We start from the raw sequence: 72,089 nt of genomic DNA on the forward strand, positions 1-72,089 counted from the left end.
TCATCAAATTTTCCGCAGACCAATCGGCACTGGATATCTACGAGTATCAAGGCTGTGCGAAGGCCAGCGAGCTGTTCAGCAACTTGACTTCTAGCTGGTTTTAGATAACGAACCCGCACATCGCGGCGTCTACGTAAAAAGTTTCACGATCCTGGAGAACCACGAAACGCATATGAACCGTGTTGGCAACCTGTTTGGTAACGACGGACATTACGTGATTGTGGGATGTATTTCGTTTATGCCGGAGAAAAACCGTCCCACTTTTACGAGCTGCTCTTGACGGTTGACGGTTGATACGGTTGATTAGGAATCAGTTGTCGGTCTTAAATTACTTCGAAGTTGGCTGCCTGTTGATCACACACGGCTCAGGAAGCTGGACACCTTTGTTGAACTGAAAAATAAACTCGCAAAGAGTAGGGAAGGAGCAGAATATTGTTGATTATAAATCTCTCAACCTTTTGGGAAACAGAAATTATCGATTCAAATTTGCAGGAAGAGCTTCAGGCAACAAAATCAAAACAAAAACAACTGTGCATGGATACCGTAACGCGAAACGTCAAATGGGTATTTAAAAATGGCTTGCTGAAAAGAGCTATGAGCCCATCTAGTCTCTCTACCCACTTTGCTTTTAGCTATGATACCATACACACATGCTTGCTTTAACTGAGCATGCACCGCGCCCTATCATTTAAAGACAGTCAAATTTCTTTTTTTCGCATAGTCAAGCAAGGGTTTACTCGACCTACGAATAAAGCACCGGTAGTGATATATGATCAACCTTCACACAAACACTCTCACTAAGATCCCAGCGAGCAATTCGACCACGCCTATCCATTTTTACTCGGATCTCTCGTTCTGGCCTACATGCGACGTTAGATCGAAGACGAACACACACGTCATACACACGCAAAATCACGGTACGCCCCTGATCGCGCGGATACGGACATCGTAACGAACCAACACATTCAAAGCGACCGACCGACAACGCGTGTGTCGACTGCGTACCTGTGTACTGTGTGTCGTGTAGGTCAAGTTTTCTCGGCTCGGGGGATTGAAGGGATTTAACCTTTTCATTCAAAGCGTCCAACCGACATGCGTGTGTCGAATTTTGCATTTAATCGTACTTAAATTATTAGTTATTTTTAAACTATCGGCAACACTTTACCCAAATAATAGGTACACTTTCTTCTTAGATATTTTGAAAGACAAGTGCACAAATTGAATGACCAAAACTAAGTATAATTTGATACAATCCTAGGTGATTTGTAACACGTGGGGGTATTTAAAAATAGGAGGTATTGGAGGATTGACTAAAAATACCATTTTTAATAACCCTATTTAAAGCAGTTCTGGATTAAACTCTCATCATCATTTATTAAGAAACTGCGAATTCTTTGCTCCTTAACTGCGTCGGAATTTGCATAGTTTCAATGATCCTGTCCTAGTCCTTATGAGAAACATTAAACAACGCTACAATCTTTTCGATTTCAACTTACCTGTGTATCAGTTAAGAAATTTGTTACTTCTATTATACATCGCATTCAATGTTAATAATACGCGTTCAGTCAGTGTTTAGGTCGAATGTGATGCCATACACTTTTATTGAAATAAAAAAAATAAAAGTGGTCTGGACCACACTCAGTGTTTGTTGGTCGAGTTAACAGTGGACATTGCACCGTTGATGTTGAGTACAATACTTGTGGTCGTACCAATTAACGATTTTCGAAGCCATCAACGGCGTTGCGTTTCATCGATTTGAATAACTTCTTTTGAATACGTCTCGAAAGAAAGTGCCTGCGTTGCAAAACGCACTTTCAGATCGCACAAGTCAGGTTATCGATACGTCATGTGGGAGCGTGCGTGAGAGAGAATTTTGTGCGTAAATTCTTTCTCAGCATCCTGTGGGAACGGTTCTAGGGTTTCGTGCGATCGATCAGCGGATCGATCGGGGATTCGTGTACCTACAGTAACGGTAATACATCTCAATTTATTCTTAGTTCTCAATTTATCTCACTTATTTCTTCGAGTATGCCTTCGCGAAAGAACAACTTGTATATTTTTAATTTAAGCTATTTATAAAAGTATTCTTTCGTGTTTCTTTATTTCGTTGCAGGGGTCAAGCCATGATGGAATATTAAATTCAACCGCACAATCATCCAACGTAAATGATCACTTAATAGTACATCCATCTGTAATTTTGTGCATGTTGAAATTGCTTCCAGCAATTGAAGAACAATATGCCTCACACGACAATAATGAAACGATAACCTGGAAAGCCTTCACCGAAAGAGCAATAGCATTGCAGTATTTTATATCAGATGTTATAAAGTCTTGTGTTCGTAGTGAACGCAACCAGCAAATTATGAGCGATAGTGGATTGAATCAGTGCATTGTTCGATTTTGTAAAGAGGCTCTAATCGATGAACAGCACCCACTACATTTGTCATTGCAGTATATTTTCGAACGGTTAGCCGTACAGGCACTAATGCCAAACGAACTGCGGACTTTCCTTCGTTTAGGTCTTAAGTTTACGAGCGAAAATGATAGTGGCATTTCTGATGATTTCATACCGCCTGTGCCGTTAACCCGGTTAAAAACTTTGGTTTCGCTCACGACGCCGCGTGATTTCAGACATCAATGTTCATTTACAATGCCGCCATTCATTGAGATGGATATGTCAACAGAAGGGTTCGCATGTATATTTTTACCGAATATTGCACCAAAGCCTTTAAACACAGATTATCCATCTATGTCCCAACATCTTCATAGTTCGGTTACGGCGGGACTAACTGGTAGTGGGGCAGGAATTACTAGTACTATTGGATCATTTTCCGGTTTCCAAAACAGTATTTATAAAAATACAAACAACAATAGCCCTCAAATGGAATTTAGCGCTGGCGGTGGCATTGGAACAGGAAATAGAACATTCCCATCGAACAACGGATTAACATTTAGTACATGGTTTTGCGTTGAACGATACCCGTGCGCACAGTTGGCCGATGGTAACCCGATCAGACTGTTTCATATTGTGCGATCAGATGATGGTTCTAATGAAGAGGCGGCGATCGTGTTAAGTATTTTAATTTTACCTAGTGATAAATCGCTGACTGTTGCTACTCAGGAATTTCCATTTAAACGAGGTAAGTGTTTTTTTGTGAAATGAATCGAAATCCTATGTGGTTTGGATATTAACTGATTTAAGTATTTAGTTTTTCAAATTAATAGTCAATTTTCGTTTTATTTTTTTAACAAACTCTGTGTGGTATTAGTCATAAGTCTCTCAGGCGAATACCTGTTTCGAACGCTGAAAAATCTTTTCGCCGCCGTTGCCTGCTGGTATTAACTGGGCTTTCATGTTTTTGAATAACGTACTGCTTAGTAACTGTTCCGTTCCCATCCGGAACGAAAGGAACCCAAATGACATTTCGTCATTTACACATCCCTATGCGGCGGGCTAGAAGGATGTGAGAGAGCGAGGTGAGAACGAATCGAGAAAAAAGAGAAGTAGAGTGATCGCCAAGGGGAACGGACGTGTCGTGAATTTTGTTAAGTTTAAGTTAAAAATAAAATGGTCCTTCGAAAAGAAAAATACCAAAAGGAGCGTTCAATTGTGTACAAGGATTGAACATTTGGTCCGATCGAACCGGATAAAAACCAGGATTGCGGCCTGAAACCACCGCCCGCGTGCGTTTGTCAGTGTCCGTGCCAATTTGTGTGACCACCAGCGTCAATCGTATTCCAAGAAAGTAGTTTCCCCAACAACCACCGCCCGTGTGCGTTGTGTGACCGCCCGTGTCACTAGAAGTGTCCCCTCACAACCTCAGTCCATGTGCGTTGTGTGTCCGTCCGTGTCCCTAAAAAGTGATCCAACAACCACCGCCCGCGTGCGTTGTGTGATCACCCGCGACGCAAGAAAAGTGTTCCCTCACAATCACCGCCCGCGTGCGTTGTGTGACTTTTCACTTGTGTTGTGTGACAGCCCGTGTCATAAGTAAAAAGGAGTTCCCAACAATCACCGCCCGCGTGCATTGTGTGACCATTCGTGTCACTAGAAAGGATAGTTTCCTGCGAATGTTCCCTGTGCGTTGTATGAAACCACGTGTTTTATTCTAAGAACGTTCCCCACACAAGAGCGTCGGTGCGCGCGTGTGTGTGTAAGTGACCGCTCCGATCACTTAATATCCCGATAACCATAGTCCGTGTGAGTTGTGTGAGCACACGCATACTAGAAGAACATTTTCCGCGAACCAGCGTCTGTGCGCGTCGTGCCCAAATCATTGGAAAAAGAACCAATTTGCCATCTACTACTCGTGTGTTTGTGTGTTGCTACATGTGGTCGTGATTGTGATCGCGACTACCGTCGATCGTTTGAGAGTGTGTGAACAAAGAACGTTAGTGTTCCCAGAAATCGTCAGGCTCATAGTCCCCTCGTGTATGCGCGTGAGTGAGGTTCCGGTAATCCGAGCTTGTGTGAGTGACTTGTGTTTGTGCGCAGATCGATTCTTGTTCCTAGAATCTCGCAAAAGGACGCGTTTAAGTAACTGTTACCTGTGTGCATCTTGCGCTACAAGTTTCATCGTTTGTGTGCGGTGTGCCTGGTTTGTGAGCATTTAAGAGGTTTCGTTTTTGCATGGGACCAGAAACGCGTTCGCAGAAAAACGCAAATAAGGACAAAATGGCTACCAAACCAGAAGAGCTGGCAAAGGCAATTCGTCAACGATCGCATGTCAAAAGCAAACTTTTGCGCTTGCACAGAACGCTTACAGAGACACTGCATGTTACTCTGTCCCAATTCAACGTGTTTGAGAAAACCGCAACGTCGATTGAAAATGACTACAATCGTCTACATATGAGTATAATCGGAATAACGAGTGACGATGCGATGGAAGAGCAAGAAAAGGAATACATTGATTTCGAAGAACTAAATAACGCAACACTAACCAAGATTGACGAATTGAAATTAACAATAGACACGAAGGAAGAAAAAACACCCATGCAACCACAGATATTAATCCAGCAAAAACCGTTGAAGGTTCCGATCCCGACCTTCGATGGCACTTATACAGCATGGCCTAAGTTCAAAGCGATTTTCCAAGATTTGATGGCCAATTCTGGAGACAGTGAGGCCGTAAAGCTGTATCATTTGGATAAGGCACTCATCGGAGAAGCTGCTGGAATATTAGATGCAAAAGTGATTAACGAGGGCAACTACGAACAGGCATGGAACATATTAACCGAGAGATATGAGAACAAACGAATCATCATCGAAAACCATATTCGTGGTTTATTCTCCCTGAAGAAGATGACATCAGAAACTCACATCGAGTTACGCCACTTGGTCCAAGAAACGTCACGTCATGTGGAGAGTTTGAAATATCAGGGACAAGAACTTCTAGGAATTTCAGACCTCATGATTGTGCATTTGTTAGTGTCAGCACTCGACAAATCTACCCGGAAAGCTTGGGAAGGCTCACAGAAGAAAACCGTATTACCCAAGTATGAACAAACCATAGAGTTCTTAAAATCTCGGTGTGGAATCTTGGAATATTGTGAAACAGCATTTCCGGCTACAACCAATGGTAAGCCACAGCCTAACCCTCGTGCGCCACAGAACACCACGCAAAGGAAGCTACCACAGAAAAGCCATGCAGCAGCCACTACCACTCCGCAGTTATGTGAAATTTGCAGTGGTTCGCATCGCAATCATCATTGCACTGAACTCAATAATCTGACAACATCGCAGAAAATTGAACGAATTCGAACCGCTGGAGTTTGTTTTAATTGTCTGCGAAAGGGTCATCGTGCTCGAGAATGTCCATCAACAGTGAATTGTCGTAAGTGCCAACGACGACACCATACTATCATCCACGACGAAAACGCACTTTACCCAAATTCTAGTTCCTTAGTGCCTCAACCAGCAGAAACCGCTCATAGATTTCCACCCACTCCAGCTACGACGTCTGAGACAACGTCAAGACTGACGATCAACCGTGGTATTACCAACCCGGTTTCCACCACATGTTCTTCAAATGTTGTTCGGTCAACTAAAACGGTTCTGCTTCAAACAGCTGTTGTTCAAGTGTTTGACTTCAAGAATCGTCCTCATCAGTGTAGAGTCCTGTTGGACAGTGGCTCGCAGGTAAATTTTGTATCTGAAGAATTCACCAACCGCCTTGGAGTAACAAAATCACCAGCGAATGTGCCGATCTCAGGTATCAATGCCTTGCGTACCCTTGCTCGAGAGAAGGTACAATTGAGGATTAAATCGAGAGTTTCTAGCTTTGAAGTCAACTTGGAGTGTCTGGTAACGCCGAAGGTCACGGGTACAATTCCATCATCTCAGATAAACATCGATCACTGGGAGATTCCGCATGGTATTATCTTAGCAGATCCCAACTTTTATATGCCGGACAAGATTGATTTGCTGATTGGTGCCGAACTGTTTTTCGACATTTTTAAGTCTGGAATGATTAACGTAATGAACAGCCTTCCAGTGCTGCGTAATACTCATTTTGGTTGGATCGTTTCTGGAATCATCACCGAGCCGCAAGTATCTAACCATTCCTCGCTACAATCTAACCACGCTTCGGTCGAAACTTTGGAGCGAATGATGCAACAGTTTTGGAAGATTGAGGAGGTTCCCGAGGTTCCTAAGCTGGCTAAAGAAGAGTTGGCTTGTGAAGAACATTTCCTATCGTCGTACAGGCGTGATGAGACTGGTAGATTCATTGTCCAATTGCCTTTTAAGGACACCGTTGACCAATTAAACAATTGCCGAGCAGTTGCGCTAAAGCGATTCCTTATGCTGGAGAGACGTCTTGCCCGAAACCCAGAGCTGCAGGAACAGTATAAGGAATTCATTCACGAGTATGAAGCACTAGGTCATTGCAACGAAATCAACGAAGCCCTAGATTCACCAAACCAACTGGTTTATTATCTGCCACACCATGCAGTGTTGCGACCGTCCAGCTCAAGTACTAAATGTCGAGTGGTATTTGATGCTAGTGCCAAGGCACATCCATCCGAGTTTTCCCTGAATGACGTACTACAGATAGGTCCAGTAGTACAAAACGACCTGCATTTCATCATGCTTCGTTTCCGTAAATACAAAATAGCCTTTTCTGGAGACGTGTCTAAGATGTATCGCCAAATATTTCACACGAAAGAAGATCAGCGATTCCTGCGAATCTTTTGGAGAGATCACCCATCAAAACCGTTACGAGTTTTAGAACTGAGTACCGTTACCTACGGTACTGCGTCTGCACCATTTTTAGCAACAAGGTGTTTAGTACAATTAGTAGAAGAAGATGGTGGCGCGTTCCCAATTGCATCGAGAATCGTCCAGGAAGAAACCTACATGGACGATGTACTGTCGGGTGCGGACTCAGTGGACGATGCGATTGCCGCGCAACGTCAACTAAAGCAACTTCTAGGGCAAGGAGGCTTCCCTATTCGAAAATGGTGCTCGAATTCACCAGAATTCCTCGAGCAAATACCAGAAGAGGACCGTGAAAGGTTGGTGAAAATGGAAGAAAGAGGAGTTAACGAAACCATCAAAGTGCTGGGAGTATGTTGGGATCCAACTGCAGACACCCTGTTCATCTCTTACCGTCCGGAGATTTCCTCAACAACTAACCTTCAACGCGTTACGAAACGCGGTATGTATTCGGAGATAGCCAAATTCTTCGATCCACTCGGTCTGGTATCCCCTGTCATTGTTTTGGCAAAGCTACTTACCCAACGATTATGGAAACTGAAGATAGATTGGGATGATCCCGTCGACGAAGCTACAGCACAAGAGTGGCAAGCTCTACAAGCATCTTTGTCCCGACTACATCTTATCGAAATACCACGATGTGTAACTTTCGACGGAGCTATCGGATATGAGATACACGGATTCTCCGATGCTTCATCTTACGCCTACGGAGCATGCATTTACCTGCGCAGCCTGTTTTCGGATGGTTCAGCAAGGTTACAACTTCTTACCAGCAAATCGAAGCTTGCACCATTGCATGATCTTTCCATCCCGCGAAAAGAATTGTGCGCAGCACTCCTGCTTACCCGACTGTTGAAAAGGGCACTGCCAGCCCTGAATATGATGCTTCGTGAAATCGTGTTATGGTGTGACAGCACGATTGTTCTAGCCTGGATTAAAAAGCCGCTCAACCAGTTGCAGCTGTTTGTTCGCAATCGTGTTGCCGTGATCCAGGAAGAATCAAGTAACTGCAGATGGGAATACATTCGTTCCCAGTTCAACCCAGCAGACGTCGTCTCTCGAGGACAAATGTCCGAGGCTCTGGAAGGTAACAGCCTATGGTGGAATGGTCCTGAGAGTATGCACCGAGTAGAGTACGAAGTATTGCGGTTGAACCCAATCCCTGATGACGAATTACCTGAATTGAAGGATGTAATCTCGACTGTGGTTGTAAGTACTGAGCCTCTTGCATTCTTTAACAAGTTTAGTCGTTTTAGGAAGATTCAGCTCATTATGGGATACGTACTACGCTTCATTGAAAACTGCCGTACACCCTCGAACCAACGTAGAAAATGCCGTCATTTATCTGTTGGAGAATTGCGTCGTTCTACCGAAGCGATCATCCGAGTTATCCAACACATTTATTTGGCGGATGAGATCCAGCGAGTGATTCACAACGAACCGTGCAAGAACCTCGCAAACCTTCGTCCAATCTATTATAATCGGCTACTGCGTGTAGGTGGTCGTTTAGATAAATCACAACTTCCATTCGAGAATCGCCATCCAATCATCTTACCCAACAAGGATCCTGTTGTGCGTTTGCTGATAAAACAGATGCATGAAGAGCATCTGCATATTGGACAAACTGGCTTGGTAAACGCTATGAGACAACGTTATTGGCTTATCCACGCCCGTTCTACCATTCGAGCCGTAACACGGAAATGTGTGAGATGTTTCCGACTAAACCCAACCAACAACAACCAGTTAATGGGAAATTTACCAGCCTCCAGAGTTACACCGTCGCCTCCTTTTGCAATCACAGGGTTGGACTACGCCGGTCCAATTCTTATAAAACAAGGGTTACGGCGTCCAGTGGTTACCAAAGCTTATGTATGCGTGTTCGTATGCATGACAACTAAAGCCGTACATTTAGAGGCAGTATCTGACTTAAGCACAGATGCGTTTTTGGCTTCCCTTAAGCGTTTCATCGGTCGACGTGGGATGGTCCAGCAGCTCAACTCCGACAATGCGACAAACTTTCGAGGAGCTAATCATGAACTCAAGAAGCTCTTTGAGCAATTTCAAAACCAGCAATCGGTCGATGCCATCGAGGAGTTTTGTAGTGCCAGGGAAATCGAGTGGCACTTTATACCGCCAGATGCTCCAGAGTTCGGCGGCCTCTGGGAGGCTGCTGTTAAATCTGCCAAAACTCACCTGAAACGCATTGTCGGCAACATCAAGTTATCTTTCGAAGAGCTGAGTACAGTGCTAATTGAAATAGAAGCCGTGTTGAATTCCCGCCCACTGTTTACGGTATCGAACGACCCTGCAGACCCGATGGTAATTACCCCAGCCCACTATTTGATTGGACGACCCTTAACCGCCATGGCTGAGCCTTCTTTGGAAAACGTCAAAGCCACCCGTTTGTCGCGTTGGCAACATCTTCAGCTCATGCGTGAGCATTTTTGGCGTGCATGGAGTCGAGAGTACCTTAATACTCTGCAACCTAGAAAGAAGAACACACGCGCAATGCCCAATATTCGGAAGGGCATGGTTGTTCTACTGCATGATCGAAATCTTCCACCGCTGAATTGGAAGTTGGGCCGAGTAACCGCAGTCTACCCAGGAGAGGATGGATTGGTTCGAGCTATAGATGTGTTCACAGGAGGGGCTACTTATCGACGTGCCGTGAACAAAATATCGGTACTACCCATCGAGGATAATGAATACATCCCTTAGAGAAGGTTTCCTTAGTTTGATGTTGAGTGACCTCAACGGGGGGAGTATGTTCCGTTCCCATCCGGAACGAAAGGAACCCAAATGACATTTCGTCATTTACACATCCCTATGCGGCGGGCTAGAAGGATGTGAGAGAGCGAGGTGAGAACGAATCGAGAAAAAAGAGAAGTAGAGTGATCGCCAAGGGGAACGGACGTGTCGTGAATTTTGTTAAGTTTAAGTTAAAAATAAAATGGTCCTTCGAAAAGAAAAATACCAAAAGGAGCGTTCAATTGCACGCTCATTGCATACATTGCACGAGACAATAATTGGCTCTACTCATTACATTATACTTTCCTAGTTGCATATGTCGTGTTCTTCACTAATTTTTTATTTTAATTTCACGAAAAGACAACACGTCTACTTGGAGTTCTGAACAAGACTGACTTTATTATAGTTCATATGCCGTATTTTTATAGATACAAGAAATTGAATAATTCCAACATTCTCCCTCAATATTTGAAAATTTTCATTCCCAAACCCATTATAAGTAGAGTAAATGATTTAGCAGGTAGACCATTTGTCATTATATCTGCTACTTGTTCATCAGTCGGTATATGCTTCAACTCGATGAGGCTCCGTTGAATTAGATCTTGCACAAAACGAAACTTTATAACAACTAGTCAAGGCCCGGTAGATGCCCCCAAACTCCGGAATGCATTTCAATTCTAGGACGTATACAATCTGGAGGATCTATGCAAACTTTAGAGTTGGTTGGCCGAATCTACAATTTTCGATTAAAACGATTTTCTCGTAGTTTAAATCATTCTTTAAGATGAATATCAGATGGAGACAGCACACATTTCTTACCAATTACTTGTAGCAAAATTGCAGCTCGTTCTTGGCCCCCATCCTCTCCCATGTTTTCTATACATTTGTGGGTGGTGACTATCACGATCTACTCCATCTGTGATGTAGCTGTTCAACGTTTCCAGGTTTTTAATGATTTAGGAGTATGTGGAGATGAAGCTCTAAAGTTCAAGGAACAGATTAATAGGGTAATAAGCTGAGGAAAGATGACCCAATGCAATGTCGTTTGTAGAACGATATGCACGATCCCTTCAGTTAACGTTCCCTGTCCTGTTCCTGGGTGAGGCCAATAATCGAAAGCTCCAGCGTGATTTGAGCCCCTGGTTTTAACACTGATATGGTCAGAATTGAGAAAGTGAAGAGACGGTTCACATGGATTTTAGAAGCATGAATGTGCCAATACCTGAATACAATGTACGCTGCCAATTGTTACATCGTGAGGAGCATAAATCTCGCTACCCTCATGCGGGTGTCTTATCTATCGCCAACCTTCGATTTTGAGAGTGTTGGAAATACGATAGTTTTTATTTTAAAGCAGAGGTGAAGAATTCGATCCATGCATGAAAACGGGAAAGGGAAAGTTTTAGGACAAATGAGATTTTAATCAAGTTGCCATAGAGCAAAGGAAGAGAAGGAAAGGAAGTTCAGTTAGTAACCTCATCTAGAGAGGATCAGACATATAAAAGATCGAAGTTCAAGTTTTTTTGTTTTTTTTATTCGTTAGAACGGCCTGGCCGTATCGACTTATTTTACCACGTAGCAGGATAGTCAGTCCTTGCTACGGGGGATTGTTCCAGCTCGAAGTTCAAGTTATTATCAACGAAAGGAGTTTTGGATTTGTTACAAGAACAAAGAACACAACGTAGGGTAACACACGCCAACAGAGATCAATTAGAAATTTCAATGCCATGTTCAATGTATTCGATTACAATATTTCCTTACAAATTCTCTGTAACCGTGTTCTTAATGTGAACCCGAAGCTATAAGAAACTCTTGGCTTAGTTCTGATGGCGAACAATTGACTCTAAACTAATTTAAATCTGAACCTAAATTGCTCGGCTGGACGCTACCCAACCCGTAGGCTGTTAGATACAATGCACCTTTTCGCGTCAGCTCACCCCCCAAGATCCAATCGCAAGGTATCGTAGATTTGACTTTGTTCAATTGATTCGCGTCAATTGCTCATTGACATATTTATAAGCCATCAGTAAGCACATCGGTGCGTTTTGTCTTTCCAGCAAGAGACCTGATACCTTCATCAACATCGATCTCTCTGGATTTGATAATCAAAGACCACATCGTCTTGGCAATGGTGTCATCAGAGAAAGTGGGATCGAATGGTGATTCTGCAAAACATATCTACTTTTGCCACGCCACGCAAGGCTACTTGATCGCATCACAATAAGTGCAGTTGCGCTGTGAGCTTAGCCGTTGTCATTCTGTGTGGTAGTTTCCGGTCGGTTTTCGCTACCATGCCGAGCAATGAGCGGTTTCGTTCGGTGCAGTAGCAAACATACTGTCCAAATCCCCACGAACCGTGGTCTGGCTGTAACTATATTCGTTCAGTACATATCCCTAAAGACTTGCTCATACAAGGAAACGTTTTTTGCCCTTCACAATTTTGCGCTGCAAACATTTGTAGGGCTTCTTCCAACCGAAAGCACTGCGTCATCAAGGAAGTGCATACAACATGTTGCGACTGAAACCCTCACAGTTGTCATGGTGGCTGCCACAATTTAAAATAAAGAAATAAAATCTTTGTATCCTGCCAATCTATTAGCCCTAAGATCAAAAATCCTTGTAATTCGTACCTTCTTTGTTCGCTTCCAAATAAATAGAACTACCCACGCTTCCTGGTCCTGACAGCTCATATTACAACGTGCCACGTGCTCCTACGCACTCCGTTTAGTGCGTAAGCTTAACTTTTCCCTACGCTAGTTTTTGCTCCCGAATTTTCTTCTACGCTAGCTTTGTTCGCAATTATTGTAATGCGCGGAAGGAAACACGTGTTGTCCAGTCACATAGAGTGACTTTATTTTCACTGACAGCTGTCAGACATATCTGACACTCCTCCTTCCTTCCTTTTAATTCAACCCTTATTTACATTTTTATTTGAATCTAACAGTTTTTATGATTAATCTCGAAAACTTAGTGGAGGCTGCCGAATTCTAGCTCAATTACTTTGAATCACTTTGATTGGCTTGTAAAGTTCCTGACTGTACTATTATATCATTTGGTCGGATATTTGGATCATTTGAAACGTAAACACTTTCTTCTTGTCGAATTATAGTCGTCACCATGTTGAAATATATTTTTTCAGGTCCCGGTCTCAGCTGGTTGATGAGCTTTATCCAAACTCTTCCATCATCCAGCTTTACCACATAGTGTAGTTTCCAAGTTTTTTGTATAATCGTTCTGAATTTCCATTTCGCGGTTTGGGAGAGGAAGTCTCTTGCCGCTACTCTTTGATTTTGTATGAATGAATGTACCTTTTTGTCTATCATTTTGTGTTTGGCTTTCATTTGTTGTTTAGATATCATATAATCAATTCGAGATCTTGTTGATCACGAAGGGCCTGCCGAATTTTTGACCACGAAGGGCTTTCTCTTGAGCTAGAGTGCGTTGTTTTTCTATAAGTAAATTATATGTCTTGTAACCTTTTTGGAATTTCCGATTTATGACATTGCTCTGCTTATACTTTTTTCTTGAAAGTTTGCACGTACTTACTTTTCTGCCTGACCGTTGGTGGCTGGATAATATGGTGCTCCTGTTTTATGCCTGATACTATTAGATTTCAAAAATGATTGAAATTTATCAGAAATGAATTGAGTACCCCTATCATTTACCCCCTACCCCATATGTGTATTCAGCGTTAGTCTTTCTTGATGTTCAGATTTCACTGTCATTTTTAAATAAGCTTGAGCTAAATCAATTAACTTACGCATACGATCGACACATAAACAACACACTAGCGAATATCGGAAACTAACGCAACACCAATTAGCACAACATAGCCACGACGAGATTCTCGGCGTTGTCACTATCGCAACCGTGGCACTGACCACTATCTGCCGAAATCGAAACGCAAACGCTTATCTGGAACACGTCTGTTCTCGGCGGTGGCTGGAGGCAGAATGAGTTTTATTTATTTATCTATCTATTTTTTATTGTTTTAATCGGAATATGGGGTTATTAGATTGGGCATTTTTTGTCAAGTGATGAAGATAATGCGGTAACAAATATCGTCTAGGGCAGAAAATGTCATGGAAAGACAATCACTTTAATTGGTGTGGATTGTTGAAGATATAATAAAAGTAAGCATTTGTATTTGGTTTGCTCCTGGTTAACTTTTGGCAAATTTGCTAAACTGTAAAAAATTCATGCAAACTCATCTGTAGTTGTACCTTTTCAAAGGCCCTAATGCTAACAAATTATTTTAAAAAAATATCGTGAACATTAAGCGGCAAAACGTACGATAATTGAAATGTTTTTTTTTCTTAATCTATCTTCCAGAATATAGCAACGTGTATAAAGATGATTCCATGTCTCGTGTGTGGTGCCCAACTTTTATTCGAGAAAACGAGTGGCATCATGTAGCTGTAACATTAGGCAGAATGTCACCAAAAACATCTCTCCTCTCGATTTATTTGGATGGCCGGCATGTACATTCACAAAAAATCAATCCAATTTGTAGCTCATTATCCGGTAGTTCTTCAAAAAATCATACGAGTAGCTTTCACGCATTTGTTGGAACACCCCCGATATGGCGAACGTATTCTAAGCTTATCTGGAAACAAGGAGTGTGTAATTGCATTGATGATGTAAGTCAGAAGTCTTCAAATAATTCGTTAATATTGCTCATGATTGATTGATTAAATTTTTCCAGACATTCGATTATTCCGCTGTTGCCCGAGTATACATGCTTGGGCCACATTACACAGGTTCATTTCAAGATGTTCGTTTGGAGGACCATGAAGAAATAACACCGCTAGTTGCAGAGTGTAGGATAGCATTCAGTATCAACTCTAAAGCTTTGTCGTGTATGACGTTAAACAAAATAAGGAAAGTTTACAATCGCATGGATGCTAAATCAATAGCAAAACAACTCGGAATGAGTTCGCATGAAAACGCTACACCAATTTTAGTAATGCATAATGCTGCCGGTCATTTGAACGGTCCGGCACGTACATTAGGTGGTGTACTCGTCGGCTATTTGGGTATTCGAAAGTTCAATCCGTTTCCGGTTTCAATGTCGATTAACACAGTTGGAGGTTGTAGTGTTTTACTAGGACTGGTAGCTATGTCACACGATATTGAAAGTTTATATGCAGCAGTTAAAGCATTAACATGCATTTTGCGTACTAGTAAATTGGCGCGACAAGAAATGAATCAACGTCGTTTCTATCAAACTCTCGCAATGTTATACAAAAGGAAGAAAACCTTACTCAATTCACACATTTTACATTTAACGTTCAATTTGGTTGGTACCGTGCATAGCGGACATGAAACTTCCACGATACCGAATGTGACAGCCTTTCAGGTAAGTCCTATTAGTCTATGCTACTTTCATATTTTTAAATGAAAAATTTATGGTTGTTTTTTATACGTAACTACTACATATTGCAACCTTTTTGTATTTAAGATCTTAACCTTACTTAGATCATAATAACAATGGTTCAGATCATAACATAAGTTATAAAGCTTAAGCTTGCAGCCTGTATCCGTCAAATATTCCCGATACAGTGCTGTATAATTTTGTACAGAATCGCAAAGGACGTAATATTTTGAAATAAAGGATCATTTTCGAGGAGCCATAATTCGAAAATAAAATCGATTAAAGTTTGGAAAATTCATTTTAAACTCAATCCATTTAAAATAATTATAAAGCTGGTAATTAAAGTAATCCTGTTTGCTGTTTTCATTAAAAAAATGTTTGTTCACATTTTTAGCACACGGTGAACATGGCCTAACCTTGTTGAGATCAGCTAAGAAAATTCTTTGTTAAACAGTTTGTAAATAACAGTTTGGTACAAGGGCTTTTCTTTTCACACCAAGTGCAGTGTTGGATAAGACCCGCCCTCGAAGAACCCGGGATATTTCGTAACCAAACGAAGCGCAAAAAAATCAGTGCGTTTTTTATCACAATGCTTTGCGCTCCATGTAGAATGGATTCAAGATAAACATTTTCGACAGTACTTCCATTCTTAATACATTTTATGTCTCTCAAATCTGCAAAGTCTCCCTAGCATGGTATTCTCAAAGCTGCACATACTGTTTGTACCCCGATGTAAAATTCTTCTGTTTTAGCTTATAAATCTAATCTGTTTGGCGGACGTACCACTGCGCGTAGCATGGGAACATCAATATCAGGTATATCGCAATCAGGCTTCTCAAATTGTGATTCCTCAAAAATGATCCCTTATGTCAAAATGCTATGTCCTCTACGAATCTGTTCAGAATAAAGCTGCCTAACCTGGATTATTTGACAGATTCAGGCTGAAAGCTTAAGCTTTCTAATTTATTGCATGATCTGCCCCAATATTAGTAAAAACAACGCTGCAATATTTGAAGCACATAACTTTTCGACAAGGTACAAAAATGTGTATGCGAAAACAATTAATGCGATGGTTTATTAACCTGAATGACAGCAAAAAAATAAGAAGTATTGATTGTTACAATATTTTCTTCAAAATATCTGCACTAAGCTGCCGAAATCTGGAAAATTTACCTAAAAACTGTATCTACAGGTATGAAATATTAAATTACTTTAATATATCTCTTTTTCATACATCATTCCAGGATTTGTTATGTGACTTTCCAATATGGTTAGACCAATCAAATGACCTGATACGTTCCTTGCTGGAGCATCTTCTAGAACTTTGCACTGAATCTAATGAAAAAACAGCAAATATTCGAATTCTCCAGGAATTACAGGTACGATATTAATGCAAAATGACATATTCTTAATAATTTTCGCTAAAAGAAAGTAGTTCAGTAACGGGTGGTAAGAGATTTCTCAAAACTCATGACCCCTCGAACGTATTAGTATAATTAAGTAATCTAACATATAATGCCGCCAAGAGTGCACATCGCGGTTTGATGCAAGTGTAGCGCAATACCGAAAAATCTTAACGCATTTAACACCGTATCACCTGAATTTGACACGGCGATGAACGTGTGTTAATAGATTAAAAAAAAAACAATTATTGGGGATCAGTTAAGTTGATATATCCCACGCAGTTGAAAGATCATTTGCTATTCTATTGCGCATCAATCTTTCGACAAAACACTTGAATGGATACATCTTTTATTTTATTATTTTAAACATTTTTGCTTACGAATCTCACTTATTTATTACAAATCAAAACTCAATCCAGGCGCAATAAAAACATTAAAGTAGAGCTATGTGTATTGAACAAATCCTGATGATTTGTGTTTTTTATTAATGTAAACAATAAAAAATCGAATTATGGTTGTGTCGGTAACAGCGCTGTACTGTAGTGGAGGACAATAAAAAATAATGTGTCGATGTTTTTTTACGCGTTAATGGATGAAAGCGTGTTTAAGACTTGTGTGCAGTTTAGTGATGTGTGTGCTGCGGAGTGCACCAAAGGCGGTTGAGCTTTTTTTTGGTGGCATACCATCGAATCATTCGATTTTTACAGACTTAATTTAGCATTTTTATTTGTTTTATTTTAATTTGTGGTGGCATTGACAAAGAAGATCTGTAGTTGTTATTTGTATATCTTCTTAATAAAACCGTTCACAGTTAAAGCTAAATAGTAGCTAAATAGACACCTGTAATGGGTACCATGGACCATACTATTTGCGTGGCGATGGTTCTGTAATGAAAGAGAATATTGGATTAAATCGGTCGAGCAGCAGCAATATGAACATCCTTCAGGGTCGCGGGAGTAGCTTGGTTCACGTGCCTTGCTTACGGCTTATAAACAAAGCGTAACGGGAAGAATTTTTGTCATTGAAAGTATTGAAAAACAGTCAAATGGCTTAGCGCTTGGCTGTTTTTAAACAAAACTTAATCTTTTAGGCCTTTTGCAATACTTTTGTATTGGAAAATAATGATTTTTTTTGTAAGTTTTAAAACTTTGCAAATACCATTATAAGATGTATTATTTTATTCTTTACATTTCTGTGGAACATCATTTTTACCTATCTCTGCTACTTTTCTAGCTATTCTTAAAAATCTGTGAAAATTATAGAAAAACTAGATTTCTTATTATTAATCACTTTGTAGAACAATATATGTATCTATCACTTAAACTTTTTCTGCTATTATTATATACCCCCGTATGTTACCGATCGCCTCAAAGCAATGCCTAGGAATGTATCAAAATAAACCTAGTTTTGATCATTGAATTTGTGCACTTGTCTTTCAAAATATCTTAGGAGAAAGTGTACGGATTGTTTGGTTACAGTATTGTCATTAATTTGCAATCGATGGATTGTAAGTAAATAATAAATTAATTACGATTTAATGCAGAAATTGCAGCACCGAAATGACACACCGCTTATACCTTGAAGCGGGATTCCATAGTACGATGCGAAGGTCGATAGAACACACGTCGCAAGGTAAAGCGCCTACGATGCGGAGGTCTATAGAGCAAACCTCACAATACGCTGCGCTGCTGTGGCGTCTTATACGGATAGCGGTTTGGCCAGCTTCGAAAGGTTCGATAAGGCAACAACACTCAGTGCACAGGAACGTACACTGTCGACACACGCTTTGTCGGTCGGTGGCTTTGAATGTGTTGGAGCGTTTCGATGTCCGTATCCGCGCGATCAGGGGCGTACCGTGATTTTGCATGTGTATGACGTGTGTGTTCATGTTTTATCTCACGTCGCATGTAGGCCAGAACGAGAGATCCGTTTTTTTAGGCCTCTTGACGTTTACTTGGACAGTCATCGTTTCTTCGACCTGTAACCTCCGATGAAGGTTACAAGTGTGTGGGTTACTGCAACACTGCCTACCACCTTGCATGCCTTGGAGTTTGTGATGCAACGATGGCTAATTTGTCCAGGCCAAACAATCCCATCCCATTCCCTGTGGATGTGCCCTGGTTGCAACGCCTCCCGACTCAACGGTAAGGCTTTACTCGGCGAGATCTCAACCGCGCTGGTTGATTTGAAGACGGAGCTGCTGCGTGAGTTTGATGGACGCCTGACTGAAGTTTTACATGCCGTGAGTAAACATGTATCGACTGCCATTGATCGGATCAACTCCAACACGCACACCTCGATCCCTACTGCTCCTTTATCATCGACGATTGCTGCTGCTATACTACTAAGTTCTCCACAGATCGAGCGTCCCAGAACGCTCCGTTTCGCAATGCGCCTAAACGTAGGCTAGTGGATTTCACGCCTCCAAATGCCGCTCCGGTACACCCACTCCACGTCGCTACCGCACCGATCTCTCCCACGTCTCTTACTGTGTTGACCGTCCCTCTCACGGATAACAAGGTTGTACTTAACCAGAATCGACCCTAAGGTTTCCAATGCTATCATCAAGGAGATGGTAACAACTCAACTCGGTACAGATGACGTCATCATCATCAGACGGGATGCCACGGGATAGGGACCCGAGCACACTCTCCTTTGTGTCCTTCAAAGTTGGGAAGTCGCTCGAATTTAAAGAGAAGGCGCTCTCTTCATCCACCTGGCATACCGGAATAGTTTTTCGCGAATTCACGGATCACCGTACGACTAATACCACGCAAAATTTTTGGCACCAGACATCACGCGACCCTCCTGCCACCACAGCCAAGCCATTTCACTCTCCTGATTCCACCGCAACTTACTATACAACAAGCCACAACGCCGGAATCTCATCCCTAGCCACACTTAGCACCCGTGACACGCCACTTCGATACGTAAAGCTGAATTACTCAAAAGTCTATTATCAAAACGTAAGAGGATTACGCAGCAAGCTCGAAAACGCCAGACGCTCACTAGGCGAAACCGACATGGAAGTATTAGACTGGTCCTTCATCGAAGATGCTGCCACCATCAACGACGTCGTCTCCTCGTTCAACCATGTGATCATCGCAGCTTTCCGCCTATGTTGTCCTTCCCTTCAATCTGCTCCTTGTCCTCCGTGGTCGGACCGTACACTACGAGTATTGAAGTCTGATAAAAACCGAGCGCTTCGCATCTACCACCGCATTCGTAACTCTATCTCCCTACGCACTTACAAATACGCATCCAGCGCCTACCGTGCTTACAATCGGTTTCGTTACGCATCATATGTTGTGAGATTGCAAGACCACTTTTCGCTAAACAATTCTCTAGGGTATTTGTCACCAGATGTCAGATGTCTTCTCCCTAAATCATGTATCCATTGATGTTTCGAATGTGTTTTCCTCAATCTCCAAACTCAAAATGTCCTACTCTCCTGGCCCTGACGGTATACCTTCGCCTATCCGTATTTGCATTGCTCCCCAGCAAAGATCCTGGAATCAACAGTACATTCAACCTTTGTAAGGTTGTATTCAACCAGTAGTACAACCTTATGTGTCTTGTATCCGCTGCCTTTGATAATATGGTTTCGGGCCGCCAGACCGACGTTGTCTACACGGATTTCAACAGGCCTTTGACAGTCTTCTGCATGATCTCCTGGTGGCCAAACTCGTGAAGCTTGGCTTTGGGGGTCGACTACTGGCCTGGTTGGAATCATTCCTCAACGGCAGATCGTATAGAGTTAAGATGTTGTCTTGTTTTTCTAACTCTTTTGAAGGCTCCTCAGGAGTCCCTCAAGAGAGTGTCCTCAGTCCTCTCTTTTTTTGTTATTTGTTAACGACTGTGTGTACTCGCTCACTTCTAATGGTCATCTGCTCTACGCGGACGACCTCAAAATTTTCCTTCCTGTGAAATCGTCAACAGATTGTTGCTCCTTTCAAACTTTCCTCAACAACTTTTCCCTTTGGTGTTATAATAATGGCCTGTTATTTTGTCCCGATAAATGTTGTGTCCTTTCATTTGGAAGATCTGTGAAGGTTCCATTCAGCTACACCCTTCATGACACCGTGATAAGTCGAGTATCTTCAGTAAAGGACTTGGGAGTGTGGCTGGATGAGACACTCTCTTTCAACGCTCACGTGGATTACGTTATAGCTAAGTCCAACAAATGTCTAGGTCTAATTGTCCGCCTTTCCTCCGAACTGAGAGACCCTCTCTGACTGAAGGCTTTGTTCTGTTGCTGGGTTCGATCCACCTTGGACAACTCCGACGTTGTCTGGTCTCCTCCAGGCTCGACAGCAATGGCAAGACTAGAGAGTGTGCAGCGAAGATTTACCCGTGTGGTTGTTCGTCGCTTCCTTATGGGTTACCAACTGACTCCCCCTTCCTATCCCGTCCGCTGTCGACTTCTTGGTTTAGACTCCATTGAAGCTCGCCATTCCCACTTCCGATCCTGCTTTATCGCAAATCTCCTTTCCCATAATCTGGATGTTCCTTCTCTTCTATCATCTGTCCCTCTATATGCACCATCCCGTTGTCTGCGTAACAGACCTCCCTTACACATCCCATCTCGCCTTACGCGGTACGGTTCAAACGAACCTTTTAGTAGAGCGCTATCGGACTTCAACAGCCCGTATCACTTGTTCGACTACAATGTTCCTGAAGTCGTTTAATCCTAATAATAAACAGAGGGTATTTTACGCGAAATAGAAAAACATAGAGTGTATCACGTGAATTTTCGCCGAATATCTTCTATTTTGTTAGTACCCACTTAGAAGTGGGGTGCCATAACACACAAGTAGACTCTAGTACAGAATAATAAAAAACACGTAAATAGAAACCTTGCAGATAAAACCTAGCATCCTACGAGCCAGACTCATTAGTTATTTTAGATAATTACTTAATTTTAATATACACCACAGACATATTCTATGTCGCGAACATCGCTGCAGCGTTTAACCGTGGAATTAGACAACGAATAAGTATAGTTAATGAACTTTTCAGACCTTTTGGATTGTCAGAGGAGAGAATCTTCATAGAGAACCCATTTCTTGCCACAGAAGCCTGCTCGTATGCAGGAACCACCACAGTCAGGGAACTACCCGTGTCGACGAAGCACCTACGGACTAACAACTTCTCAAGCCTCCGTTGCGACAATAACGTCAGCGATACCTTTCAGACCTATAGCACGTGAAGATGCAAGACTTATCAACAGATATAAACAGATCATTAAGTTCACACCAATAACAAAACTTATCACAGATTGTTTGTGTTACGTTTTATAACCTTTATTCTTTAAAACATAAAACACGTCTTACTTGGATGCCGATCAGAATAGAAGAGAACGTGCATGGCTCTGACGTTCAAACTGTCACCTTTGACAGTGCTGCCAGAACATCTCCCCCTTTAAAACATAATGTAGGGTTCGAAACGCGGTGGCAGCCGTATCGGTCGTCCACTCGATGTCCTTACTGCTACTGGTATGCGGCTGGCAGTTTCTTCCGCTGTAACACGTCCGGGTTGCGCCTGTACGTTATCCAAGGCGTTTCCACTGTCAGCACCCTCGTCTGTCGTCTGCTGCTGTGGATGTTCGAATTCGTCGATCAGAACAGACAAAAGCAGTTGATATGTCCCTCCAGCCTTATCGTTTGTTCCAGCCTCTGATGCTTCACTACAACTTTGTAGTTGGTTGATATGTACCCGTATCAACCTAGCTCGCGATGTTTCCAGCCATACGTTGTACATCACATTTTCGATTTTTTCAATAATCGTTCCAGGCTCCCAAGACCATTCGTTACCGTGGTGTAATTTAGCGAACACTGTGTCACCTGCTGCAAATCGTCGCTTTAACGGCCCGTTCTCCATTCTGTTATTAGCGTGCACTAATACTGGTCGAAGTAGATCGAGGCTTGTTCGTATCTTCCTCCCAAACATAAGTTCACTTGGAGACTTTCCTTTTGTCGTGGCACTTGGTGTTGAGCGATAAGTGGCCAGGAACACATCTAGAGTTTCTTGTAGAGGTTCCCCCATGTTAATGTTCTTGAACGCTCGTTTCATAGAATCCACAAAACGCTCCGCCTGACCGTTCGATTGTGGGTGATATGGCGCCGTACGGATGTGGGTGATACCCACTTCCTTGCAGAAATTGTCGAATTCACTGCTAGTAAATTGAGTTCCGTTATAAGTCACGATTGTTACCGGAATACCCAACCGTGCAAAACAGCTCCTTAGCAATTGAAGAGTTTTTTTAGAAGTGCTAGTCGATGTTTCGAAAATCTCCGGCCATCGGGAGCACGCATCCACTATGATGAGGAAAAATTTTCCCCTTGAATTGGTCCCGCATAATCCACATGCACGCGTTGCCAAGGACCATCTGATGCTGGCCAGTCTACGGGCGGTGAGTGTGGTGGTGATTTTGCGGCTCTTGCACAACTTCCACATTCTCGTACTTTTTCCTCTATTTGGCAGTCTATGTCTATGGCAGGCCAATAGACATAACTTATGGCGAGATTTTTCATGCGATCTATACCGGGGTGTCCCCGGTGTAACTGCTGCAATACCTGTCTTTGGAAACACTTGGGTACTACTACTCTTTGCCCGTACATAATACATCCGTCTTCTACAGCTAAACTTTCTTTGCGGTTGAAAAATGATCTGAATTCCTGGTCTGTAATCGTTTTTCCCGTTGCAGGCCACTCCATTTTCAAGTAATGCATCACTTGCTTCAGTACACTATCCATTGCAGTAGCTGCGGCTATCTTTTTAGCTGTGACCGGCGTATGATCAACTGCACTTTGCAGGATAGCATGTATGTCTTCTTCCAACTTGACTGAAGCAATAACATATTCTTCGTCAGTTCTTGCTGATGAATTTATCATCCTCGACAACACATCTACGTATCCAAATTTTGCTATCGTTACGTATTCGACACTAAAATCATAACATAGCAGTGTGAGCCCTAGCCGCTGAAGCCTGTTAGATGTCGTTGATGGAATACCGTTTTGCGAGCCAAATATGCGCAGCAGAGGCTTGTGATCTGTTTCTAGGATGAAATGCCTTCCTAGCAGCATACGATGGAATTTGGTTACCGCGTAAACCAATGCCACTGTCTCCTTATCAATTTGACTATACTTCCGTTCTGCTTGAGTTAACGATCGTGACGCGTGTTGAATTACCTTTTCGACACCATTTGGAAATATATGTCGAATATTCGCTCCAATGCCCGTGCTCGATGCATCAGCCGCTACAACGATTGGTAGATTAGGGTTGTAGTGAGTTAACATTAAGTCTGATTTCAGAGCCTGCTTAAAGCGTTCGAATGATTGTTGGCACTTGTCAGACCATACCCAACTTGCGTCTTTCCGTAACAGTTGATCTAGCGGCTGGCGTAAATGGTGCATTTCATTTAAAAACCAGGAGTAATAATTTACTGCACCCAGGAATGATCGTAACTCTGATATGTTTCACAGTGCTGGCATTTGAGAAATGGCTGCTACCTTAGCGGGGTCTGTGCCTAATCCATTTTCGTCGATAATATGTCCCAAATATTTCACATGCGACATGTTGAACTTGCACTTTTCTATCTTAATGCGGAAACCGTAGTCCTCGATGCGTTTTAGTGTGTTTTCCAGATTTCTATCATGTTCTAATTGCGTTCGACCAAACACCAGAACATCGTCTAGGAAAGCTTCTGCACCTTCCAAATCACCGAGCATGCTGTCGATAACTTTCTGGAACACCCTTGGTGCGGTTTTCACTCCGGGTGGTAGCCGTTTATATCGGAACAATCCCTTGTGGGTGTTTATAGTCAAGAGCTTTTGCGAGTCTTGATCCACCTCCATTTGAAGATACGCATCAGAGAGGTCAATTACTGAGAATCGTTGGCAACCAGCTATCTTTGCAAATATGTCTTCCGGTGTGGGAATTGGATAGCTATTCATTTCTAATGCTGCATTGAGCCCAGTCGAGTAGTCCGCACAGATGCGTACTATTGGATCTCCGTCAGCATCTTTTTGAGCTTTACGCACCGCAACGATGGGTGCCGCCCATTCAGAAAAATCTACCGGCTCCAGAACTTCCATACGTACCAGTCGTGAGAGCTTCTTTTCGATCAGCCGTTGCGAGTGAAACGAGACTGAACGTTTTTGCTTAAAAATCGGAGTAGCTCCTTTTTTTCAGACACAATTTCCCTTTTGTTTTCGTGCACAAACCAAGACCGTCCATGAATACCTTTGGAAATTTCGATTTCCATGACTCCATATCATTTTCCGATCCTCTCACTTGCATACAGTAAGAATTTATAGGTTTGTCCTATAACCCGAAAATTTGCATCCAATCGCTGCCTAGTACATTAAATTTTCGCACGGACGTTACATAACACAGGACTTCCTTCTTTAACCCCTGAATAGTAACCTCGGCTACGAATTCTTTCACAAGTGAAAGGGGCGTTCCTGCGGCGGTGAGCACCCGTAGTCCTGTCGATGTTGTATTAGGGTTACCTAACACCTTTAAGGAGTCTTCTGATATTATCGTAATATCAGATCCACAATCTAACTGCATAACAAACGATGTTCCGTTAACCAAAATTCGGATGTATTTTCGCGCGCCCGGAACATCATCTTTCTGTACCGCAAACACTCCTTTAGTTGCTCCATCCCGTTGTCTGTTGGCGTTGTTTCGAACAAATGTTTGAGCCTTTTTCCTAGGCGTCGTAGGCTCATTAGGCTTCTGGCAACATCTGCAGTAGCCATCCTTGTGTGCCACTGCCCCGCATACTCGGCAAGTGTGCGAGCTGTATGGGCAATCCTTTACAAAATGTATACCTCCGCACTGCCAGCATGGTCGTCGTGGCAGTATTTTATTTGAGGTCTCAGCTCTTCCTTTTTTTTTTGTTGTTCGCCTTTTGCACAGCTTTGACGAACGTCTTCTCTATTATTTCCGTGTCATGCTTTATGTTGTGCAGAGTCTGACATTCTGTCAGGAGTTTATTCAGAGTAATCGGTTCTGTGGTTTTCTCATTCTCCAGTTTGGAAAGTAGTTTTGTTCGTAGGTCTTTATCTTTTTCCGATTTTAACCCAGCAACAAAAACGAGACATTTGAACTGGTCGGGTGTGATTTTGCGAATATAGAACTCTTCGCAGACTTTGTTCACTGCACTTGCATACGTCCCGATATCTTCTTCGTCTTTTTTCTTTGTTTGCCAGCACCTTTTTTTTTTTTTTTTTTTTTTTTTTTTTTTTTTTTTTTTTTTTTTTTTTTTTTTTTTTTTTTGACGGGGAGGGAACCTTCAAAAGGTACCCACCTAGAGGGGCATATCGCGGCTAGACACCGCCCCTCGAGATGGGTTATGTGGGATTCATCATGAAGCTTGACCCATGAAGCGAGTCAAGCAACCGATGCGACCGCACTAAACCACTCCTCGACCTGATCCGAACCCTGCCGATGCGCTGATGTGCGTAGTACTCCATGCGGGGTCGTGTGTGCGTAGCACCCTTGCTGTTGCGCACTGCTGCGTCGTCCTTCCTGGTTGTCCTCGCTGCTGCTGCCGCTTCGTGTCTTCCGTCTGCTGCTGCTGCTGTTGTTCCGAATCCACCCGTCCGTGGCCGCCACTCTCGGGTGGGTCCTAGCTCCTGCTGCTGCTCTGGTTACTCGTCGCTACCGCTGCTGCTTCTGTTTTCCGTTGTCCTGGTGTTGTTGGTGGCGGGGGGCCGCTATTGCTGCCCCCGTTGATCCGCGTTCCTCCGTCGCTGCTGCCGTCGTCTTCTGGCCGTCGGCGGACTCTCCTCATTCCACCTCACTTGGAGGCTTTTGAAGATTGTCCGTGCGGCCGTCCGGACTGCTTCCCATGTGCTGCGGCTGGCACACATTTCCGTGGCAAGGTTGTCCATCGTAAAGCGGGTTTTGCTCTGTTGCTGCATCTCGTGTTGTGCTCGGGCGAACCGTGGACAATGGAACATCACGTGGTCGACATCTTCCACGTCATGCTCACACACCGGACAGTTAGGCGAGCCCTCCAGGATACCTTTGTTGACGAAGTAGCTCCGCAGGAACCCGTGTCCCGTTAGGACTTGGGTAAGATAGAAATCTATTTCCCCGTGCTTGCGGCCAACCCATGAACTGATGTTCGGGATCAGCCTCCTTGTCTTCAAACCTGGCGAACTCTGCTGCTCTGCGCCGGCTGTCCACTGGCGTTGCCAGCGCTCCATGGTCTCTTCTCGCTGCCGCTTCCGTATGTCTGGTGCTGGACCTCCCCTCGCTGCCTTTTCGTCGTGGCAGCGGATGTCCTCCTCTAGGAGGAGAACTAACGGGATGGTGCTTGCAACCACGCAGGCGGCGTCGTATGAAACCGTTTGGAATGCGCTGGCCACTCGAAGCACTCCGGTGCGATGCGACCTCTGGACTGTGGTGCGGTGAGTGTTCCTCTGTAGAAGCTTCCGTCCCCACGCTGGCGCAGCGTAGCGGACAATGCTATTCCCGACGTTCACCAGGGGTCTCCTTCTGCTGCTTTTTGGGCCACACTTGTTCGGCATCAGGGCGGTCAAGACGTTCGTGATACGAGTCGCCTTGTTGCAAACCTCCTCTAGATGTCGACCGTGGTGCTGTTTGCGGCAGAGCTCAACCCCGAGGTACTTGAGCGTCTCCGTGGATTCGATCGTGTGTGTCCCCGCTCGTAGTTGGCCTATCTGCGGGGTGTGATGGGTGCAGAAGATCATGTAGCCGGTCTTGTGATGGGCCAGCTGCAATCCCACTCCTCCCATCCAACGCTCGATCGTCTCCAGGTTCCTCGTAGCAAGGGCGCTGATGTCCTGCGTGTCCCGTCCAACGAGGGTGAACGTCACGTCGTCAGCAAACCCGATGATGTCCGCTCGCTTCCCGAACAGCTCCAGACGGAGAAGGTCGTCGTACATGACGTTCCACAGTGTTGGCCCTAGAACCGAACCCTGAGGCACGCCCGCCGACACTGGTAGCGAGACCAATCCTTCGTCCGTCTCGTAGTGGAGCGTGCGATTCTCGAAGTAGTTCCGCAGCATCGCCAGGAGGTAGGGTGGCGTGTTCCTTCGCTGCAGAGCCTCTCCGATCGCTGTCCAGTTAGCCGTGTTGAAGGCGTTCTTCACGTCGATTGTCACCATCGCACACAGTCGGTCGCCCTTGCCCTTCTTGTCGAGCGCGATCTTTCCGTTGGCGAGCACCCTGTTGATGGCGTCCATCGTAGAGCGTCCCTTTCGAAATCCGTACTGGGCGTCAGACAGACCACCCGTCGCGTCAAGATGCTCCGTGAGTCTGCGCTGAATGAGTCGCTCCAGTACTTTCCCGAGGACGCTCAGTAGGCAGATTGGCCGGTACGACGACGGTTCCCCGGGTGGTTTCCCCGTCTTGGAGAACAGCACTAACCGTTGCCTCTTCCATTCGTCCGGGAAGTAGCCTGTCCGGATGTAGTGCTGGAACGTTCTCCTGAAGACACCGGGAAAGGCCGTCATCGCCGCTATCAGGGCCACGTTCGGGATATTGTCGTCGCCCGGGGCTCGCTGCGGGTTGAGCGATTTGGCAATGCTCAACAGCTCCCCCTCGGTGACGGGATCCCGATCGATGTCCTCTTCTGACAATCTGGCCGCTGTGGGCCAATCCATGGGCGGTCGCTCTGGAAAAAGTTCGCCGACGATGTGCTGGAGCTTCGCTGGGTCCCGTTCCATCGGTACGCGCGGTCCAGTCCACTGCTGCTTCCTGATCTTGTAACCCGGCCCGAATCCGTGGGGCCCTAGGTGTTCAGGTAGCTGTTCGCCGTATTCCCTCTTGCTTCGCTTGACCGCTTGCTCCAATGCTGCTCTGGCTGCTGTACAGGCCGGCCGTCGTTCCTCTCGCTGGTCGTCCGTCCGTGCTCTCCTGAGCCGTCTCCGCATCCCGATGTAGTTGCTGCGTAGCTGGGCAATCTCCTCGTTCCACCAGTACACCGATCGTCGTCTTCCTCGGGCCGCAGGCAATCTCGGCATCGTCGCGTCGCAGGCGGTTGTCATGGCCTGCGTCAGCTCGTCCGCCAAGAGGGTGTGGTTGTGGATGTCCAGCGAGCCCATGACTTCAACGAAGAGGTCCTTGTTGAAGAATCGGGTCGCCCACCTACACTCCGCCGTTTGCTGCTCCCTCTGTCCCAGGTTCTGTTGTGCCGTCGTCCGCTCGACCGTGAACTTGATGGTGTTGTGGTCGCTCGGATTTTCGTCACAGACGCGCCAGTCGTTGTCTCCCATGAGCGACGGGCTGCAGAAGGATACGTCGACGATGGAGCTGCGACCACTGTGACCGCTCCATGTTGGATGGTTGCCCCGATTCAACAGGACCAGTCCCAGCGACGCCGCTGCGTCCATCACCACCGCGCCCCTGTGCACTCGCTCTCCATCGTTGCTTCTGCGTTCCATGCCCCACGCTCTTGACCAGGCGTTGACGTCGCCGCCAATCACGGTGTCCCGGTTCCGCGGTATCACCGACGCAATCTCTGTCCATTTGCGCCGGAAATCCTCTACAGTCGAATCGGGACCCACTGGTGGTAGGTACACGGAGCAGAAAACGATGCCACGCATCTCGACCACGACGAAGCGATCCCGTCGATTCTCGATAATGCGTTGGATGGGGTACCTTCCTGTCGATACTGCTGCCACATTGCCCGTCGGATCCGCAACCCAGTTGCCGTTGTTCTCGGGGATCCGGTATGGGTCCGAGATCAGCACTATGTCGCAGCCTTCCGATCGGGCCGTTTGCAGCAGCATGTCCTGGGCCAGCTGGCTGTGGTTGAGGTTCTGCTGGAGTACCTTAACCATTGCAGGGCCGGCTGGTGACCCCTCCTCCTACTTGGCGGCATTTGCGCTGGCCGAACGAGTGTCCGATTGCGTCCGGGCCCTTGCAGACGAGACATTTCCGCTCCTTAGTGCACGGTCCAGAGTGCTTAGGCTCAGCACATCGATGACATCTGCTGGACCGATCCTTGCCGCGGCAGTTGGTGGCGATGTGGCCAAACTCATAGCATCGGTAGCACTGGCGCTTCGTCTCCACCTTCCGGAGTCTGCAGCACCGACTTAGCCCGATGACGTGCTGCGTCTGCAGCACTTCCTCCGTCGCGGCCACCTCTGGGCAACCGAAGAACGCGACCAACGTACCGTAGTTCGACTTTACGGTCGTGACCTGATCCGCGTAGATGGTTACTCCCAAGGCGACGCTAAGGTCCGTGGCGATGTCCTCTTTAGAGCAGCTGGGCGGGATGTTTGTGCAGGTGAGCCGAACAGTGGGGGTCCGCGGACGGGCTTTCGCCTTGCCGTCGAGCGCCGCGGACACCTTTCTCCACATGTCCAGAGTTTCGGTGTGGGTCTTGCAGGACAATTCCAAGAGAAGATTCCCTTGGAAGTTGGTCCGCACTCGCTCCACTACCTTCCTGTCGTCGCCAAGCTTCTCCTTTACTACGCGCAATATCTCGTCCGGCGTGGTGTCGTTAATCGCCTCCAACTCCAGGGCGTCCGGGACTCGATATGCGCGTTTCTTGGGCTGCGTCGGTGGCTGCGTTTGCCAGCACCTAAACCTTCTGAAAAACACGGACGATGGCGATTGAACATTGTTTGCAGTATTTTAAGCGTTTCGTCGAAACTAAGCTCTTCGGGTGTTTTAGGAAGGATGTAATTAACATACTTATCGTGATCTAAAACACTTAGCTTCTGCGTGAGTAACCTTACTTTTTCGCTGCCTTTCAATTTTTCACCACCCTTTTCAATGACCTCACGATGACGAGCATACCACTTATCGAAGGTCAAACCTGCCTCGGGATGGTATGAAAACTCCGTGATCGATACCAAAAGCGTTTTTAACAGGAATTCCCCTCCTTTCTCCGTGGTGAACTGTTGCACCAACAGTTGGTTTGCTTCTTGTTGTGATCGTATCATTTCCGCAAATTGCGTCATCATACGCATATACATTTCGTTTGGTTTGGTCATTTTCGGGTTGTATGTAGGTGGTGGTACCTCTCTCTTCCGTACTGTTTTGTCTTGCCTTGGAGAAGGTCGTGTGCATCAATTCTATTCTATATGAGTGTTAATACGGTGTTGGATTGTTCGTTTACGAATTGGATTGTTCGTGTACGGAAGTGGAGCAGCGTGAAGAGGAGTGTGCTAGTCATTTTTCCATTCGTATGATTGCACGGATCAGCTGTAGAAAGAATGAGAACAGAACTTTGCATTATACCATATGATTACATTTTACCTTGACGGCCAACCGATGTTGCCACGGAGTCCCAGTCTGAGGGTAGGCAAACGTATCGGGTTTTGTTTTAAGATCAACGCGTCGATCGATGCGTCGATATGGAAAAATGATTGGAATGCATTTCGGACTTTCGATAGGCACTTGCACCAAAAGAAAAAATCATCAGTATTGTATTGATCAGTATCAGTATCAGTATTGAGTTCAACAGGCTAACGGAAAAATACAAGTCCTATGCATATTGAAGATGTTCGTTTTTGTTTCATTTTTAAAGGGACGTTTTTTGCATTAATCAAACCAAAAAGAGAAAAAAGGTGTACCTGAAAGCGAAGGATCTAGAACCATTATCTCTGATGTGGTCATATGTTGGGAGTTCACGGGGTTGTGCTGTATTATGCATTCATGTTGCAGTTGACGTTAACGATCAGCGGAGTGAAGCTTGTTCAAGATCGCGGTTTGGGAAGAAGTTATCAAAAGTAATAAGCCATGTACGATTTGGAGATGGTGTTGAATATGTTAATTTACATTTAAATAAGTACCTGAAATGATAGCATTATTTTGTTTTGTAGACTTCTCATTCCTTATTGTTATTGTCGACATAATAAACATTAGTGAAGGCAGAATTAGATGGTCATCATGCAGTAAAAACATCATTCGGGAAAAAGAGAATGCTGTAGTGTCAGCGGGCAATTTTGATCCAAACGATTCTCGACGACTGACTAGGTTGAGAATGTCATGTTTATTCAACGTAATGTCACAAAAATGAAAAAAGATACTCTTAGCCACTTTCGTACCGTACTAGTCAATCCAGTACCGTACACAATGTTAAAGATGTCGCATAGAGTTCAGTAATACGTTCAGTAATACGATTATCCAAGTATTAATCATTTGCTGTTCACAAGGCATTGTGAAGCATGGTGAGACAAAATGCTGAGTTTTTTCTATCTTGATAACAAAACAGGACATGATTTCAGATTTGTCCAGGTACTTCTTCACTGTTTTTTCGGATTACTTCAACCACATAGAGGAACGAAAAGATCATTTTTATCTTGCTTTTACACCTTCAATTTTACTGCACTTTTTTTATACGGTGTCTGGTATGACGGCTACAGTTCAAACATACTTCGAAAGCAGTTGCCGGACTGTTCACATGCACACACTCTGAGTGTTAACAATAAGATAACTACAAACGACCAAACAAAGCTAGAATCATAAGCAAGGAATGTAGCAAGGAATCCGTATGAAAAATAAAATTGACTAAAATTGGTCAACTATTTTAATGCTGCCTGTTAAGAACGATCCTGTTACCTCTACGTTTTAACACGTTCAGCGCAGTATCACCCACATTTGGGCCCTTCAAAGACCTGTGTAAGGATCATTCTCAACACATCGTGTCCCACCAGAGGAAACTGCCATAACATATCCATATGCCGTTCCTTGTTTCATGTCTTGTTTTTTGATGTCCTGTTCCTTGCGCGGAACAGCTTCTTGATCTGCAGCTATGCCAAGAACTGACGAATCTAGCGCAATAGTTCCAGTACTTTTCATTTTACGGATGTGCGCTAAAGAAAAGTTGGCCACTTGAGAAGCATAAGCATTCTGTACTACCAACGCATTGCAAGATAAACTGCGCAAAACGTGCGGACGCGAAGTCCTTTACGCAGAGTATCAAACTATGCGTGCGTGCATTAAGTGAACATAACTGCACTGCAATGTTTAATATGGTTTTATTAGCGATGCATCAGTGCGGAATAAATTCACGATCAAAAAGTTATGCCAAACGTGAAGACCAAAGGCATTATCATATGGGGTTTGACTCATTCTCAGTCAAAAAACAATCAGCTGGACGATTCGCCCATGGGTGACAAAGAAGAAAGACGTGTGCGAGGAGAGCACGCTTATCAAACCCACCTATACATACAAGACCGACGTTAGCAAGCAGCTGTATACCGCTCTTTGCGCTCGATCTGACCTGATGACGACTGCGGCCATACTAGGAAGAAAATTCAGTGATCCTGCAGCTTCAGGAAGGAAGTGTTAGAAATAGCAATATATTAACCCTTGACGATTGTTTGATTTCCTACCCCCCAAACTGTCAGGCATGATAAATGACAGATGTACTATATATAATTAAGCGGTTCATCACATGATTAACATAAAAAAGTATTGGTTGTTAGTGGTGGCTCGCTGAACCACTTCCTACTCGTGCAAAAACTAAGTGTGAAATGTCTCACTTAATCCTATGTTCCCTGTTCTTTTATACCTTTCGGGAACGGATTGTTATCTATTGCAAAACGTGGGAATTGCGCTCTAGGAGGATGTAGCTTCCGTAATGTCAGGCAGCAAGAATGCTACGTCTTTCGTAGGGGACTTGCGTTGATCGAGGAATCATGTTGTGCTGTATTGGGGCTGGCTTCTGACGATCGGATGAGAGGCAAGCGATAAAGAATGCACCCGTTTCCGCAGGGGAGGAATTCTATAAATCGGGGATAATTTCGTCTAACTCCAAATGATATGCAGACGACCGGTTGATAGTCAAAGAATGTTGAAACGATCACACGTGCAACGTAATGATTTATGTATATATGTGTATCATAAAAAATCTACTTACGCTGAAAAGTACGAGGTTCTACTCCCTAAGTATAAAGCTATTACAGTCGTTGCTGCTAAATTTTGTCTCGTAGTCACCAATTATTTACACTAGGCATCAATTTTTGTCTCGTAGTCTCCAATTTTAGACAAAAGGTATCACCATCATTTCGTATGTAATGGTCTGAAATAAATAAACTGAGCTTTAAACAGCTATTACAATTTCAAAATTCAATCATCAATTTCGCAGCTTGAATTTTCACAAAAGTAATACTAATAGCATAGCATTATTTTACTTATGTAACTTTTTTTTATTTTGCAGTGCATGTCAAAGCTTCTACATATCATTGAGGACATCACTGACGAAGGGGCGGAAAATGCATTTTTTGCTTTGGTGCAAATTTTGCTTTCACATCAATCTAGATCCAATGACTTACTTCTGTTTGGGCAATATTTGGTAAAAAGTATTCCAGCGGTAAGTGTTAATTATTTTAGATAAATTTTAATGAATTAAAAAGGAGTTGCTGTATAACTACAACTACGGAATGTTTGAGCGTGAAATATTTGTTTCAATTATGACTCAAATTTTAATCTAATATTTCACCTGTTTCCTCCTACGTTCGAATCGTTTGCCGTAACCATCGAATCGTGTGCCGGTTACGTTACTTGCTTGCGTTTCGAAAACATCATACGTTTGTCACGGATGGATGTTCAACGAAAAAAAAAGAATACCTCCCAATGTTATTGTTAATTTATTTTTATTTGCTTTCATAAGCTGTCAAACTTCTCACCTCGGGTGACCTTGGTTATCATAAAAATAAACTATTCGGCGAGGAATATTCTAAGTCACATATAGCTGTTGTTGTTTTTATTTATTTTAACATACCTTGAACCTAAGTATTGATTAGTACTGCACCTTGGTCAGTTTGCACTTATGAAATGTAACGGAAAAACATTTCGAAAAACGACAAATCCTGTTTGCGTTCAACTCGTTTGCGTGATGCACATATGTAACAAATCATTTTATCATGAGTACTCCAAATTTACACTTAAGTAGTTCTTAAAAATCTAGTATCAGATTATACTCCCTGTTTTATTTATGTTATAACTGTTCAAATGACAAATTGTTTTTTGTTTCGTTACAAAGAACTTACTTCCTGTTACTGTTACTTCCTTACTTGTTACTTCAAAGATCTAGGTATTTAGGTATGATCAAATTACTCAGTCACACAAAACAGTAGGTAACATTTTGTTCTTTTAGTCGCGGGCGGGTGCACATCGACGTGCATTTGGCGTACCGATGGTCAGATGTCTGCGATCTTACACTCGCTTACACGCTGACACTCTCATCTATATGTTATAAAAAGCCCAGCGTAGCCATTTGGGTGATGAGGCGATGAACGTGTTAAAATAGATGCTTATTTCACTTGTGGCAGTTGTAATCAGGTCAAAAGCGCGTATGAAAGTTTACTTTTATTGTTGTAGCATTGTGTGTTGGGCTTTGAATAACCTTTATTTAGTTGTTCGCAGTTCAATAGGTAACTGGACACGTAACTTAAATCAGTACAGGTCAGTATAGGATCCAGGTCAATGCATATAGAGTAAAATGACGTGTAGCCATAGTTGCTTTTTTGACGGTTAGATGAAAATTTGAACAGCTCGAAATTCGAGCATAGTAGCATCCAATTCCAACGTTGGTGGAAACAGGTGTAATATTTGAATCATAATTTAGGGGATAAGTATATTGTTTTTATTTATGATGCATACATTTATAACTTTAATTTTTTTTTAACTTTTCGAAACGTAACGCCATTCCGTGGAATCTATTAGCTTACCTGATGGAATTTGAAACACAATATTTTTCTATAACATAGCCTTCATATTAAAATTCCTCTTTCCAGATAGAAAATTCCTTTGACCAATGTACAGAAAATCTCACGGATCGACATGTACATTTACGAAATCGTGGCTTGAATATCTTGCATAATTTATTCTTTGGCGCAAATAATATAATTAATTGGAGAATTTGCGATGAAATGTTTCGCGTGCTGGGACTGGATTGGTTGTTACTATTTATGCAACCACATTTGCATTATACCTCGACAGTTTGGGGATTTAGACTGTTAGTGACAATGCTAACACGAGAGACGATTCTTTCTCGTTTCAGAGAAGGAAAGTGTACGAATGGTGATGAAGGATACCTGAAAAACACAGAATTAGTTATGCATTCTCGAAACGCCATTTTAATTACATCCAAAATTCCTTCCCAAGTTTTAAGTGGATTGGCTAATAATTCAATTTCAGACGAAAACGCTACTTTGAATCAACCATCTTCGCTAATGATGGGATTTCCTTATCTGGAATGGTTATTAATTCATCGTACTAACATACCTGAAGTGTTTTCATTGCTCATTGCATTGATGATTGGTTATCCGGTAAAATCGTCAATAATTCCTTCCAAAGAGAATAATCTTGAATCCATCTGGTCTTTTCTATGGGTAACTAATTCGATTAACTTAGTACCAGAAAAATTGACATTCTGCACCGAGGGATTATGCATTCTGCTCAGTCTGACGAGATTTATTGTGCATTGCAAAACATCGGAAACGAACTTAACAATAGAGAACCAGGCTCCACGACACTGGTTACAAACGCATCCGTGTGAAATCATAACCCTGTTTATGTCACTTTACAAGCATCTTACTGATTTCGTTTCTGTTGCTATGAGTGGAGAAGTTATTTCTTCACTTATAGCTATACTGTTTGAACCGTCTACTACCTATGACATTGAGAACGAAAATTCAACTGCGGAATTTTCTACAACAGCACTCAGCACTGCTACAAACGCTGTAAATATTCCAAAATTATCATTTACATCTATTTCACCAACAATTGAAGAGAGAACAACAACAGAAATAACACCTTCAGTAAGTAGTACATTGAAACCACACATAGGAGAGGCTATAACTATACATGTTATGGAAGTTTTGCAGACTTTAATTATAGATTCACTCTTATTGGTTCACTCTGCAAAATCTCCTCCTGTCATAGACATGGTGCTGGATTGTTTTGTAGTAGGAAGTACTATTTCCGAATATCATCGTAAACACTTTTTGACAAACATTATCTCATTACTTATTACGAATAACTCAATGATAAATATTATTGGTGAAGGACAGAGTACCATTTCACTCGCCAGCAATTACATGAAATGTTGTGGACAAGAGCATGTGATAGCTAACGTTTTCTACGTAACAGCCCGTTTTGTCGATAAATTGTGGCAACAGATGTTATTAATTGATGGTCGTGAAGTTTTTGAGTACTGTGTTTGTTTATTAAAACATGCCAAACGGCATGCCGGATCTTTTTCGGCACATATTTCAGCTAATATTGGTTGCAGTGGAAATAACATTGGAAACGCAAGTTCTATGGATTCTTTATATCGTTCCCTCAACCGATGTATACTTTATCTTTTGGCATATCCCACTTCTCCGATCAATGTGACTTTAGTGGACGTATTGCAAAAGCTGATGAGTAACCGTTTAATGGTGTTTGGAGCCGGAAATCATGATCCAGAGTTCATTGGATGCTTGACATATTGTATTCTACAATTACATAAGGGAGAAAATATAATGTTGACTAGTACAACACAGTTTGACCAAGAAAGAACAACAACTTGGCATGTAGAATCTCTGCTGAAAAATGAAAATGCAGAACACGTTTCCCGTCAACTGCAACATGATGAAGTTGCAATCGGATCATTATCGGAATTGGAGAATATATCTTTCCGAGTATGGGAAGAACTTTACGTGTGTAAAAAACCAGTCATAGAAGAAATATTCAAAGTAACGCTTACACAACCATTCCACAACTCTCGTGCTCCAAATATAGAATGCACTCATGAACAGATTTTTAATGCCGCCTTTAAACATTGGCTGGCATACGTCGAAAGAGAACGGCATTCTACCTCACGAAATCCTTGGGATGTGCATAATACCATACAATCTAAAATCCAAAAGGTAACTGGTGGCCTGACACGGCTTACAAGCCGAACGAAATTGAAAAAAGAAGTGGGTAAACGACAAGGGTTTCACAATGAAGAGTTTAGTGCTGAAACCAACCGACAATTTCTAAATGGTAAAATTTCTCTTGTGAAGGAATTATGGAGTTATTGTTTGACAGAGCAAGGGAATAGTTATATTCATACAAAACGCTATGTCCATCAAGATTGGTTGCAAGTGGAAGCAGAATTAATACGCGAACGCGGTATATGGGGTCCAGAGTGTTGTGCAGATTTCACAAAATGGACTCTAGATAGCACGGAAGGGCCATATCGAATGCGAAAAAAAATGTTGAAGAATTTGCTGTTTTTTGTGCATTATCCTCCGCCCATTGATCTCGTAGATGTGGTCGATACCGAAGAACATCTGCATCAACGACAAACCAAAAGCCGTATAGCCATCAGTTATGACAGCGGGAAGTATAATAAATTTGTGCGATTGTACCAACACATGTTTCCCGAGCAGTTTGAACAAGACATTTCTGCAGCCTGTGGATCACCGAGAAACAATATAAAAAATCATACGGAATATTCAAAAACGAAACGGTAAGTCTTTTATTGCCATCTAAAATATCTTCACGATATGTGCGTCGATTTAAATCATACATGGGCTAGAGGTGGGAAATCATCATCATCATCCATGGAAAGATAAATGGAACTTGTTTTTTTTTTATTTCGAAAATAACATTTGTAATGCTTTTAAGCGTTTGCTTCTTGCAACTCTTGCATTTTATTGGGGCAAATCATACCTTAAGTTAGAAAGCTTAAGCTTTAAGCCTTTCATATAATGTAAGTACCGAGCTGCATCTTGCTGAATAGATTCGTAAAGGACATCGCATTTCAACATAGAGAATGATTGTTGAATCAATTCAGAATTTCTTTTCAAGATGCTTAGAGTAGTCGACATGTAGATGTTGGATATAACAGGTCGACTGATAATTGTTTGGCCTAACATATATATTGCGCTAAAAGATTCATATCCATATCATATTTCGTTATACCAACCTTCAAACGAATTCTATCCAAATTTGACAGCACTCGGGCCATAACCTAATGAGCTAGAGCATTTTGTGTGACGCAACTTTTGTGTTTTGAGTAATCATGGAAAAGAAGGAATTTCGCGTGATGATAAAATATTGGGTTTTGAAGGGGAAAAATACAGTTAAAGCCAAAAATTGGCTTGATGAAGAGTCTTTGGACACTGTTCCACTAAAATCAACTTTAAAATATTGGTATGCTAAATTTAAAAGTGGTAAAATGAGCACTGAAGATGGTGAACACAGTGGACGCCCAAAAGAGGTGGTTACTGACGAAAACATTAAAAAAATTCACAAAATTATTAAAAGCAACCGTAATGTAAAGTTGATCGAGATAGCTGACACCCTAAAGATGTCTAAGGAACTTGTTGGACATATCGTTCGCGAGTATTTGGATATGCGATAGCTCTGTGCAAAATGGCTGCCGCGCGAGCTCACATTTGAACAGAAACAACAAATAGCTGATGATTCGGAGCAGAGTTTGGAGCTGTTTAAGCGAAATAAAACCGAGTTTTTGCGTCAGTATGTTACCATGGATGAATCTTGGATTCTTCACTTTACTCTAAAGTATAGACAGTCATCCGAGTGTACTGGATCCGATGAACCTGCTCCAAAGCAGGGGAAAACGCAACAATCAGTTGGCAAGGTTATGGCCTCAGTTTTTTGGGATTCGCAAGGCATAATCTTCATCGACTATCTCGAGAAAGTAACGACCATTAACAGCGACTACTATTTCAAGTTATGGGAGCGTTTTAAAGGACGAAATCGCCAAAAAACGGCCACATTTGAAGAAAAAAAGGTTTTGTTTCATCAAGACAACGCACCGTGCCACAAAACAGTGGAAACAATGGCAAAAAATCACGAATAAGGCCACGAAATGCTTCGCCATTCATCGTATTTCGTAGATCTGGCTCCCAGTGACTAACCCCATTTCTCAGATCCCAAATAAAATGTCCTCTGAGAAGAAATTTTCGTCGGATAAAGAGGTGTTCGCCGAAACTGAGGCCTTTTTTGAGGCAAAGGACAAATACTACTACAAAAAGGGTATCGAAAAATTTAAAGACCGCTATAATTGGTGTAACGCCCTTAAAGGGACGTATGTTGAATACAAAAATAATAATTTGGCAAAAAAAATGTTTTACTGTCATAGGCCAAACAATTATCAGCCCACCTGTTAATTTTGTATGTGTATGCAATGTGTTTGTCATTTTTCTTACGTCGCATGTAGGCCAGAATGAAAGATCCTAGGAAAAAGTGAGTGGGAAGGGTCCAATTGCTCGCTGGAAAGCTCACCTTGAACAAACCTTCTCTAGAATGCACCTTGTCTATTAAATGGGGCTCGATAGAGTGGTCGATAATCGGTCACTCACGTAAAGCTCACTTACGCAAAGAGGACGGAATTTCGCTCAGAAACAAGTACGCTCATCCTAACTCAAAAAAAAAGATGGTCCAACGGATGCTAAAAGCTCAAAGTTAGTACCATCCCCGGTGTTGTAGCATAGGGCAAAATTGAGTTAGGATCATCAGTTTCGACCTTTTCCCGAAACGTAATCGGCACTTTTCTTTCATTATGTGCGTGAAGGATTTATAGCATCTGTTTCGCTCATATCTCTGGTAGCATATCGGTAACATGTCGCGCCTGATATACTGTATGCTGTCGATATATGCTCGACGTTAGAACGAAAACGTGAGAACGCAGAATAGATCGTGAGTCAGCACATATTCAAAGCCGATCGCATTCACGCATTCTTTATCAAGTTGATTCAAATTTTAGAGGGGAAGATCGTCGCATCCGCGATTCTCGTTGTTTCTACAGCTCCCTCGCCTAAAAGGGGAGTGAAATTTCGTTTTGCGCACCGGGAGGTTTTTAACGCCGTCTTTTTAACCTTTCATCTAACTTCATGAAAAAGCTTTAAAAAGCTCACCGTTTGCGTGTAGCGAAGCGCATAAGCCTGGAAACGTCAAAACGCATACAAAAAACAGGCATAAAGTATGATTTTGGCTACTATTGGCAAGTCAGATTATTTAGATTATTTTCCTTATGAAAGCTTCGATTTGCTGCTCGCCAATTGCTAAAACAAAGCATTTAGCAGGTTAGTAAATGTTTTCCGTATGTCAAAAATGTAATCAAACATTATTCTTGAAAGCAGAATGAATAGAAAAATAAGATTTTTGTATTTTCCGAAAAGGATATAATTTAAAGTTAAATTTCTTGTTTTTAACCGATTTTTCTCAAATTATGGTTTTGCAAAAATGATCCCTTATGTCTTTCTTTATGCATTTTGACTATGTCTTTTAAGAATCTGTACAGATTACTGCCTGATACCTGGATTTTTTGACAGATACTTAAGCTTTCTAACTTATGGTATGATCTGCTGATTATGTTATGCTAATTTGGCTTCGAGTTGACGGACGATCAAACTCGAATCGGTGCCGAGTGCAAAGAGTTAAGACTGATAATAAGATTAAGATTTGATAATAATACTGATACGCTATTGGCTAGCGCCTTTAGAACCTAGAATAATAATTGGCTAGCGCTAGAACCTTTAATATGATTTTTACGCAACGTTAGGGTTTACAGTTGCAATAAATAACTTGAGACCTGACGGAATACTGTAAATGCTTGAAGTATCAATGAGGCAGTTTGTAATGAGCGGAAATATGTTTTTTATTCCATCTAATCATTTATTATCTTTTTTCAGGATCAAAAACGACGAAAAAGGGTTATGTTTAGAAAATGAGGAAGATTTGTCGTTCTCGCTCCCAGATAATCAAATATTATTACGGCTTTTGGAGGACAAAGAAAAGGTGATGATATATTGATTTGAGAATGCTGCGATTGTTGTAAAGTTATGGAAACATTTTTAAACTTACATTTAGATTCGTTCTTATACTACAGGTGTCTAACATTTTTCGGACGGCTCGTATACAAGGTTTGGATACCTTCGAAGGCTTGATGCTGTTTGGGAAAGATTGCTGCTATATTGTTGATGGATTCACTTTGCTTTGTAACCGAGAAATACATGATATCGATTCCTTGACTTCGGAGAGCTTCAATCCAATTTTACCCAGCACTACTGCAGGAAATCGTCCAGTGTAATGTTTTTTTATTTATTTCAATTTACGATATGATCTTTTCAGTCTTCTAAATCGGGAGTTTTCAAGCTTTTCAGTTCGCATTGGTTTAAGTTACCGTAACTGGTAACTACTATCGAAATGATTTGAAGAAAAAAACGGAACAGAACGGCAACAAAACAAACTGCGTTGAATCTGCCGTTCAATCGAATGTGATATGTATGTTATTGAAATGGTAACTATATCTTGCACGGCTAGGCTTATGCTTAAGTCATGAACTGTTGTGTTGTTCAAATTGAGATTGTATAGAAAATGGAAATTTCTGCCCAAGTAAAACCCTGAATTTTCAATGAAAGGGAAGAGGAGATGTGGGGGTTCCTAGTTGGTGATTGTTTATAAGGCACAAATTAGAATTGTTACGAAACCACAAATAGGCGTAGTAACAGTACTCTTACTTCAATGGATTTTATCTCACAGATAAGAGAATAGTAGTTCTTATATTTGAAATTACAAGTCAATCGTCCTGGTTACATGACTTCGCAATAGTCTTTCGGGGTGTACGCAAACTCATGCATGTGTGCATAAGGTTTTTACTCGTACAAACCGCCTTACCCTTATAAAGTACAGATCATTCTACTTTAGATATTTATAGTCAACTGTGAAGGATTTCGAGCTGTGTAATTTATACAGTTGACCGATTTTAGAGTTTCAAATCCAGTTAATTCATGTTAAACTCTTGTTTACGTAAATTTATTCTTTTCTAGTCCGATTTTTTAGTAGAAATGGACAATCTAAACGAGTCAGCTCAAACAAACACCCTAGCGCATTGTTGTGTTCAAAGCAGACCTTAGACCTATAATAAGCGAGAATTTGGTCGCTCCCTGTTAACAATAAATGCATAACATAATCATTAAATTGAAGCAAAAATATAAGTTGAATATAATTCATTGCGTTTATAAATATTTGTTTCTTTAATTTTATTTCGCAGGTCTCAGAATATTAGGCAATCTTCCAAAATATTTTATGAAGATATCCGCGAAATACACAAACGGCGCTATTTATTACAGCCTATTGCATTGGAAATTTTCTGTGGCAATGGACAAAATTATTTGTTAAGCTTTCCTCAAAAAGTGCGTAACAAAGTTTTTCAAAAAGTATCTTCCATGGCAACACAGATTGCAGATAATGCGCAGCAATCTGTTGCAGGCCAGAAAAGAACAGCACATGTAGAACAAAACACTGGCCTGTTGAGCAGTTTAATAGGTGAAACTTCTGTGACTCAACGTTGGGTGGTAAGTTTTTACATAATACCTAGTACAATTAGTTTTGAAGAAGGTTATGTTATGTTCGCTTAACGTATCAAACGTTAAGATAATTATCTAAATTTTTACTAAAATTGAAATAAGAAATATGAATTTTGTAATAAACTGTGATATTATTGTTTTTCGTGGATAATTGCACTGCTTGCTTTAATTATGCCCTTTACTGCCCCTTTACTGTCAGTTTGCTTCATTTATTTATGTTTAACTTTTTAACTTATCTGACTTAAGCTGGACAGGTTTCTGATAATATTTGCAATTAATGTCTGTATGCCTAATTAGTCGTGCAGTGCAGTTACGATAGCGTTATCTGCTTCCGTGCTTAAATATTAGTAGATCGATAATAATCATATTACCCATCATTTGCGATGCTCATACAAATGTATCTGAACAGTTGGCGTGCATTCATGTCTTTTATTTGCTTTATGTTATACGGAAATTAAATAATTAACTTCAAAATAATCAAATAAACCAGTCACTTAAACCTTTTATATAAGATAGGAAATTAATCAAAATATTCTTTTAATCTTAATATTAATGCTAGTGAATTTGCATATTCTTTTTTATTTTAGCGTGGTGAAATATCCAATTTTCAATACCTCATGCATCTGAACTCTCTGGCAGGACGCTCGTATAATGATTTAATGCAATATCCTGTATTTCCTTGGATATTGGCAAATTACGACTCCACAGTACTAGATCTGCATGAACCAGCTAATTTTCGGGATTTGTCAAAACCAATGGGAGCTCAAACAAAGGAACGTTTGGATCAGTTTCTAAAACGATATAATGACTGGGACGATCCTCAAGGTGATACTCCACCATATCACTACGGAACACACTACAGCTCGGCTATGATTGTTTGCTCCTATTTAATTAGACTAGAGCCATTCACACAACACTTTCTACGTTTACAAGGAGGACATTTTGATTTAGCGGATCGCATGTTTCACAGTATCAAGGAAGCTTGGCATTCGGCTTCCAGACAGAATATGGCTGACGTAAAAGAACTGATTCCTGAGTTTTTTTATCTTCCTGAGTTTCTAGAAAACTCAAATAGTTTCGATCTTGGTACAAAGCAAAACGGTGAAATTTTGAATCATGTTGTACTTCCTCCTTGGGCAAAAAATGACCCTCGCGAATTTATTCGCATGCATCGCGAAGCCCTTGAATGTGATTACGTTAGTCGCCACCTACATTTGGTAAGTGTAATTGATTGAATATTTTGGTCATGTTTACACTAAATGTTATGTCACGATCCTTCAGAAGCTCCCGGTGTGATATGTATCAGACGTCACTTCAACTTCTAAACTTCAAAAATTTCTTAAATAATTATCAGGTCTATAAATAAGTTTTGACGGGTTTTTTACATGCGTCGTTTACTTAAAAATTTTACTTTAAAAAAATCTGGCAACACTGTTATTTTGAAGTGTCATCTTCAGGGATTGTTTGCCCCTAGCTGTCATTTCATCAATTAGTAAACAAAGTATTTTCTGCGTGGTTGCAAAATTCTCCTTCATTACTTTGTGATGAAAACTTCGTATAATGAGGGAATATTATGGTGATCACGCTTTATCGGAAAGAACATGCCAGAGGTGGTTTAAACGGTTTACAAGTGGCAATTTTAGTATGGAAGACAAAGAACGCCCCGGACGGCCAACAAAGTACGAAGATCGAGAACTGGAGACAGCACTTGATGAAGACCCGACCCAAACTCAGACTCAGCTGGCAAATACGTTTGGGGCTTCTCAGCCAGCCATTTGTCAGCGTTTAAAAGCATTAGGCATAATCAGGAAGACAGTGAATTGGATGCCACATGAGATAAAGCCCCGTGACATTGAGCGCCGTTTGGTCACTTGTGAGCAACTGCTGCAACTACCAACGGCATAACCGGAAGGATTTTTTTTTTTGCATCAGATTGTTACTGGCGACGAAAAGAGGATTTATTACGACAACCCAAAACGTAAAGCAACGTATGATTACCTGGGCATAATTCCTCCTCGACTGGTGCATTTGGTGGGCCCAGTGCTGAAACCAAACGAAACTATCACGGGTGATGTTTACCGAAGACAACTTATAAGTTTGAAAAAAAGCGTTTTTTTTAAGAATCCACAATTGCCCAAAAGATGGGAAAAGGTTGTACAAAGTAACGATAATTACTTTTCTGAATATAATCGATGCCCATTCGGGCCTATGAGGCTTGGGAAAAAACCGTCAAAACTTATTTATAGACCTGATAGTTAATTGCTTCCCGTGGATACGTTCCATTACCACGTAGGAAAGTAGTTACAATCGTAGAATCCTAAAACTTGCGCTATCGTTTCGTATCGTTAACAGTTATTGTCAAATTGTTTGCATATGATAACAAATCAATGAATTTGATAAAATATTCCTAGGGAAGCACATGGAAAAAAATGAAAGCATCTTTACTTACTTACTTACTACCGCCTCACGCTCTTGGCCAGCTGCATGAGATTTGGCGTTTTTACGGTTCTTTAATTATTTTGTTGTTGTTTTTGGCAGTTATAATATGAGTTCAAAATATTTTTTTTTGTTAGTATTAGAAACAACAGGAAAAATGACACTTTGACCGGACCGGTCAAAACGATGTTTACCATAGTATGATACCGTAATTTTTATTTCGTTGAATACCAATATCAAAAAACCAATAAATAGAACTGCACTATTTATCAATCAAAATTCAATTCACAAATCGAATGGTACAATTGTTTATTGATGCTATGTTAATGTGTAAAATTGTTGCATTTACACTCTTAAGTTGTCGTTCAATTTGAAATTGAAAATCATCAAGTGCGAGTAGTACTACTAATCAGTATGAAATGCATTTTTTTCGTAAATCTTCAAGTTTAGATACGTTCAATACGATAAAGTTCAGATACGATAAAATATATTAAATATAATAAAATATTCATACATACATATGTTCTGCTTGTACAAATCGACCGTAGTTTTACTAAAATTTCAAATTGTTGTAAAAATTGTTGTTGAATGAAAAATATCTTCCTTTATTTTTGCATTATGTATATATGAAGAAAATACTCTTCGAGTTGCCGATAAGGAACACCAACGGATTTTGAAAAGGAATACTGAGACCATTGATGATAGAAGCGTGTTGTTGCTCTTAATGATTTTTGTTTTTGAGATAATCGAACCTATAGATTTTAAAGTGTGCTTAAATGTCACTGAACGATTGAAACTACTACTTATCGTGTCACGTCACATATATGATTCAATCATCTCCTAAGTCGTACATTCCTATCCACACGCTCGATATTACAACCACATTATTTAGGCGAGTAAAGCTGCTATCCAAGTGCTAATAATTTTTGTTTAGTTTGAATGAAAGTAAACTCCATTTGGCAACATATGTTAGCTATATCGTCTGAAATGTACCTAAGCTTACATATTAGGCGATACAGCCGCGTCTCGGTATAAACCTGGGATACATACTTAATTTTAATAATCTAACTAATTTTGCTTTACAGTGGATCGATCTTATCTTCGGTTATAAGCAACAAGGCCAAGCTGCAATCAATGCTGTCAATGTGTTTCATCATTTGTTCTACGAAGGAAATGTAGATATTTACAAGTAGGTTTATGTAATTTTGGTTGGCTTTGTGCGCATATAACAATAATTAATGTTCAATTGTTTTTCAAATTATTGTATTTGCAGCATTGAAGATCCGCTTCAGAAAAATGCCGCAATAGGCTTTATAAATAACTTTGGCCAAATTCCGAAGCAAATATTCCGAAAACAACATCCAGCCAAGAGAATGACTCCGACGAAACAATTTTCTATGTTAGTTGATGTTAGCCCACTGATACCTCCTCAGTCACCGATCGGAGGTACTCCAGCAATCAACTATGACAAAATATTCTTTTATAATCTTAAATATTTGAAATCAAGCCAGCTGCCTATCAAAGGTAATTCCTGAACCATAAATAAACGTATATTTAACGTATTTTGTCATATATAAATTGTAACATTTATGTAACAATGACACTTGAATATTCTTCAAGCTTTGGAATCGGTAACACATTTTAAATGTAATCTGTTGGTTAATGAGTTGGTACACGGGTTAACGGTAGCTGGTAAAACAATTTTGTACTACCCCCGTAGGTTTTGCAACTACCCCTGGCACATTTGTTGCTCTGTTCATGATTATGAAAAATTAAAATTAAAAATGGTTTGTATAAATTACTGCAGTGTCTTCAGTGTCCTTAACCGCAGTGTCCATGACCAAATTTCCACCTTCATTTCCAGTGTATTAGCTGAATCTACAATCAAGCTTCGAATAAATAAAAATCAAGAAAGCCAAAAAGGGTAATATAAGAACCATGAGATAGTAATATCAAACGAAAGAGAGAGTTCTAATGATTATGATATGGTTTTATTCATATTCTATGACAAAGTTAGATATGTCGTAGTATTTTGCAAATTGGCCGGTTATAACATCATTACCGGCTCGCAAGCTAGCAAAATTCAATTGTGACAATTGAAATACTAAACACAATACTCCACCAAAATACTGTTCCGAAACAAGCAGGCAGGACATTTCTGAATCTGTGAGAGAAAACAATAGCAAAAGACGAGAATCGCAATGGCAAAAGCTGGCTAATATTACGGAAGTGAAATCAAGCACAGATTCTATTCTAGCATCTAGCAGTAGGATAATTTACAGAAAGATAAAAAACATAAAAATATTGAGGTCAAAAATCCCGTTGAAGTATTAGAATACATTAATACGTTGAAGTAATAACGAACATATAACTTTGAGCCCAGGACGTCTTCACACGACAGGGATCGGTTTAAAATCCCATGCGAACCAATCCTCCGTACGCAGGATTGTTGTACCGATAAAAAAGAAAAAGTTTGAGTACATTGCATAGTTCTCTTGCGTAGCCGTGTAACCGGGCCGATATAGCTAGTTTCTTGAAAAATGCAGTAAATGTAACAATCATCGTCTAGCTGTAAAAATCCATCCTAGGACACGTTTATACTCCTCGGGGTATACCGTCGTACTGGTGGTGTTGTAAACTGCGATGCGATTGTGATATCGTGTGCTTGAATTGAAATATGCCTGCTGCGGTTGTCGTGTCTAGTAAGGCCGCTGAAGTGTCATGTGCTGCGATTGTGGTGATAGGCGCTTGCGTTGTTGCGATCATCTCTAAAACCCTATAGCGTGCAGCAGACTGAATTGATCTCGCTATGGTAGCATGAACGATAGAAGAAGACCGGTACATCATGCATCCTTCCGCGGCTAAGGATGAGATGGGAACATATTCTAGCTCTACTTGATTGTTACACAGGTGCAAACCCTATGGAGAGGGATTGCAAAAATCATGCTCCAATTGGTTTTTTATTATTTCTTTTCCTAAGTTCTGCAAATAGTATTCAGTTTTTTTGCTGTTACATGATATATGTATTATGAAATGATTTCCGGGTCATTCAATGTATATAGGACAGAATATTGGAGGATGGAGGTACTGGAAAATGGGAAAACTATTCTATATTTATATGTTAAACATAACATTAATTCTTTTTAAGAAAATACGGCACTGCCGTCATACTATAAATTAAATTAAAAAATTAATTCTTTTTATACTTTTGATATGACACTGATGTTATATCTGTTAGTTTGATATCGATATTCTTCCCGTTTTATGCATGGACAACAATGCTTCAATAACAATATGCTTTAATTTTATTTCAGAACTGAAAGGTCCGGTTGGAAGTATAATACAACACGAAAAAAATATGTTATCAGTTGAACAAAACAAAATTCTGATACCAAAATCATACAATCGATACGTTACTTGGGGTTGTGCTGATAATTCATTACGTGTTGGCTGTTATGATTCAGATAAAACATATCATGTTTGGGAAAATATTGATATCTGCGGCGATATAATTTGTTGCACGTGTCCAAGCTCAAAGTTACTCATAATAGCTGGTACCAGTTCAGTATTATCTGTATACAATATGGATGCAAAAATGAAGAAACTAACCCTGAAGCAAACTTTGTTTGGACACTCAGATGCCGTTACCGCTCTTACGTCGAGCTCCGCGTACAATATTATTATAAGCGGTTCACGTGACCAAACTGCTATAATATGGGATTTGGCACGATTGACGTACGTCCGTCAGTTAGTTGGACACATGGGAGTAATAGCAGCTGTGTGCATCAATGAGTTGACGGTAAGTGGGAAATTACTATCAATGAAGTCATAATTCAAACCTTGTTGATATTTTGTGTATTTGTTTGTAGGGTGATATTGCGACGTGTTCCGGTACTTGGTTGCACATTTGGTCTATCAATGGTCATCAGCTAGCTGTTGTTAATACAAGCATGGGCAGCTCTGATCGAATGCAACAAATTCTCTGTGTGACTTTTTCAAGCATTCGCGAATGGGATACTAAAAATGTCATAATCACAGGCTCGACCGATGGAGTAGTTAGGGTATTTATTTTAGCTATTACTTCTATTGTTGTCTCAAACAGTTAATTGTTTCCACCTACGTTCGAATCTTTTACCACTTGTATTAAACCTCGTGCTGTTTGCGTCGAATCAGTTCCCATCTTGGGATGTTTATACGTTCTATAATCTTGAGATTGTGTATAATCTTAACGCTTAACTTAAACGCTACTGTCAAAATCAATTATAACTCGACTACCCTGTGCATAATCTTGGTGTAATCTGCAACAGTTTGCAGCGGTGTGTAATTAGAACCATAATTTGGTAGTTTTGTATGAAAAAGTAAATACATTTTATGGTACATTATGGTTTTACCTGAAAAAAAAAACATTATGGCTATGCAATATGGAAAACGACAACAAATCTTCAAAATACTCGAAACTTGGGATGTACACCTAGGTGACCTGGTTTACTGTTTGCACCTGGTCTACTGTTTGCACCTAGGTGACAGAAATCTCACCCATACATATAAAATGTCCGTTCTTTAAGTGCTCGATAGACGCACGTTATTGAGCGGGTTTTAAACATGTGTGCATGGTCGTGTCCCCTTCCGATTTCCCTTCCGAGCCGTGGGTTCGGAGCCGGCTCCGGAGCCGTGGGTGCGTTCCGGAGCGCACATCACTATGGTCGAGGTTCAATAAAAATGGCATAAGATTCGAATGTAAATTGAAAAGGCTATCGCCATTACAGTGTTAATTATCATAAGAAATTTATTATCATAGCGAATTTATCATAAAATCTGTTATTTATGCTTAGCAATTATCATTTTTAGTTATTGTTGCTAGTATTGCCAAGTATTTCTCGAATATATCTTTCGTTTCAGTTGTGGTCAATTGAGTTTATTTCGAAAGCACCACAACACTCGGCGGAGGAGTTGTCAACAGGGGCTTCAAAAGTAAAACCGGAAGTAAAGGACAATAACGTGCAATCACTGGAAAGTAAGTATATGGGTAAATAGAAGAGTATGCAAAACATTTTCCCGAGCGCAACAAAACCAGCCTGTAATGTGATCGGATAGCTGATAACAATTTCTTATCGTAGTTTTACAGTCAAACTACACACACCCTATGATAGGAGGCCGCCTTTACAGCATAGCCTACAGTCTGCTGTCAGTATAATTTAAAGTATATCAAATTTAAACTAATTTCGAGTTGCTAAGTTGGAATTAGCGAGTATCAACAATAAACCAGTCTAAGCCAATCTCACAGCGTGCCGTAGGACACGGTCTGGCCCGATACGATTCAATGAGAACCAATTGCAACGCCTGTTTTCAAACTGTGTGTGTAGTTTGGCTATTACATAACATCAAGGTTTTTTTTTATTAGAAGGATAGCTAGTCCTAGCTTCGGGAGAGCGCTCCAAAAGAGAATTGGCCACGCTCGATCCTACCGTGTGGAAATTAGTGCCAACAACTTTATCGTGAAAGCATCATGACCTACAATTTGATCTTCATCGTATGAAATTTTCCAAAGATATGCGGGATCGGTTTCCGGATTTTTACCGACTAAACCGCACGATATGCGCAATCCTCATCTTCCTGAGATTGATACTACCCTGTGTTATGGGGAAGGCTATTTTCAGGATCTGCTAGTCTGTTTAGCTGAATATATCAAAAGCATAGCTATATAGATAAATCTGTTTACTCTGCTTAGTGTACCTTGCTCTACGGCGGGAAACTGGCGACCCGTGGTTGTCGTAGTGGTGATGTAGCCATTTGGGATGACTCATCACTGCGGTTGTTCTTTTGGAACACTGTGTTTTAGTGTTTATTGTTTAATTCGTCCACCGAGATCGGTTTAATGCACAAGTTGTATATATTACAATATCATGAAATTGTTGTAATGACAAAGACGCTCGAACTTACATTTAAACGCAAAGAGTTTTTAAATTGGGACAAGGACATTGCGAAATCGAACTGGTTTACTGGAACTGGATTAAATCAATTGCTTAATCATTGCTTTGTGCGAAGCACCGTACACAATAACCTTAACCTCGTCTAGCTATCGTGCACGGAACAGCAAGACAAATCTTAAATATTAGAAGACTCAGACATCGCTGATTGCACTTGGATTCGGATCCGTCTGCCCAATCTAGCTTTCGTATAGTGAACCGTTTTTGTATTGTCTCGAACCTTCGTATGGATATATTAGTATACAAGTTACAAGGACAAGTTACAATTGACCAGAATTCTAACAACGGACGAACCAACGAAAAATACATAGAATTTAAAATAAATGTGGGTCGATACATGTGGTTACGCGGTTAATAGCGTTATCATAGTGACGCATAAAAGTCAGGTTATCGCCAATCAAAACGCCTAGGTCACGTATGTAATTGCTTGATATCTCGCGTTCTTTTATCTGGCATCTAAATCTAACAGTGTGACCGTGTTAAAGACGCCTCGAAACACTTCTCCGTACAAAATTCCAATGAATTCTGCACGCACCACATGTTAAATTTGTAACAGCATGTTGTAGTATCTCGCAGTCGTCCGCAGTTTTTACACGAATAAATAATTTAGTGTCGTCAGCAGGCAGCGGTCGTCAGGGAACACAGAATATAGATCATGTACATACAAGTCAAATAGTAGTGGTCCCAGATTGCTTCCTTTTGGAACCCCTCAGGTGCTGGTGAACGAACGAGAGATATGCTGCTCAAATTTGACACGATATGTACGGTTGATGAGATATTAGCTCAACCATGCCGTGAACTTGTTGGAGAACCTTAACACCTGGAGCATATGGATTAGTATTTCTTGCGATATCCTAACAAAAGCTACCTTTAGGTCCGAGATGGGAATAATGACTGCTTTTAATGAGTTGACTCTGAGTGAATAAGTCGTTGTAATGAGCCAACCCGTTTAATTACTTACTTGAGAGTAATACAAAAATTAGTACATCACAAGCCTTACACAAACGTATAAAAGAAGGTATTTCATTTTAATCACTCACTCCTTTCAATTATTACGTAACGCTGATAGGGGAGGAGGGGGTTAGTATCAGCGTTACGATTTGGTACATAGGGGCGAGGGAGGATTTAACTTTTTGTTCCTTAACATATAATAAGATGGAGCTTAGATTCCCGATTCCTGCTTTAAAACTAAAGTATTTAAATGATTTTTATACAAATTCTATTTGATACTTGTTGATATTTCAAGGTAAAGACCCACCCATTGATACCTTCTTATGTAATCTCAGATGGTGGTTTTGGATTCAGGTGTGTAGTGGTGGATCCTGTTTCCCTTGTCACATAACAAACATCATCGACTCATAAAACAAGTATTGAACAAGGTTGAAGAGCTCTAGGCAGTCTGTGAATCGTCTTGTGTTTAAGCAAATACAGCATACATTTTAAAACCTACTGGAATATAGTAAAATTAATGTTCGAAATAAAATTATTGCCTTTTGATGCTTCCAAGATTTCCGCTATCTCATAACACTTCAATTTCCATCATACATCAGATCATGATTCAATATCATTCAGTGCTCAGATGCTTATTTTCGAAACAATGATCAATTTACGACAACTAGAACGTGCGGCATTATGATCGGTGCTTGCATGCCCATATTTGAAGTTTCATGTGTTTTTTTGTCAAACAAAAAGTAAATAAAGGGTGGAACAGAAAGTATAAGCACGACAAAAAATAAAAAAATAACTTGTTTCAGAAAAAGTAAGAGTGTTTAGTTAATCATTTCTGTATCGTGTTCTTAGTTATTTTTAACGAAAAAAATCATAACTTTCTCAACCATGACAATGATTTCACTTTTACCCTAACGCTTCTCATCAGGTTTAGCACAGACTTTTTCGCTTCTTCATTGTCTCTGTTGTCACAAATGGTTTTGACCACATACCACATTCGCAAATGGCTTACCACAACATCGCCTTTTCACGGAATTTTTTGACAAATATTGATTTCTTGGCATCATCTACATCATGGCTTTCATGCACGGTGTAATATTGACTTCCCGGAAGCGTATTGTAGTTGTCTTCGCCAGAATGTAAGGAGTCAGGAAAGCAGAACTAGCAAGGAGGAAAGAGGGAGATAGTTATTGTAAAGGAAGTAAGAATTCAGAATATAAAAAGGATGTTCTCTTCGAATCCAACCTTCACCGAGTGCGGACGCAAATATATGTGAAAAAGTTTTAAGTAACCGTGAACTATTGTGCGTTTTTATTTATTTGCTCTTACAGTAAACGAATTTAACGTACGAATCAGCAGACTATCATACAGCCTCTGAGGAAGCGGTTTTACGCATGCGGCGTGTTTTTCACTCCGTTTTGGACTGGATTCCTCACGAAACTTTCGGTCCGCACGACTCCGATACTCACAGCTTCCAAATTCGCCAATTCGCTCAGCGAGATATTTGGAACAGAGTACCATTTATGCACAACGCTTTTACGGCGGATGTGCCTTGAATTTTCAAGGAAGCGTTGAAAAAACGAAATTCTCACGCTAATAGTTTAGAATGTAAACAACAAGGAACACTAACAATCAGCTGTTTTACATCATCTGTTTTTAAGTAAAATCATATAGAATTCGTGTTTATACTTTCCGGTCCATCCTTTTGTCAAAAATGAGAATGATGAATGAGAATGAACATAAGAATTTGTAAATTCTCTTCCAATGCGATTAACCTCGCAAACAGACGTGCCCTGTCGCGTCCCGACGTCCTGTGATAGTGGTAATGTGTTTTTAGTTAATTTTAATGTGTTTATCTATCTTCTCTAGATAAAAATTTTGTAAGAAATATCATAACGGGTAATGCTCGTGCATCGTTCGCGATTGGTTCGGCATAGTTCGGTTATCGTTATGCGAGTACACATGTACCGGACCTTCCTTCGTTTGATGAAACCAAAAGAAAAATCGCACACACATGCTCACTCATGAGAAATGTTCCATTGTTGGAGAGGGAAGGGGTGTGGGAAGGTGTTGTGGAGGGCAAATCCGTTGCGCATTTTTACGTATGATCTAGCTATAATAATTCATATCGAGCAACCATATTACCGTCAAACATTAGAAATATTTCAATGAGTTAGCGAGGGTGTGGAGGGAGTAGGGAGGGGGATGGATTAACATAACCAAAGTATCCCTTTAAAGCTTACACCGGAAACTTGACTGAATGCCATACGATTTATTGTAGTTTTACATTTTAGAGAAGATTTTAGTTTTGCATACATTATAGCAAAGATTTTTCAAAACTGGAACATTCCCAGAGGGAAAATAGAAAAGGTACCGTATAGAACGGGTGATTGATTCACGATTCCTGCGGTATTGTTTCAAATAATGCGACCAAAACGAAACGAATATTAAATTAAAATCGTGTCAAATAAAAGGAAATCCCCGAAATCGATAGTAAGTCGTAGGTAGTGCGGTGTAAGGTGGTTGAGCCAAAGTTATTGTCGGTAAAAGCAAAATGGCTTACACCAAAGGAACTGTTAGCTGCTACGCATTCATTTTTTTGCCGAGGGCAGAAATCTATTTAACTTTGTGGATCCGTGTCGTGAAGTGCGTGTACGTTGCATAAGACTTTGCTGAATGGATTCTGCTGCTATTGGTTGTCGAAGAAGTAACTGACGCTGCTTGCGGGAGTCCATTGCTGTTGTACGCAGAATAGATGCGCTTGACAATGCATCGAGTTATCTTGCTGTTGCCATTAATAGTGTGCACAGCATCCACATTGGCTTTGTAATACCGGTGAAAGTACTCCCCACCAGTGAGTACCCGAGTAGCGAGCGCCAGTGATTGGTGGTGAACTAAATCGATATTGTCTATCGTGCAGCGGGTATTTGCCACACGCAATCCGCGCAACGCGTGTCTGTTCGCGAAAAGCTGCGCCTTTGGATCCTTTTACTTATATCAGATATTGACCAGTTTCGGTACAGCGCACCGACTGCAGGTGAGGTGGGTCACGTGTGTTTGTGACGGAATCACCGATAACACGGAATATTCAGGTGATATTGGGCTGCAGCATCGTGCTACAGGATCCTTAAGGACTTTGTATGCGACCAACCAGGTGATTTATGCACTCCACGGGGTGAAACGGGTTGGACTCCTGGAATGTTTAAGGTACATCGCCGAGGAAGACAGCCAACATACACGAAACAATCGAGCACAGGGACGAACACAGATAGTGATGCCGTCGTCCATGTGGATGATCCCCATTTGGAACCGAATGCAGAGGAGCGTTCGTCCAATGAAATAACGCCACGTGAATATGCCGCATATTGCACAGCACATCGGATATCCTGGCGGGATATCGCTCATTTTCTGATGTATTGTGCTGGGTGACTGTTCCAGTAATACTGTGTTGACCAGCACAGCAAGGTAGTCGGCCTGCGACCAGCCTTGTGCCATACGGGTCCTGCATAACGCAAGACGGAATGACGGACCGACACCAATAAACAGCGCTTGGCGCACTTTGGTTCGTTGTGTTTCCGCATCAGCAGCGCCCCGGCCTTTTCGTCGTGACTCGCTCGTAGTGTAGCCGCCACAAGGGGTGGTCATGAAGCGTGATCCAGAGTTATTCATTTGCTTTGGCAGAAGTCAGTCGTGTCTCAAGAATATCGATCGCGACATCTTCGATATTCTTCCTCATAGACGAGATTAGTAGCGCTTTTGTTTTGGAAGATGCCAACTCTAAGTGGCGAGCCGATGTATCGATGTAATTCCATCGTATTTCGACAAATGCAGAAAGAAACAAACATACCGCCTACTAAATTTACTACTCACGCCTGACTGGCTTACTTAATCGTTGCTAATAATTTTAAGTGGTTTAAGATCCTTCTTCAATCTATATAGATACTACAGTACATCTATATATGATACTGCATACGATATTTCAAGACCAATGTTTGTTTTCCGGCTGTCCGTATTAAAAATAATTGATTTAATTGGTATGTACCAGACTAAAAAAAAAACCAAGACCAGGTGATAAATAAAGATATCAACTTCCGAAAGACGTTCCATATTCAAGCCCTCAATCGCCACAGATCCCAAAAATAGGAACATTACTCATTCGCGAATCGTCTTAATCCACTTAAAAACTAATGCACTTAAAAAATCTAAACAAGATCGTTTGTGAATTTATCGTACATACTTACTTACCACTGAGGCGAACCAATGTAATCTATTAAGAACAAGAATTCGTGTGAAAATTATTTATCAGTGCTATTCGAACTGGCGGCTTTTTGCCAAGGCCACTGGAAAATTAATGATAGTTTTGTTTTACTTACGTATTTGATTCATTAGCTGTGCATTGGGAGAGAACACTTATCTTCAGGACGGAATTAACCTTGCATACTGCGTACGATCATAAAATTAATACGGAACCAGCAAGTATTACAGCTCTAGCCATCTCGAAGGATCATTACACACTCTATGTTGGTAAGGATGTTGCATATGAATGGCGTGCAAGGTTTAATAAAAGAAAAATAAAAAAAAAATTCCTTTCTACAGGCGATGCTCGGGGACGAATATATTCATGGTACGTAGCAGAATCTCCATTTGCTAATCAAGTGCGAGTGTCTAGTGGATTAGCTCTTCAAAAAACAAACAAATGCTCCAGTATGGAACTTTGATAATCTACCTATATTCCTGTATATGTCAAGGGTAACCAACTAGGCTAATTGTGTGCTGTAGATGATCTAATAGTTTAAGATTAGTTTTAGTAAAAGTTTAAATGTAGAAGTTTTCAGAAGAAAGTTTATCGTTGATAAATAAATATGAAAGAATAAATAGAACACAATAATATACTTCCGTGAGTATTTAGTAAATTGCTGCGCCTAGCAACAAAACTCGTTGCAACTTAATAAAAAAACAACAGTTTTCTAAAACTCGATTATTCCAGGAACGGTAAACATTTTAATGTCGCTTGTAGTGTGAGAAAAGAGGTTTGGCATCTATGCAGTGAATAAATCACCTTCTCGGTCGTCAGTGTTAGTTGGCTGTTTTGCTGTTTTTTTCGTGCCACGATGATGGCGGCACGTTGTTTTACTCCTGTTATTCACACGAAAACTAATGTGATATTTGATTGCTGGTGGAATACCCACTAACAGAAGTGTTTCGTGTGGAGAACTTTTATTTCGTGTTACCTCTTCTAGCGATGGTACAAGACTAACTTACAAACTAGCTTAACGCTAATTAACTGGGTGCGCACACCTTCCTTTTATTTGACATTTCGTCAGGCTGCATCATTTCAGTTCTATGACATTGCATATCATAACACCGCCGCTCAATGTTTAGAACTCATCAACCCTAAACCAGCTCTATGTTTTTGAAATGCAATTACTGGCAAGCCTTTTGTCATTATGTCAGCGATCTGTTTACCAGTATGGATATAACTTACTTTTATATATCCTCGTTAAATCTCTTCATGTACAAAACGATGTTTCACATCCACGTGTTTCAAACGCCCGTTATCTCGTTCGTCTTCGACTACTCTAATCGTGGATTGATTGTCTTCATGATATTCAACTGGTAACTTGATTTCTACATCTAAGTCCTGCAACAACCGTACAAGCCATTTACCGTGGCATACAGCTACACTTAGCGCCACTAATTCTGCTTCCGTTGACGACAACGCTATCGTCGACTGCTTTTTAGTCAGCCAACTTACTGTTGATCCGAATACACGAAATACATACCCTGTCAACGAATGCCTATCATTTGTATCATTTGCCCAGTCAGCGTCAGCAAATGCTTCTATTACCGGCGAAATCTTCTTTGCTTCGAAAACTAACCCAAGGTCTAATGTACCTTTTATATATCGCAAAACTCTTTTTGCATGTTTCCAATGTATCTCATTAGGGCAATTCTGGAATTGGCTTAGATAGTTTACAGCAGCACAAAGATCTGGTCTAGACGTTAAAGTCACATACATGAGACATCCTATCAACTGTCTGTAAGGTTTATCTGAACGTTCATCTTCCTCTCCCTTCTTCAAGCGCAAATTGCTTTCCATAGGCGTTGCTACTGCATTACACTCTTGCATGTTAAAACGGATAAGCAAATTTTCTAAAAAATTACGCTGTGTAATTCGGAGATTTTTATCTTCCAGATTTCGTTCTATCTTCATACCTAGAAACGTCTTTACTTCACCGATATCTGACATCTCGAATTCGCTCGAAAGACATTGCTTCACAGATTTCACTGCTTTCAGTTTATGCCCTACCACAAGCAAATCGTCAACATAAAGAACTAAGAACACTTTGTCATTACCAGTTCCCTTAATGTACAGACACTTATCGCTTAGACTGCGTAGAAAGCCTAATTTTTCAACAAAATTATGGAATCTCTCATTCCAAGCTCTCGAAGCTTGCTTCAGCCCATAAAGCGACCTGTTTAAACGACATACAAGATTCCTATCATTCTCGAATCCTTCCGGTGTTGTCATATATATTTCTTCGTTCAATAGACCATTCAGGAAAGCTGTCTTGACGTCCATTTGATGCACTTCCATCTGTTGTTCATTTGCTACGGCAAGAACAACACGTACTGTATCTAATCGCGCAACAGGGGAATACGTCTCGGCGTAATCAAAACCTGGTTTTTGGCTAAATCCACGTGCTACTAACCGTGCTTTGTAACGGCCTCATTGCGTGATTCTCCATACTTTACCTTAAACAACCATTTGCACGATATCGGTACTCGTCCTTCAGGCAGCTTGACCAGCGTCCACGTTTGATTCCTTTTCAGTGAATCCATCTCTTCCTTAATTGCGGCTTGCCACTTCTTCCATTCTGATGACGCTTTCGCTTCTGCAAACGAAGTTGGCAACTGATCCACGTAGCTCATTGCATGAAATGCAAATCCTGCGTAGTTCATTTCATAATCCTTTTGCCATGCAGGAGGCTTCCGGTTCCGTCCACTGTGACTTCTTGAAGATATTTCTTCTTCTTCGTCAGAAGAAACACTTACTTCTTCTAAACAGCTACCAAAACTGTTGTCAGCCGATTCAACCGATTGTTCATACGATACTGTATCATTACCCTTTGATTGTATGGGAACGACCTCTGCTTCAGTATCACTTTCGTCATCAGATATGTTACTTGACACACGCATACGAAAGATATCAGACTCAATGTCCGTTTTCGAGAATGTTTCCGATTTGTTCACTTTTTCATTCTCCACGAAATCTACATCTCTAGCAACAACAATTTTCTTTAACTTATGATGCCATATACGATAACCACACGAATCGTATCCGATGAAAACACCTTTCCATGATTTCGCATCAAGTTTCTTTCGTTGTTCTTTCGGTATATGTACATACACGGTACTACCGAACACACGTAGATTACGAACATTTGGTTTGCGATTCTCCCATATTTCAAATGGTGTCTTAAGATTGCCAAGTGCACTAGCTGGACTGCGATTCACCAAGTACGCTGCTGTCTGAATCGCTAGAGGCCAAAACTCTTTCCGAATTCCGCAATTGTCTATCATGGACCGCGTCTTTTCAACCAAAGTGCGGTTCATACGTTCACTCACACCATCTTGTTCAGGTGAGTATGGAACGGTTAATTCGACTTTAATTCCCTTTTTCTTACAAAACATTTTAAATTCGCGTCCAACATATTCACCTCCGTTATCACAACGAAGTCGCGAAATACATTGACCAAACTTTGAACGCACCAATGCTTCATATTCGGTGAATTTGTTTAACACTTCATCTTTTGAATTTAACGGAAAAACCATTGTGAAACGACTATAATCATCTATAAAAGTAACATAATATCGTTCACCGTATAATCCAACTTGCGAAAAAGGTCCACATACGTCTGAGTGTATTAACTCAATAACACGATTCGATTTTCTGGCTTCACTTGTAGAGAACGGTTTTCTCATTTGTTTGCCTGCGTGACACGATTCGCAAATAGTTTCACAATCTGGGTTCTTAACACTGATGTTCATCCCATCAACTATATTTTTGCTAATCAAAACCTTCAAGTTTTTCGTGTTAGCAAAGAAAGACACGTGTTGACGGGATTCAGGATACAAGGAGAAAGAGAGTTTTATTCGCTTCGCGTTCGTTCTTATATACATCGCACTCATTCCAACAATTCTGACATTTGACATTAGTGACAATATATTCAAGCCAGGTTGGATCATTTCTCACACTCCTCCTCTTGAATATATTCTTTAAGTCCAATTCCCTTTGAGAACTCCTTTATCTTTTGCGCTCCTAAAGGCTTTGTTAATATGTCCGCTAACATTTCTCCCGAGGCACAATAATTCAATTTAATTATTTGCTTTGCACATAGATCTTTTGTATAATGGTATTTAGTATCTATGTGCTTTGATTTTCGTTTTACATAATCCAAGGAAGTAAAATCAATGCAACTCCTATTATCTTCATTAATTAATGTTGCCCCTTTCTGTTCTAAATCCATTTCTTTTAACAATTTTCGCAACCATACTGCTTGTTGAACTGCTTCAGATAAAGCTATATACTCTGCTTCCATGGTAGACATGGATACACAAGTTTGTTTTCTGCTTGCCCAGCATATAGTTCCTCCTCCTAAACGATACAAGTATCCACTGCATGATTTTCTGTCACTTGTATCTCCAGCCCAATCTGCATCGCAATATCCTACTAGCTTAAGCTCTTGCTCATTAGGACTTCCGAGTTTTAAACCGTAACCAATTGTATACAGTAAGTAGCGTACTACTCTTTTAGCTTCTAGCCAGTCAGCTTCTGTCGGATTGCTGACAAATCGACTTAGTATTCCTGTAACTGCTGCTATATCTGGACGTGTGTATGTAGCTAAATATAGTAAACTTCCTATCAGTTTATGGTACTTTTCGTTATCTTTCATTTTATCACTGTCCAATCTATTGTTAAAATGATTAGGGTCCATAGGATACTTTGAACATTTGGTCTGGTCTAATCCGAAACGTATTGCCAAAGTTCTTATGAAATTATCTTGTATTATACTGTAGAAACCATCACTGTTTTTTATTACTCGCATTCCTAGGAACCAATTAACTTCGCCTAGTGATGAAACTTGCAAAGTTTTACTTATATTCTCAACAATCATATTGATAGATTCTTCATAATTTCCTGCAATGATTATATCATCTACATACAACAGTAAATAAATGGTTTCCTTTTTTTGGATCTTTTTGAACAAGCATGTATCAGATGTACATTTTTCAAAACCTATTTGCTTTAAAATTTCTTCTATAGTCTTATACCATACTCGAGCTGCCTGTTTCAACCCATACATACTTTTCTTTAATCTACAAACCATTTTTTCATTTCCCTTTTTTGTGAAACCCTGTGGCTGATACATGTATATGGTCTCATCAAGAACGCCATATAAATATGCGGTTTTTATATCCAGATGTTTCACACAAAATTTCTTATGCCCTGCGACAACTAATAACATTCTGAACGTTGATTGGCTTGCAACGGGTGCAGAAACCTCATCATAATCACAACCTTTTCGCTGTCCAAAACCTTGCGCTACAAGTCGTGCCTTATACCTTTCAACATTTCCATTAGCGTCTAATTTTTTCTTAAACACCCACTTGCATCCAATCACATTGCTGTCCTTTGGAGGATAAGTAAGTTCCCATGTGTTGTTCTTCTTTAGCGATTTGTACTCCTCATTAATTGCCTCCAGCCATTTGTCCTTGTCGAGAGAGGTTACGGCTTCGTTATAGGAAGTTGGTTCACTCATGTCAGTCGACACTAAACCTAAAAAATAATCATTTAGTTTAGCTGGTAGTTTACCTCTTGTCGATCGTTTCAAATTTAGGTTAGTAGCTAGTTGATGTTGCTCGTCTGAACTAAACGGCGAGGAAGAGTCGTCTTCATCTGCTGTATTATAATGCTCCTCCTGCTCGTTGCTCGATTCACTTTCTTCATCGACATCGCCCTGTTGGTATCGATCCGGTTCAACATCGACAATAATTTCATCAGCTGGGAGTTCATTACCGCGCTCGGATGATGTTTCGTTAAACACGACGTCACGACTAATTACAACACGATCTGTGCTTGTATCTACAAGCCTGTACGCTTTTTCTTGGATGGAATATCCGACGAATACCAATCGCTTTGCTTTAGGTTCCATCTTGCCTCGTTTTTCTTTAGGTATTTGAACCCATGCTTCACATCCGAATACTTTGAAATGTTTGTAGGATGGCTTTCTACCGAACCACTTTTCAAAAGGGGACATACCTATTGTCTTCGATGGTAGTCGATTCTGTGTGTATGTAGCTGTAAGTATTGCTTCACCCCAATACTTGCTTTCCATGTGTGCATCTTGTAACATACACAATGCCATTTCTTGAAGATATCTGTTTCTTCTCTCGGCGACGCCATTTTGTTGTGGCGAGTACGGTACTGTTAGTTGACTCATAATACCTTCTTCTTTAAAGAACTTTTGCAGCTCTTTCCCAGTATATTCACCACCGTTGTCCGATCTTATTGCTTTAGGGGTCTTCCCGAACTGTGTTTTACAAAATGCCACAAAATTTCGAATAAATCGTTCTGCCTCAGATTTCTGTTTCATTAAAAACACAAACGCCATTCTCGAGTGATCGTCGATAAAGGTGATGAAATACTTGTTACCACTTGGTGTAAGTGGGAATGGCCCGCATACATCTGTGTGCACAATATCAAGAATCGTGTCACTTATTTTGTTTGATCTTTTAAACGGTGATCGTATCATCTTTCCTTCAAGGCAGCTTTTGCACACATTATTTGGACCGAACTCTTTCATTTCCGACTTATCGTTGAACAGTTGTTTTATTATTTGCGGATCTCGATGCCCCAGCCTTCTATGCCACAAATGTTGACATTCATTATTCACTGTACTCACCAGCGCATTTTCTTCGACGCGTAGTTTGTATAAATTGCCGCTCTTCTCCGCAACAGCAATTACTCGATCCATTTTCTTCACTTGGCAGCCATTTTCTTCGAAAATCACTTTCATACCCATTTTTACTAGACTGCTCACGGATATCAGACCACTTGCTAGTGTTGGTACGTACAGGACATCACTGATTTGCACTATGGCTTTACCGCCATCTTGGGACACGCATACAAGTGTACCCGAACCGACGCCTTCGACTTTGGCTTTGCTACCGTCTGCCAGTATCACATACATTTCTGCACAATGTTTGATTTCTTCGAAGAACGCTTTGTCACTTGTCATGTGACGCGATGCACCACTGTCTATATACCAATTTCCTGGTAATCCACCGAATGCAATCCATGCAAACGGCCCATCCTCACCATCCATAGCTACAACCTTTGCTGAATCATTTGTGCTTTTGTTTTGCACGTGTGTGCGACTTAACAAACGACAATTTCGTTTAAAATGTCCAGCCTTACCGCAATGATAGCACACCACATTTGAGTTTTTGTTACGCTCACTCACTTTGTTATTTCTTGTCGAAACATGAAACACTTTGTCTTGTGCACTTTTACCAGAACGTTCCCGTCGCCTTTCGCTTTCGGCAAGCAATTTGCTTTTTACATGCTCCAGTGTGAGTAGATTTGGCGAAATCTGCTCCAACGCCGTGCGAATGGGATCGTACGATTCCGGTAGCGAGCAAAATAAAAGAGATATTTGAACTCGCTTGGGTAAAGGTTCAGAAATGTCCGCAATCTGTTGTAAAAGACTTGAGAAAGTCTGTAGATGGCTTTCCATATCTCCTCCTTCCTCCAAGTCCAAACGCATTATACGCTTTAGCAAATATGTATCTGAACCGGCCTCGTGGTACTTCTTCAAAGCTTCCCACGCATCCTTGGCCGATTTCGCATCACGCACCAAACTCACTTGGTCGTCGTCGACACACAAACCGATTGTTGCCCGTGCACGGGAATCCTTCTGTAACCACACCGAGGTTACAGTTTCAGGTTTTGGTTCAACTATAGTTGACCAAACCTCATCGCGCACTAGCAACATCTCCATTTTGAATTTCCATTAGTTATAATTGTATAATTGGGCCCATAACCTGTTAGCAAAGAAAGACACGTGTTGACGGGATTCAGGATACAAGGAGAAAGAGAGTTTTATTCGCTTCGCGTTCGTTCTTATATACATCGCACTCATTCCAACAATTCTGACATTTGACATTAGTGACAATATATTCAAGCCAGGTTGGATCATTTCTCACATTTCGCACTTAGATGCCCGTAACGTCGATGCCACAACATCAATTCGTTGGGCACTCGTCCACACGAGTAAAAACCCGCATTATTACAAATCTCACGATCAAACTTCAGTTCATACAGTTTACTAAGAAGTTTACCTTTTGCAATAATTTCCGAATCATTTTCTATTGTTACAGCACCATTTGCAAACAAAACTCGGAATCCAGCCTTCTCGATTTTTCTAACAGACAATAGATTGACACGCGCTTCAGGAATATATAGAACGTCTTTCAGCGTGATTGAAGTCGACCCCTCGTTTTCCGAAATGAACAACAATGTCACATCACCAAACTCTTTCGCAATAATCGACTCGCCTTCCTTAGCTACAGAAATGACCATAGGCCTTTTCATAGGAAGCAGCCTTTTTAACAGCGAACGATCGTTTGTCATATGTTCGGATGACCCTCCCAAGCAACCTAAAGCAACATGCAGCGCTACTTAGCGATAAAAAGAGCGCTTCAATACGATGTACGAGAGCGAAGCGAAACAGTCGAAATGCAGCGCTGCCTCGTTGCCGAAATGTAGCGCTCATGCAGCCAATCCGTGAAACAGCTGCAGCTATCGTAAAGCTTTACAGATTAGCTGCATGAGCGCTACATTTCGGCAATATGCAGCGCATGTATTGAAGCGCTCTATTTATCGCTAAATAGCTAAACATGTTTGTATGTCCATGTCCTTAAAATTTGAATGTTTCGTTGACATGCTGCTTTCCTCTTCATCACTTCCTGATTCGTTTGCTGTTATTACATTAGGAACGTGACAATTTGCTTCACTATTTGGATATGGTTCTGTTTCCGGGCTCCTCGATGCTTCCAGTTGGAATTTGTGGTGCCTCTTCGTTTGAGGTCTTTTTTTCATGTACATATCTCTTTTTCGGTATAACACACCAGACTTCCGCAACCTTTTTGCATTCATTTCACTATGTTTGCTTTATCACAACTAAATTCTCCAAGAACAAACCTCACGTACCAAAATGTAGATTGCAAATGACATACACACACCTATATTTGAACTTATACTGTGTGTATTAAGGCGATTTGCCGCAAAATCGCTGCAAAACCGCTGCAGGAGAGGTTGCTTGCAGCGAAACTTTTTCAGTCAACGTGAATCGCTGCAAAACCGCTGCAGGAGAGGTTGCTTGCAGCGAAACTTTTTCAGTCAACGTGAAGCGCTGCAAAACCGCTGCAGGAGAGGTTGTTTGCAGCGAAACTGTTTGACTTCACGACATTGGCTTACAATTGGCTATAAGAGCGCTGCATGAGAGGTTTCTTGCAGCATGATTTTTACAGCAGCGAAAATCGCTACAATATCGCTAAAATAGCGCTCTGCGAAACTTTAGCGTTAAAAGTAGCATGTGAAGCAAATATAGCTATAATGCAGCGCCTCATGCTGCTTTAGGCTGCTTGGGCTGAGTCAACAATCCAACTCGATTTGCAATGTTCAATATCCTTCTTTCCAAGAAAACACACATTGTTTCTTAACATGTTTGCACTGCCTTTGTCTATTCTTCGTTTGTCCTTTTCTGGACAATCTGTTATTTTATGCCCTTCACGATGGCAACCGAAACACTTCCACTTTGTGTTTCTCTTCTTAAAATTCTTTTGTTGCTTCTTTGCACTATTTCCCGAAAAAGCAACGTCGTCCATTTTTGATTCGCGCGATATCACGCTTCCACTAGTGCTTATTTTAATTTCCTCGTCTAGCAATCTGCATTTTACAAACTCCATGGTTAAATTGTCTGCAGACATTGTTTCTATTGCTGTAACTACAGTTGCATACTTTTTGTTATTTGCAAACGTTAGCAATACATAACCCACTACATCAATTTCTTCCAATTTAACCCCGGTGGTTTTATATTCACGCATACAACGCTCAAATGCAAGGAAATGTCCTTTTAAGTCACCACTAGTAAAGTTCATCCACAACAATTGCTTTTGCTTTTGAAGTCGGTTCGCAACACTTTTCCGTTCGAAAATACTTTCCAACGTCGTCCAGATTTCTCTGGGAGTCTCCTTATCCTGGATGTACTCCAACAGGTCATCACTGATTCTCGAAACCAGCAACGATTTGCAGCGTCGATCCTTTTTCGCACGCCCTTTCAATTTCGTTTTCTTCGACACTGTTGAGTTTGCATCCTCCACCGGTTCGTCAATATCGTCTTCCGCACCAAGTTCAATGCACCCACGTAACTCGTGCTCTTCTAAAAGAGTTAGCATCCGAAACTTCCACTGCGAATAATTGACGTTGTTCAACAGAGGAACACGCACCAGTTCATTTTCACGATCCATTTTTGCACTATGCCACTTGGATTGTACGTACTCAACACTCTGATAATACTGGGGGTACTGGGCCCATAACCTAATGTGATATTTGATTGCTGGTGGAATACCCACTAACAGAAGTGTTTCGTGTGGAGAACTTTTATTTCGTGTTACCTCTTCTAGCGATGGTACAAGACTAACTTACAAACTAGCTTAACGCTAATTAACTGGGTGCGCACACCTTCCTTTTATTTGACATTTCGTCAGGCTGCATCATTTCAGTTCTATGACATTGCATATCATAACAAAAACGACATAAAACTGTACAAATGCAAGCTTTGAAATCATGAAAAAATTTAATTAAAACTAGTTGAAAATACTATACAATAAGTAAAATTTTGTACAAGCTAGATATGTTTTAAGTTCTTTATAACGTCGAATTGATTGGGACTAAAAATTTCACATATATTTTAATGCGCCTGTATCGCTCGAGTGTCGGAAGTAGACTGAAGCCGACACGGTTTTGGTGTGGGTGGTAATGAATATGGATTTTACACATTTTTTACAACAATTTTTATTAATAAATCCATTCTCCATAACGGTTTGTTTCGATATCGTTCGACCACTTCGTGTGATTTGAGGATTCGATAGAAAAGTATTAGTTTGATTTTCCTGTTTTACGCTAATAGATTGATTGCAACTAATCGAACCAATGGGTGGATTAACATTCTGATCTCTGACAGGAAGTGTGTATTCTACAGTATGGGAATCAGGTCTCATAGTTGTTAAGATTGTGTGTGTGTGTGTGTTAGAAGGAAAACGATATTTGGCACTCGGTGGTTTTACTGCAACTAACCTTTATTTCCAACACCGCTTCTTATATATACATGAATAATTCATTTCAAATGAACGTTGGAATTCATTTCTCAATACTCCTCCTCAACGTTCATACAAATTCAACATTTTTGCCATCTTGTCATGTTTGACATTTCCTAATGCCTTAGTTAATATGTCTGCTCTCATCACTTCCGTTGGACAATATTTTAGTTCAATGATTTTCTTTTCACAAAGATCCTTGATGAAATGTTCTTTTGTTTCTATATGTTTTGACCGTTTACCAGATCTTCCTGTCTTTGCAAAAGTTAAACATGCTTGGTTGTCTTCGTAAATGGTTGTAGGTTTTGATATGTTTTCCCCTAATTCAAACAATAATTTTCTGAACCATAGCACTTCTTGACATGTTTCGCCCAAAGCAATATACTCTGCTTCCATTGATGAGAGGCTTACTGAAGTCTGTTTATGGCTGGTCCAAGAAACAGCTCCTCCTGCCATAAATATTACGTATCCGGTAGTAGATTTTCTGGTTGTTCTATCTTCAGCCCAATCTGAATCCGTATAGGCTTGTACTTCTTGTAAAGGATTGCCTCCTAATTTTAGTTGCCACTTTCTAGTTTTAATTAAGTATCTAACTACTCGTTTAGCTGCTACGTAATCTTTCATTGTCGGATTGCAAAATTTTTGTCCCAAAATAGCCACGCTGGCTGCTATATCTGGTCTGGCACAAAGAGCGATATATATCAAACTTCCTACGACACTTTTGTATTTCGTTATATCCTGTAAAGGTTCACTGATCGTATCGTCCTTTATATATCCAATATCCATCGGGGATAACGCTGGTTTCGCTTGGCTTAGCCCAAGTTTTGAAATGATATCATCAATATGCCTTTTTACGCTGAGGCTATAAACTCCTGAATTATCGCACTGTATTTCAAAACCTAGAAAATATTTCGTATTTCCTAACCACGTTAACGCAAAATGTGTTCGGAGTTTTTCATATACTTCCTTAATTTCGTCTTCATTTTCATGAGCAATGAGTAAATCGTCGACATAAACAATTAAGTACATTATTGTTTTTCTTTTCTTTGCCACGAAAAGTCCTTCATCTGATGAGCTTTTCTTGAACCCTAAATTTTCAAGAACTTTTGTTAATTTAATGTTCCAACATCTTGCCGATTGTTTTAGCCCATAAATGCTTCGTTTTAGTCTGCATACTTTCTCCTCCTGTCCAATTATTTCAAAACCTGGTGGCTGTGACATATAGATTTCTTCTTCGATTTCTCCGTTCAAATAGGCTGTTTTCACATCCAAGTTTCTCAACAATAGTTTGTCTCTTCCTGCTATTGCTAATATGGTCCTGATGGTAGTGTATTTAGTTACAGGGGCATATACTTCGTGAAAATCTATTCCGTGTTTCTGTGAATAACCTTGTGCCACTAATCTAGCTTTGTACCGTATTGTCTTACCTGTTTCGTCTTGTTTCTTCTTGAACACCCATTTACTTCCAATAGCTGTCTTACCGATCGGCAATTCCGTTAGCTCCCAAGTTCTCAAAACTTTGTGTGATTTGTACTCGTCATCCATCGCATTCTTCCATGCAACGGCATTCGGGGAATCCATGGCTTCTTGTACAGTTGTGGGGTCATTCTCCAATGTACTTACTGCTTCCAGGACAAAGTCAGATAAACGTTCAGGCAGTTTACCTTGAGTGCTGCGCACTGGTCTTTTGTAACTTCCTTCACTTTCTTCGGGAATATTTTGAGAACCAAACGAAGGAAACTTGGACAGCCTTTCTTCATTAGTACAACATTGCTCTTTGTTATGATCTATCTCTTCAGGAACGTTCATTGTATTGTCCAATGCACTATCGTAATCGCTTTCATTATCTTCCTTTTCACTTAATGCGATACTCTCTGATTTCTTGCGCATTAAATAAAAGAACACGTGATTTTGCCTGTCGTTGATGTCGCTGTGCGTCCACTCTGGTTTTATTTCCACCTGTCACTGAACTGTCAAATTTTAGCTTGACTGACAGTTATGTTACGTTTGCGTTTATATGCTATGTTTGGTTGCTGGAGTTTAACCGCTACATCTACTCCCCCCTGGGGGATCGGAGATTGAATGTTACCTTTTTCGAAGGATTTGATGTTATCAACTCCATTTTGTAAGCTGGCTTTAGTCGATCAATGCTTACCGACGTATTCTTTCCTTTCATATCCAATATGAAATATTTTCTAAGCCTTTTGAGGACTGTATAAGGTCCTTCATAAGGAGGTTGTAGTCCTGTTTTTACCCTATCAATTCTAACATAAACTTGCTTGCATGAGCTTAAATCATTATGCACGTAACTGTTTGCAGTGGATTGTCTTGGTACAGAAGGAGATATGGATTTAAAAGCGTTTCTAAGACGGCTCACAAAATCGCTTATGTCTGTTGGTGCTTTTCCTGGTGGAGCGAAAAAATCAGCTGGCAACCTAAGACTTTGACCGTAAACTAACTCTGCTGGAGAAAATCCTGAGTCTTCTTTAACGCATGATCGTATGCCTAGCATCACTAACGGTAGTTTTTCGGTCCATTTATCAGACATATCGTTTGCCATAAGCGCACTTTTTAAATGGCGGTGAAACCTCTCCACCATGCCATTCGCTTGAGGATGGTATGCTGTTGTTTTACAATGATTGCTGCCTAATAGCTTTGCTAGTTCTGTAAATAGTTTAGATTGAAACTGTGTTCCTCTATCTGTAGTAATGATAAGAGGGCATCCGAATCTAGCTAAATATTGTGTTACAAATGTTTTTGCGACTGTTTCGGCAGTTATATCTGTTAGAGGAATTGCTTCTGGCCATCTGGTATACCGATCTATTATTGTTAACAGGTAAGTGAAGTTATCTGATGGAGGAAGAGGTCCTACTATGTCTAAGTGTACATGATCAAATCTTCCTTTCGGTATATCGATTTCTTGGAACGGAGAACGGGTGTGTCTGGTTACTTTCGCGATTTGGCACCTTTCACAGGCTTTACACCATGAGTTAATGTTTTTGTTCATTGCGGGCCAAAAATATTTAGAAGAAATTAACTTCCTCGAAGCTCTATTTCCAGGATGGGAAAAACCATGCAATTTACAGAAAAGATTGAACCTTAATTCTTCTGGTATGTATAGGCGATTAGTACCAGTTGAACCTTCAAAATATAATTCTCGATTATTAATGAAAACTTTTTCTAATCTATACTTTGAGTTAGATGGTTGGTTTTGAATTAGGTATTTTAGTTCCTTATCCGTTCCTTGGGATGTGGCCAGAGTGTCATAATCGAATGCTTCCACACTGTTGGTGTCTCCAATTCTTGACATCGTGTCCGCGACGATGTTGCTTTGTCCCTTCAGGTACCTAATGTCAGTAGTGAATTGAGCTATATAATCCATGTGTCTGGATTGGCGTGGAGACTTTTCAGATTTTGTGGTAAAAGCAGTTGTAAGGGGCTTATGGTCTGTTAGGACAGAGAATTCTCTCCCTTCGACGAAGTACCGGAAGTGTTTTATAGATAAGAAAATTGCTAAGAGCTCCTTGTCGAATGTGGAATATTTACGTTCGGCTTCTGAAAGTTGCTTTGAAAAGAATGCTAATGGTTCCCATGCATTATTGTGCCATTGTTGCAATACTGCTCCTACTGCAACGTTCGAAGCGTCAGTAGTAATATTGTACAGAGTGTTGCTTCTCGGATGATGCAGCAACACGGTTTCAGCTATCTCTGACTTAAGCTTTTCAAAAGCAGCGTCACATTCGGGTGACCAAAACCACTGTTCTGTTTGATTTTTTGAACAGTTGGCCATTAGCTGATATAATGGTTTTGTAATTTCGGCAATGCGTGGGATGAAACGGTGGTAGAAGTTTACCATTCCTACGAATCGCTGAAGTTGTTTTAGGCTTGTGGGCTGTGGAAAATTGCTGATAACTTCAACTCTTTCCGGGGCTGGAGCTATGCCATCTTTAGAAATGATGTGTCCCAAGAATTCTATCTCAGGCACTCCTAAAACACATTTCGATGGTTTTAGTTTGATGTCAAATTCATCTAAGCGCCTTAACACTTGGGAGAGATGTTCTCTATGCTGTTCGGGAGAACTGCTTCCTATGAGGATATCGTCTATGTAGACGTAGACAAATGTTAAATCCTGGAAAATTGAATCCATAAATCTTTGGAAAGTGGCACCAGCATTTCTAAGCCCAAAAGGCATTCTTAAAAACTCGTATAACCCAAACGGTGTTG

General features: G+C 41.0%; 2 protein-coding genes across 2 annotated transcripts; one reads left to right on the forward strand and one right to left on the reverse strand.

Moving 5' to 3' along the window:
* Positions 1-24,219: 24,219 nt before the first annotated feature.
* LOC128302763 (uncharacterized protein K02A2.6-like) lies at positions 24,220-24,837 on the reverse strand. The gene has a single exon (XM_053039620.1). It carries the CDS (start codon positions 24,835-24,837, stop codon positions 24,220-24,222), a length of 618 nt encoding a protein of 205 aa, XP_052895580.1.
* Positions 24,838-41,672: 16,835 nt separating this feature from the next.
* On the forward strand, positions 41,673-57,300 carry LOC128305155 (WD repeat and FYVE domain-containing protein 3-like). Its single transcript, XM_053042475.1, has 10 exons — positions 41,673-41,981; positions 42,735-43,038; positions 43,638-44,267; positions 46,572-46,675; positions 46,760-47,010; positions 48,801-49,285; positions 49,356-49,547; positions 50,386-50,500; positions 56,811-56,945; positions 57,018-57,300. Exons 1-10 carry the CDS (start codon positions 41,968-41,970, stop codon positions 57,137-57,139), a joined length of 2,352 nt encoding a protein of 783 aa, XP_052898435.1. The 5' UTR covers positions 41,673-41,967; the 3' UTR covers positions 57,140-57,300.
* Positions 57,301-72,089: the final 14,789 nt, after the last annotated feature.

The sequence above is a fragment of the Anopheles moucheti genome, chromosome 3 (genome assembly GCF_943734755.1).
Source record: "Anopheles moucheti chromosome 3, idAnoMoucSN_F20_07, whole genome shotgun sequence".
Taxonomy (NCBI): domain Eukaryota; kingdom Metazoa; phylum Arthropoda; class Insecta; order Diptera; family Culicidae; genus Anopheles; species Anopheles moucheti.

Coding starts and splice junctions, on each gene's coding strand:
- LOC128302763 (XM_053039620.1), bottom strand. CDS start 24,837: ATGGAAGTTCTGGAGCCGGTAGATTTTTCTGAATGGGCGGCACCCATC.
- LOC128305155 (XM_053042475.1), top strand. Junction 43,039..43,637: donor CTGTGACTCAACGTTGGGTG/GTAAGTTTTTAC, acceptor TTTTTATTTTAG/CGTGGTGAAATATCCAATTT. Junction 44,268..46,571: donor TTAGTCGCCACCTACATTTG/GTAAGTGTAATT, acceptor TTTGCTTTACAG/TGGATCGATCTTATCTTCGG.